This window comes from Heterodontus francisci, chromosome 48 (assembly GCF_036365525.1).
Source record: "Heterodontus francisci isolate sHetFra1 chromosome 48, sHetFra1.hap1, whole genome shotgun sequence".
Lineage (NCBI taxonomy): Eukaryota > Metazoa > Chordata > Chondrichthyes > Heterodontiformes > Heterodontidae > Heterodontus > Heterodontus francisci.
The window spans coordinates 4,545,332-4,617,420 of record NC_090418.1 but is presented as its reverse complement, the minus strand read 5'-3'; the positions used below and the strand labels follow the sequence as shown (position 1 = coordinate 4,617,420).

General features: G+C 44.6%; 1 protein-coding gene across 1 annotated transcript; it reads right to left on the bottom strand.

Annotated features, from left to right (window-relative positions):
• Nucleotides 1-15,738: 15,738 nt before the first annotated feature.
• Nucleotides 15,739-71,732, bottom strand: LOC137357330 (mucin-17-like). The gene is made up of 18 exons (XM_068023584.1): nt 71,669-71,732; nt 69,781-69,880; nt 66,712-66,859; nt 66,353-66,397; nt 61,997-62,117; nt 60,648-60,786; nt 58,815-58,883; nt 52,102-52,853; nt 46,534-46,641; nt 43,673-43,791; nt 42,373-42,431; nt 40,989-41,125; nt 40,187-40,255; nt 34,822-34,984; nt 25,738-25,914; nt 21,291-21,400; nt 17,233-17,315; nt 15,739-16,471 (listed from the first exon to the last, which is right to left on the bottom strand). The coding sequence occupies exons 1-18, from the start codon at nt 71,730-71,732 to the stop codon at nt 16,418-16,420; spliced, it is 2,517 nt and encodes an 838-aa protein (XP_067879685.1). The 3' UTR covers nt 15,739-16,417.
• Nucleotides 71,733-72,089: the final 357 nt, after the last annotated feature.

Genomic DNA, 72,089 nt, shown 5'->3' with positions numbered 1-72,089 from the left:
GTCAAAAAGCTTGATGTGTGATCTGATTGAGGTGTTCAAAATGTTAAAAGGATTCGATAGGGTAGATGCAGAAAAATTATTTCCTCCAGTGGGAGAATCAAGAATGAGGACGCATAATCTAAAAGTTAGAAATAGGCTATTCAGGAGTGAAAGATGCTGGGAACCAACTTTCCCACCGCCGATGTTCCACACAAAAGGGAGTGAAAATCCAGAACTTTCTCAACCATGAAGCTGCAGGGGTTGGCATGTATCTGTGCAGGGACACAAGTGTCCATGGCAAAAATTTTGAGGTCCACAGGAATTTTAAATGTCTTGCTGCAAAACTTTAAACTTATGTTTTATAACAACTTAATGGCTCGGTTATTTTAAAACTGGGTCATCCAACATATGACCCAAGGGTTTGAATCTGGCCCGCTGAAGGTTCCCACCTGGCCTGCCAATCCTCTGTGACTGTGTGTGTGTGAGAACTTTGAGAGTGTGTGTGTGTGAAAGTTGGAGCGTAGTTTATTATTTTAGCTAGATCGGTTTAAGTACAATAAAGCTAACCTCTTTCTTTGTTAAACTTAAGAAAAGCTGTCCGCTTGGTTCTTTTTATGATCATCGCATGTAAATAGTGAAACACTCACTGAATTGACAAGTATACCCACTTAAAAAAAAAGAAATAAACCTGTTGCGGTCAAACAAGGAGAGGGTCAAGAGGGGACCCCTTCAACCCCACATCACGTGATCGTAACAGTGGGAAACGTGATAAGACACAGAAAGGGGAAAGCAAGAGAGGGGATGAGAGAGAGGGACACGGGAGAAAGAGAGGGGAGAGAGATGGACACAGGGAGGGGAGAGGGATGGAAACAGGGAGGAGAGAGGGATGGAAACGGAGGGGAGAGATGGACAGATAGACAGAAAGGCGAGAGATAGGGGAAAGAGAGAGAGGGGAGAGAGAAAGAAGGGAAAGGGAGAGGGATGGACAGAGAAGGGAGACAGGGACATGGAGGGGAGGGAGAGAATTGAGAGATGGACATAGAAAAGGGAGAGGAGAGAGAGCTGGACACAGAGAACAAGAGAGAGGGGAGAGAAAGTTCGAGATCACTCCTGACAGATGGACATCTACCTGAATTCTCCACATCACTGCATTAAGTGTGCAGGCAGATATTGACTACTTGTGCAAGCAAAAATAATGCCAGCTATCTCACTAAATGGTGGTTGATGGCGGGGGGGGGGGGGGTGGGGGGGGCGGGCGGTGGTGGTGGATGGAGACAGAGTAGAAATATATTTGAAATCAGACTGTGTTTTGATGGCATTTGGTTGGCTATACACTTTATCTGCAGATTAGTTGCCCAAATGTCTGGCCGAGTCAATAATTTTGTCAAATATCCATGGTGCAACATGTTGGTGCCTATCCCTGTCCTACATCTTATCCAGAACCTGCTTTACCACACCCACATCTAAGTCTCAGCCTGAAACTGTTCCCAGTTCTGGAACAGGAGAATGCAGTGCTCCTTAGACAGCCCTGATGTATGGAATTCCTCTATCTCTGATATTTTAACGTGAACGGATAGAGAGTGGAACTTGTGAGACAAACATGTTTTGTGTCCGTACAGCGACACCTCAGCTAGTAATTTCAGTTTGATGTGTTGAAACAATAGATCACATTATCTGCCATTAACCTCTTGATGTTGAGGGTGCAGCATTTGCGGTGGAAACATCTTGACTACTGGTTGCTGCTGGTGTGCCAGTTGAAATTGATTCCCCAACTGATTCCTGTCCTGTTGTTATGATTCCTGTTGAATATCACATTAGTTGCATCAGGTAGAAACTGAACAGTTTTTTATTTTTCAATTCAACCTGCTTTCCCATCAGGATGTCCTGTCCTATTAAACTATGTGATCTGCTTGAAATTAAGACTTGTTTCAAATTGAAAGGGAAGGATGTGTCTCTTTGTCTCCTCTGGAATCAAATTCCCACTTCAAAAGTATCTGTTCACTCAGTGGCCCTCATTCTGATCTGAGTTAGAAGGTTATCATCAGTTGAATTCCAAAGCTTTGAGTGCCAAATCTTGGCTAACACTTCCAGTACAATGCTGAGGGAGTGCTGCATGGTCACAGTCATGTCTTTTAGATGAAATTTTGAACTGAGCCCTGTCTGCCCTCTTGGGTGATTGAAGATTGGATGACACTATTGGAAAAAGAGCAGAACAGTTTTCCTCAATGTTTTGGGCTAATATTTAAACCCCAACCAGCATCACTGAAACAGATGATCTGGTCATATGTTTCTCGCTTTTTGAGTGGTCCTATTGTGCATAAATTGGCATCCATGTTTCGCTACATTAACACAGTGGCAACACTTCACAGAAATCCTTCCTTCGATATTTCAACTGTTTAATATAAATGGGATATGGCAAAAATTGAGGAGCGAGGTGAGTGATGTTGTAACTTTCGTATTATCTTCAAATTAACCCTTAGGTGACTGCTAGCTTGAATATAACACTGATTAAAAGTTTAGGCCAAACTCTTATATCTCATGTCTCTTCCTCCAAGGTTCTACTTTCATTCCATTGTCGTTGGCCATGCCCAAACCTCTTGAGAGTCTCCACCCGGAGCTTGCTGCACTTCTGGCCTAAAATCCATTGAGCCTCCTCCCACGAAGCAATGGCATGAATCTTATGGTTTGAAAACCCACCACAACATCCATTTTGAGTTAGCCATCTGAAAATATGCAACAACAGCAAACTCTAATGATGCAGCACCTTTAGTGCAGTAAAACGTCTCAAAGTTCTTCACAGGAGCAAGATCCGGCAAAGATTGACATGGATTCTAGGACGGGAGGAGATTAGAGAGATGAGGAGGGGGTGAGGCCATTAAGTGCTTTGAACATGAGGTTGGTAATTTTGAAATCGAGGCATTTCTGGACTGGAAGCCAATCTAGGTCAGCGAGCACAGCACAAAGATGATGGGTGATTGGGACTTGGTACGAGTTAGAATATGGGGCAGTGCATTTTGGATGAGTTCAAGATGATGGAGGTGGAGGATGGGAAGCTGGTCAGGAGAGGGTTGGAAGTAAGGTCTAGTGGCAACAAAGGCAGGGATGAGGATTTCAGCAGCATTGTTCAATGTTTTTAATGCTTTTAAAAATTGTTGGCTTTGTTTGTACTTTTGTAAGTGTTCTTTGATGTGAGAGACATGTGAAAACTAATGAACCAACAAGAATTAATTACTCTAAATTCCTTTGCATTGCCTGCATGTTAAATACATTAAAAAAGGCACGCATTTGTATAACGTCTTTCATGACTTCAGGATATCACAAAGTGCTTTGTAGCCAATGAAGTAGTTTCAGGACAGTCACTTTTGTAGGAAACACGGCAACCAATTTGCGCACAGTAAGCTCCCATAAACAACAATGTGATAATCATCAAATAATCTGTTTATGTGATGTTAAGAAATAAATATTGATCCAGGACATTGGGGCGAAGACCCCTTCTCTTCTTTGAAATTACATATATGGTTGGTATTCCTCTCTTCTTTACTCATTCATGGGATATGGGCATCACTGGCCAGCATTTATTGCCCATCCCAACGGCTCTTGAGAAGGTGGTGGTGAGCCGCCTTCTTGAACCCCTGCAGTCCATGTGGAGTAGGTACACCCACAGTGCTGTTAGGAAGGGAGTTCCAGGATTTTGACCCAGAAACAGTGAAGGAATGGCGATATAGTTCCAAGTCAGGATGGTGTCAGGAGGGGAATTTGCAAGTGGCGGTGTTCCCATGCATCTTCTGCCATTGCCCTTCTTGATGGTAGAGGTCATGGGTTTGGAAGGTGCCGTCGAAGGAGCCTTGGCGCATTGCTGCAGTGCATCTTGTAGATAGTACACACTGCTGCCACTGTGCGTCAGTGGTGGAGGGAATGTTTGTGGATTGGGAGCCAATCAAGTGGGCTGCTTTGTCCTGGATAGTGTTGAGCTTCTTGAGTGTTGTTGGAGATGCACCTATCCAGGCAAGCAGAGAGTATTTCATCACGCTCATTGTGATGAAAGGTCACCAAACTGAAACGTTAACTCTGCTTCTCTCTCCACAGATGCTGCTAGACCTGCTGAGTATTTCCAGCATTTTCTGTTTTTATTCCATCACACTCCTGACTTGTGCCTTGTAGATGGTGGACAGTCTTTGTGGAGTCAGGAGGTGATCTACTCACTACAGGATTCCTAGCCTCTTACCTGCTCTTGTAGCCACGGTATTTATATGACTACTCCAGTTCAGTTCTGGTCAATGGTAACCCCCAGGATGTTGATGGTGGGGGATCCAGTGATCATAATGCCATTGAATGTCAAGGGGAGATGGTTAGATTCTCTATTGCTCGAGGTAGTCATTGCCTGGCACTTGTGTGGCGCAAATGTTACTTGCCACTTATCAGCCCAAGCCTGGATATTGTCCAGGTCTTGCTGCATCTGGACACGGTCTGGTTCAGTATCTGAGGAGTTGCAAAAGGTGCTGAACATCCCCACTTCTGACCTTATGATTGAAGGAAGGTCATTGATGAAGCAGCTGAAGATGGTTGGGCCTAGGACACTACCCTGAGGAACTCCTGCAGTGATATCCTGGAGCTGAGTTGATTGACTTCCAACAACCACAACCATCTTCCTTTGCGCTAGGTATGACTCCAGCCAGCGGAGGGTTTCCCCCCTGATTCCCATTGACCTCAGTTTTGCTAGGGCTCCTTGATGCCATACTCGGTCAAATGCTGCCTTGATGTCAAGGGCAGTCACTCTCACCTCACCTCTTGAGTTCAGCTCTTTTGTCCATGTTTGAACCAAGGCTGTAATGAGGTCAGGAGCTGAGTGGCCCTGGCAGTACCCAAACTGAGCGTCACTGAGCAGGTTATTGCTAAGCAAGTGCCGTTTGATAGCCCTGTCGCCTATACCTTCCATCACTTTACTGATGATTGAGAGTAGACTGATGAGGCAGTAATTGGCTGGGTTGGATTTGTCCTGCTTTTTGTGTACAGGACATATCTGGGCAAATTTCCACATTGCTGGGTATATGCCAGTGTTGTAGTTGTACTGGAACAGCTTGGCTAGGGGTTTGGCAAGTTCCGGAGCACAGGTCTTCAGTACTATTACCGGAATGTTGTCAGACCCCATAGCCTTTGCAGTATCTGGTTCCCTCAGTCATTTCTTGATATCACGTGGAGTGAATCGAATTGGCTGAAGACGGGCTGTGATGCTGAGGACTTCAGGAGGAGGCCGAGATGGATCATCAACTCGGCACTTCTGGCTGAAGATTGTTGCAAATGCTTCAGCATTATCTTTTACACTGATGTGCTGGGCTCCCCCATCATTGAGGATGGGGATATTTGTGGAGCCACCTCCTCCAGTTAGTTGTTTAATTTTCCACCACTATCCATGACTGGATGTGGCAGGATTGCAGAGCTTAGATCTGATCCATTGGTTGTGGGATCGCTTAGCTTTGTCTATTGCATGGTATTCATGCTGTTTGGCACGTAAGTAGTCCTGGGTTGTAGCTTCACCAGATTGACACCTCATTTTGAGGTATGCCTGATGCTGTTCGTGGCATGCCCTCCTGCATGAGGTTACAGATTATGGTTGAGTACAATTCTGCTGCTACTGATGGCTCACAGCACCTCATGGATGTCCAGTTTTGCATTGCCAAATCTGTCTGAAATCTATCCCATTTAGCACAATGGTAGTGCTTTTAGAAGTTGAGAACCTTTTTCAAATTAACAGATTTGTAACATTTGTAACAGTAACACTGCAACAGAGCACAAAAGAGTTTTATACAAATTTGTTTAATGTAGAATCATACAGCACAGAGAGAGGCCATTCGTCCCATTGTGACAGTGCCCGTTTTTGAAAGAGCTATCCAATTAGTCCCACTACCACAATCTTTCTCTGTAGCCTCGCAAATTTTTCCTTTACAAGTGTTTATCCAAATGTTTTTTATTTGTTCGTGGAATGTAGGTGCGCTGGCTAGGCCAGCATTTATTGCCCATCCCTAATTGATCTTGAGAAGGTGTTGGTGAGCTGCCTTCTTGAACCGCTGCAGTCCATGTGGGGTAGGTACACCCACAGTGCTGTTAGGAAGGGAGTTCCAAGGTTTTGACCCAGCAACAGTGAAGGAACAGTTATATAGTTTCAAGTCAGAATGATGTGTGGCTTGGAGAGGAACTTACAGGTGGTAGTGTTACCATGCATCTGCTGCCTTTGTCCCTCTAAGTGGTAGGGTTTGGAAGGTGCTGTCTAAGGAGTCATAGTACGTTGCTGCAGTGCATCTTGTAGATGGTACACACTGCTTCCACTGTACATCGGTGGTGGAGGGAGCAAATGTTAGTGAATGGGGTGCAAATCAAGCGGGCTGCTTTGTCCTGGATGGTATCGAGCTTCTTGAGTGTTGTTGGGCTGCATTCATCCAGGCAAGTGGAGAGTAATCCATCACAGACTTTTGCCTTGTAGATGGTGGATAGGCTTTGGGGAGTCAGGAGGTGAGTGCCTTTTGCAATATTATGAAGTCTCTTTCCACCACCCTTTCAGTCTCTTAATGCCTCGATCTTAAAATTTTTATCCTTGTGTTGCATCCCTCAATGGACTCACCTCCTCCCTATCTCTAACCTCCTCCAGTCCCACAACCCTCCAAGAACAATATGTTCCTCCATCTCTCGCTTCATGCACATTCCCCACTTCCTCCACTCCACCATTGGCGACCGTACCCTAAGCTCTGACATTTCCTCCGCAAACCTCCATCTCTGCTCCTTTAAGATGCTCTGCAAAACTTCCTTCTTTGATCAAGCATTGGTCAGCTGTCCTAATCTCTGCTTCTTTCGCCAGTGTCTATTTTAACTGAATTACGCTTCTGTGGAACACTAGAATTATGAGCTTGTGATTTGAGCCAGTTACAGAACAATATAGGATGCTATAAAGGTAGCAGGACAAGCTGATAAGCTGTTAAAATGCATAAGGGATCCATGGTTTTATAAATAGAGGCAAAGAGTACAAATGCAAGGAAGTTCTGCTAAACCATTGCAAATCACTGGTTAGGCTTCAGCTTGACTATTGTGTCCAATTCTGGGCATAACATTTTATGATGAAGTCAAAGTCCTGGAGTGCGTGCAGAGAAGATTTACCAGAATGGTACCAGGAATGAGGGACATTAGTTATGTGAACAGACCAGAGACACTGGGATTGCTTGCCTTAGAGCAAAGAGTGTTAAGGGGAGATATAAAGGATGTGTTCAAACTTAGAGGGAGTTTTTAGAGTCATAGAGAGATACAGCACCGAAACAGGCCCAATGACTCCGCACTGACCATCGACCACCCATTTATACTAATCCCACATTAATCCCATTTTCCCTCTCACACCCTCACCTTCCCTCAATTCTCCTACCACCTACCTGTCTACACTCGGGGCAATTGTTACAATGGCCAATTTACCTATCAACCCACAAGTCTTTGGCATGTGGGAGGAAACCCACACAGTCACAGGGAGAACTTGCAAACTCCGCACAGGCAGTACCCAGAACGGAACCTGGGTCGCTGGAGCTGAGAGGCTGCGGTGCTAGCCACCGCGCCACTGGTTTATAGAGTCATTTATAGAATCACTTTTTATAGAGTTATTACAGCACAGAAAGTGGCCACTGAGCCCATCAAGACCATGTCACTCTCTGTGGAGCATTCCAGTCAGTCCCATTCTGCTGCTTTCTCCCCATTGTCCTGCAAGATAATTTTCCTCAAGTGCCAATCCAATTTCTTGATGAAATCAATAATCATCTCCACTTTTACAAAAAGGAAAAATAACTCCTTTTGTATCCCAGGCACCAGGCAAAGAGATAACCATCCTCAGGGATACTGGTTGTTTTCAAACACTACTGGCAGCCAAAGTTTTACAGAAATGCCACCCGAAAGCAGAAACAAACACCATGGTCTTGGTAAAAGGGCTTACTGGCAAATGCTTGAAGGTTCCCTTAGTTAAAGTTTACCTGCAGATTAAGTTGGTGACTGGGGTCGTGACTGTCGGGATCATTCCGAGCTTACCAATGCAGTGGGTCGACCTATTGCTGGACAATGATTTGGCAGGAAATACAGCACTGTACCCACGGAGACTGGAGAAACTGAGGAGAACAAAAAAAACTTTGCACAGCAGCAGAGGGCTGAGGAGACCTTAAGATTCCACTGGGGGCAATATTGCCTGTAAAGATTACAGAGGCTAAAAGAAAGCCAGTCGAATTTTAAAATGCCAAGATAGAGTCAGAAGAATTTAAAGGTGCTGAGATAAAAGCAACAAAGGTTGAAGGAAAAGCAGCAGAGATATAGTTAGCCGAAACCTGCTCAAAAGATTTAAATAGGGACAGGGAAAGTTTCCAAACAGGCAAACCAAGAGTGAGAGAGATGCCTCACCTAGCTGAAGGGTCACAGGGAAGTGCAGTGGAAGCTGGACAACCTGCAAGCAGTAGTGTCCCAGAGGAGATGGGGCAGATTAGAGAAAATCCCATCCCTGAAGTAAAAGGAAAATGGAAGGTAAAATGCCCTATGGTAAACAGCACTTGTGAAAATCACAAAGAAAAACTAAAAGTGCTTTCTAGATAAGGCTACATATGTTTGTATTTTGGCCTAACTCTTATAATTGTTTATGCATCTGTAGTGAAGCCAAATATATGACATTCTACACTTTACTAGAACCCAAATACCTTCTGGCCATCGGTACATAGACATCAGAAAGAACGCCTCAGGTGATAAATGTTGAAGTGGGTCAGAAACCATTCATGAAGGTCTGTTGCATTGCTGTTACTGAATCTAAACAAATGGCAGATGAGAAAGTCCTGCTTGAACAATCAGGATTCCCAACCTGATATATCCTGTTCAATCTGTGAATGCTCATACCGAGTGAAAATAGGTCTTGTCAGCCACTGGAAGCCTGTGACCAGTGGTGTTCCACAGAGATCGGTGCTGGGACCCTTGCTGTTTGTAGTGTACATTAATGATTCAGACGTGAATATATTAGGTATGATCAGTAAGTTCGCAGATGACACAAAAATTGGTGGTGTCGTAAATAGTGAGGAGGAAAGCCTTAGATTACAGGACGATATAGATGGGCTGGAAAGATGGGTGGAGCAGTGGCAAATGGAATTTAATCCTGAGAAGTGTGAGGTGATGCATTTTGGGAGGACTAACAAGGCAAGGGAATATACAATGGATGGTAGGACCCTAGGAAGGACAGGAGGTCAGAGGGATCTTGGTGTACTTGTCCAAAGATCACTGAAGGCAGCAGCACAGGTAGATATGGTGGTTAGGAAGGCATATGGGATACCTGCCTTTATTAGCCGAGGCATAGAATATCAGAGCAGGGAGGTTATGATGGAGCTGTATAAAAGGCTAGTTCGGCCACAGCTGAAGTACTGTGTACAGTTCTGGTCACCACACTATAGGAAGGATGTGATTGCACTGGAGAGGGTGCAGAGGAGATTCACCAGGATATTGCCTGGGCTAGAACATTTCAGCTATGAAGAGACACTGAAAAGGCTAGAGTTGTTTTTCTTAGAGCAGAGAAGGCTGAGGGGGGACATGTTTGAGGCATACAAAATTGAGGGGCATTGATAGGTTAGATAGGAAGAAACTTTTTCCCTTAGCAGGGGGGTCAATAACCAGAGGGTGGTTGGAATCTGCAACGCACTGCCTGAAGGGGTGGTAGAGGCAGGAACTCTCACAACATTTAAGAAGTATGTAGATGAGCACTTGAAATGTCATAGCAGACAAGGCTACGGGCCAAGTGCTGGAAAATGGGATTCGAATAGTTAGGTGCTTGATGGCCAGCACAGACACGATGGGCCAAAGGGCCTGTTTCTGTGATGTATAACTCTATGACTCTATGACCAGATTTCCTTCACAAAAGGATATTAGTGAACCAGTTTCTTGGTCAGTATCACTCGTTAACTTTTTATTCCAGATTTGTTTAATTGAACTGGGATTTGAACTCATGGGCAGGATTTTTAGGTCTCGATGGGGTGGGTACAGTTTCCTGTTGGTGTCACTGTTACCATCAAGCCAGGAGACCAACCCTGGTTCAATGAAGAGTACAGGAGGGCAAACCAGGAGCAGCACCAAGCATATCTCAAAATGAGGTGTCAACCTGGTGAAGCTACAATGCAGAACTACTTGCGTGCCAAACTGCGCAAGCAGCATGTGATGGACAGAACTAAGCGATCCCATAACCAACGAATCAGATCTAAGCTCTGCAGTCCTGCCACATCCAGCCGTGAATGGTGGTGGACAATTAAACAAATAACTGGAGGAGGTAGCTCCATAAATATCCCCATCTTCAATGATGGGGGAACCCAGCACATCAGTGTGAAAGATAAGGCTGAAGCATTTGCAACAAATTCAGTCAGAAGTGCCGAGTTGATGATCCATCTCTGCCTCTTCCTGAAGTTCCCAGCATCACAGATGCCACACTTCAGCCAATTTGATTTACTCCGCATGATATCAAGAAACGACTGAAGGCATTGCTGCTGCAAAGGCTATGGCCCTGACAATATTCCGGCAATAATACTGAAGATCTGTGCTGCAGAACTTGCTGTACCCGAGCCAAGCTGTTCCAGTACAGCTACACTGGCATCTACCCTGCAATATGGAAAATTGCCTAGGTATGTCCTGTACACAAAAAGCAGGAGAGGTCTAACCCGGCCAATTAGCGCCCCATCAGGGGCGGCACATGGCGCAGTGGTTCGCACCGCAGCCTCACAGCTCCAGAAACCCGGGATCAATTCTGAGTACTGCCTGTGCAGAGTTTGCAAGTTCTCCCGCGTGGGTTTTCGCCGGGTGCTCCGGTTTCCTCCCACCGCCAAAGACTTGCAGGTGATAGGTAAATTGGCCATTGTAAATTGCCCCTTGTGTAGGTAGGTGGTAGGGAATATGGGATTACTGTAGGGTTAGTATAAATGGGTGGTTGTTGGTTGGCACAGACTTGGTGGGCCGAAGGGCCTGTTTCAGTGCTGTATCTCTAAATAAAATAAAAAATCAGTCTACTCTCAATCATCAGTAAAGTGATGGAAGGTATCATCAACAGTGCTCTCAAGCAGCACTTGCTTCGCAATAACCTATTCAGTGATGCTCAATTTAGGTTCTGCCAGGGCCACTCAGCGCCTGACCTCATTACAGCCTTGGTTCAAAAGAGCTGAACTCAAGAGGTGAGGTAAGAGTGACTGCCCTTGACATCAAGGCAACATTTGACCGAGTATGGCATCAAGGAGCCCGAGCAAAACTGAAGTCAATGGGAATCAAGGGGAAAATTCTCCGCTGGTTGGAGTCACACCTAGCACAAAAGAAGATGATTGTGGTTGTTGGAGGTCGATCATCTCAGCTTCAGGACATCACTACGGGAGTTCCTTAGGGTAGTGTCCTAGGCCCAACCATCTTCAGCTGCTTCATCATTCCTTCAACTATAAGGTCAGAAGTGGGGATGTTCACTGCTGATTGCACAAAGTTCAGCACCATTTTCAACTCCTCAAATACTGAAGCAGTCTGTGTAGAAATGCAGCAAGACCTGGACAATGTCCAGGCTTGGGCTGATAAGTGGCAAGTAACATTTTCACCACATAAGTGCCAGGCAATGACCATCTCAAGCAAGAGAGAATCTAACCATCTCCCCTTGACATTCAATGGCATTACCATCGCTGAATCCCCCACTATCAACATCCTCGGGGTTACCAATGACCAGAAACTGAACTGGAGTAGCCATATAAATACTGTGGCTACAAGAGAAGGTCAGAGGCTAGGAATCCTGCAGCGAATAACTCACCTCCTGACTCCCCAAAGCCTGTTCACCATCTACAAGGCACAAGTCAGGAGTGTGATGGAATACATTCCACTTGCCTGGATGGGTGCAGCTCCAACAACACTCAAGAAGCTCAACACCATCCAGGACAAAGCAGCCCGCTGGATTGGCACGCCACCCACAAACATTCACTACCTCCACCACTGACGCACAGTGGCAGCAGTGTGTACCATCTACAAGATTGACTGCAGCAATGCACCAAGGCTCCTTAGACAGCACCTTCCAAACCCATGACCTCTACCACCTAGAAGGACAAGGGCAGCAAATTCATGGGAACACCACCACCTGCAAGTTCCCTTCCAAGTCACACACGATCCTGACTTGGAACTAGATCGCCTTTCCTTCACTGTCACTGGGTCAAAATCCTGGAACTCCTTTCCTAAAAGCACTGTGGGTGTACCTACATCACATGGACTGCAGCAGTTCAAGAAGGCAGCTCACCACCACCTTCTCAAGGGCAATTAGGGATGGGCAATTAATGCTGGCCGAGCCAGTGACACCCACATCCCATGAATGAATTTTAAAAAAAATTCCTGCCACTGGCAATTTTCCTCAGGACAGGGTAAGGTGGGACCCGAAAGCCCACCCAATTTGGGATTAAGGCTTATTGTCAACTCATTGAGGGCCAGTTTGGGATTTTGGTGGGGGCGCACAGGTTGCATGCTGGATCAGGAACAGGCCAGGTGCACGGAGGCTGCAATGCAGCAGAGCCTGTCATGGCTGCACCATCAACTGAGAGGCATCAGGTTGCATAGGTTGCAGGGAGAGTTGTCTGGATGCACCCAGGCATGTTCAGGGGGTTGTGACCATCCTGGCATCGCGGGGGCATAAGAGTTAGGCATCCAGACATTGTTGTGAGTCCAGCTGAGTGCAAGGAAGGCAGCAGTTGGTAACGGGAGCACAATTCTCAGATCCTGGGCCTTGTGGTGATGAAGATCAGCATCCTCAGCAGCAGAGGCATGAGGAGGGCAGAGGAGAGGGATGTAGGGCAGGAAGGCAATGGAGGCCATACCCTCAGCATAGGCTCTACCGCCAAAGATGGGGCTACATTGACATGTAGAAGAACAAATGCCGCAGGAGACTGTGCCTAACCAGACAGATGGTCATTGAGATTTGTGCTCTTGTCGTGGAAGACTTCACACCTTGCAGCACTGGTCGCCAAGCCCTGCCAGTAACTGCCAAACTCCACTAATATTCATTATAAACCCACCAACTCCCACAGCTACCTCAAATACACTTCTTAACACTTCCTCCTGTAAGGACTCCATTCCATTCTCCCAATTTCTCCATCTCTGACTCATCTGCTCTGATGATGCAACCTTCCACAACAGTGCTTCTATATGTCTTCCTTTTTCCTCAACCGAGGATTCTCCCCCACTGTGGTTAACAGGGCCCTCAACCGTGTCCGACCCATTTCCCGCACTTCTGCCCTCACCCCTTCACCTCCCTCCCAGAATCGCAACAGGGTTCCCCTTGCCTTCACTTTCCACTCCACCAGGCTACACATCCGAAGGATCATCCTCCGCCATTTCTGCCACCTCCAGCATGATGCCACCATCAAATGCATCTTCCCCTCCCCTCCCCTATCAGCATTCCGAAGGGATCGTTCCCTCTGTGACACCCTGGTCCACTCCTCCATTACTTTCGACACCCCGTCCCCTTCCCACGGCACCTTCCTATGCAATTGCCGGAGGTGTAATATGTGCCCATTTACCTCCTCTCTCCTCATTACCCAAGGCCCCAAACACTCCTTTCAGGTGAAGCAACGATTTACTTGTACTTCTTTCAATTTAGTATACTGTATTCCCTGCTCGCAACGTGGTCCCCGCTACACTGGGGAGACAAAACGCAGATTAGGTGACCGCTTTGCGGAACACCTCTGCTAAGTCTGTATACATGACCCCAAGCTTCCGGTCGCTTGCCATTTCAACACACACCCCTGCTCTCATGCCCACACTTCTTTCCTGGACTTGCTGCAGTGTTCCAGTGAACATTAACACAAGCTTGAGGAACAGCACCTCATTTTTCAATTAGGCATGCTACAGCGTACCCGACTGAACATTGAGTTCAATAATTTCAGAACATGACTGGCCCTTTTTTAATTGTTGTTTTATTGCATTTTGTTTCATAATTTTTTTACCACGTACCTGCCTACTGGTTTTTCATGTTTGTGCTTTTGGCAAGGGCTGTTCATTATTCTGTCATTAACACTCTGTCTACACTAATGCTTTGTCTTTCACAACACCATTAGCGCACTCACTTTGCCTTTGCTCCATGACCTCTGTGTCAGTTAATCTCTCCAGCCCTCTGTCCTATCACGCACCTTTCCTTTTGTTCTCTTTCCCCCCACCCCTGCTTTACTTGTTTAAAACCTATTACATTTCTAACCTTTGCCTGTTCTGGTGAAAGGTCACTGTCCTGAAATGTTACCTCTGCTTCTGTCTCCACAGATGCTGCCAGACCTGCTGAGTATTTCCCCAACTTTCTGTTAGTATTTCAGATTTCCAGCATCCGCAGTAGTTTGCTTTTATATTACTGTGAAAATCACTGTGACCTTGAACATCTTTGCCTCTGATTCCTTCCAAGGATGCGCTGGGGACCTTGATGGCATCTTGCAAATGGCTGCACACCACTGCATCTCGCAGGTCACTGATGCAGTATATGCGACATCTAATTTCAGACAGATGGGGCCTCACAAGCACAGAGGGCAGTGGGTTTCACTTCCATTACTGGATTCCCCCTGTTGAAGGTCATCATCGATTGCACCCATGTGCCATCAAGGCACTGATTGACTGACCAGTGAGATTCATCAACAGGAAGAGTTTCCACTTCCTCAACATTCAACTGGTCTGCGACCACAACACGAACTCCTGACATATGTGCACTCACCTCTCTGGCAACTGCCATGACTTTTTCAACCTCCAGAAGTTCAGGGTGCTGCAGCTCTTCATTCCATCCCCCAAACTTCATGAATGGATTCTAGAGGACAAGGATTATTCTCTAATTGTATTCTCTAGAGCTTTGAAGAATGAGAGGTGATCTCATTGAAATTTACAGAATTCTTACAGGGCATGACAGGGTGGATGTAGATAGGATGTTTCCCCCAGTTGGTGAATCTAGAACCGGGAGACAGAGTCTCAGAATAAGATATAATCCATTTAAGACTGAGATGAGGAGGAATTTCTTCACTGAGGGAGGTGAATCTTTGGAATTCTTTACCCCAGAGAGCTGTGGAAGCTCAATCATTGAACATGTTCAAGACAGAAATCGATAGCTACCTGGATACTAATGACATCAAGACATATAGGCATAGTGCTGAACAGTAGCATTCAAGCAGATGATCAGCCATGACCTACTGTAATGGTGGAGCAGACTCGATAGGCTGAATGGCCTACTCTGGCTCCTATGTTCCCTTGAAGAGGTGGCTGCTCACCGCTTTGTGACCCCTGGGACGGAACCACAGAACGGCTACAACCAAAGCCAACGGCTCACAAGGACCACCATCGAGCCTCTCTAGGTGGCCCTGGAGATGGATCTTATGGTGTCTGCTGGTATACTTGAGGCCTTCTGCGATTGGGTACAGTAGGGACTGGAGTGTTTGATAGGTATGGGCAATATATTATTTAAATTATAAGTTTCCTTTGTTTTATGATTTAATTTTCTATTAACTGTGCCGCTTTAAAAAGGGGCACTTTTATACAGAATGACATAGACTTTTACAGCACAGAAACAAGCCACTTAACCCAAAAGGTATACGCTTCCTTCCACTTTGGTTCATCTTACCCTTGTGTGCTTTTGTTTGATGATTCTGGGGCAACCCAGTATCCCCTAATTGTTTAAATTAAGAAAAGATACACACCTAAGATCCTTCAAAGAAATACACAACCACTTTAATGTTGTTATTAACTCAACACAAATGTATCAAACACTATAACAATTATTGATAAACTAATTAAGGGTACATTATTGAAGAAATACAGGATTCTAGGAGAGTTCTTCATTACACATGCATCCTGGTGACTACCACTATTCCAACTACAGTATCACACGTTAAATTAGCATCAATTCATGTGATTTTTTTATTTACATATACAGCACTGAAACAGGCCCTTCGGCCCATCAAGTCTGTGCCGACCATCAACCACCCATTTTATACGAATCCTACATTAATCCCATATTCCCTACCACATCCCCACAATTCTCCTACCACCTACCTACCTACACCAGGGGCAATTTACAATGGCCAATTTACCTATCAACCTGCAAGTCTTTGGCTGTGGGAGGAAACCAGAGCACCCAGCAGAAACCCACACGGTCACAGGGAGAACTTGCAAACTCCACATTGGCAGTACCCAAAACTGAACCCGGGTCGCTGGAGCTGTCAGGCTGCGGTGCTAGCCACTACGCCACTGTGCCGCCCTGATGATGTACACTAAACTATTTTATGTATTCAGTAATCTATTAATCAGTGTTAAAGCAATATCACAACAGTAGAGTCCCCTCATGATGTTATGCCAAAAACATACTTTACAAGACTAAGTTTAAAAAGGCACATATCAACAATAAACAAAGGTTGGCGATGTGAACGCATTATAATTGAGAAGTGGAGCCATATGCATTAAACTGTGGCCTCTGGATTTTCACCTGCAAAAGAAAGAGGTAAATCTTTTATTTCTCTCTATGCATTTCCTGTCATCTACAAGTTCCTACATCCACATTTATAATCGGAACTGGACATGTCTTGCTGCAATTACTCTGACAGGAGGGCATTATTACAGCTTGAGACATTTACATGGGCAGTTCCCATTATAAATGTGGATGTTGGAATCTGTAATGGTAATATAAAAATAAGGACAGAATGTAGTCTTTAAAATGGCAACTGAATTCCATCTGTATGTCCTGATCCAATTATCCCCTGCCCTCTAACCCCGATTCACCTAAACAATACACTTGGTCTGGACTCCCGTTTGCAACACCACGGGAGATCAATTAGCATTATATTAAAAATGGTGTGTAAGCATGCATTTCCTGTTCACAACTTCATTTCCTGTTATCACAATTTTTGGTCACTTTTTTATGTTAACATTTAACATTGGGAATGTCCATGTAATCCCGTATGATGGAAACTCTCTGTAAATAATTCCCATCTAGAGAAATGCCATTGATGTCTGATAGCCTACGGAAAAGTTTTGAGACATTTCATCACACATGCAAGTTTTTGTACCTGACTTTTTGAGAAAAGAAGGCCAATAATTTTGCACTGGTTCTTCTGACCTTGACAACCTGTCCTGTCCTCAAAGAGTTACAAACAGAGACCAATTTGTAGGTCACTTGCATTGATCTGACAGTGGTAGTCTAACTGGCCCATTATATTACCATTGCCAAATGATGGTTTAAACACAAACCTCTTCAGCAGTGAAGATGGATTCCAGTACTGGTTTCATACTTATCATGGAATTGGTATACAATTCTCCTTCACCTGTTGGAGCTGCAGTATAAACATACACAATGGTCATTAAGTCAGGAAAGAATAAACTTGTGTGTCTATGGCATGTTTCACATTCTGAGTGTCCCAAAGCACGTCACAGCCAGTGAAGTACTTTTAAAGTGCTGTAATGTTAAAAATGTGACAGTTAATGTGTGCATGTTAAGATCCCACAAACAGCAATTTGCAGGTGTTGATTGACGGAGGAACGTTGTCCAGGGCACCAAGGAGAACTCTGCTCTTTGAATACTGCCACGGGATCCTTTACATCATCTGAATAATTGACTAGGACCTTATTGTAAAGTACCACAAGTAGGGTAACAACTTAAAGATGAAGAGCATTGATCTGTAACTGCTGCATAAGATTAGCTGTGAGATCCATTCAACTCTTTGTTGAAGTAGCAGATGTGGAAATTTCACCAAATGTATTGCTGTGTTTCATTGGCAGTGTCGTACATTGGGTCAGCAAATACAAGGCTTCTGTCAAAGCAGCTATTAGGCTAGCAACTGAATTAAGATCCATTGTTCTTTGGCTTTTCGGATACTTGAAAACTATTTGTATTTTGCTGTCACCATCACATTCAGGGTGAACAAAACTGGAACGCTGTTTTCACCATTCTGGTCCTTGAAACCCATGGAAACGGTTATCATTTTTTGTTTCATTCAGAATAGAAGAAACTAGAAGTGATTCTGGCATTAAATTAAATTCATGAGAGGGCCACACACACATTAATGGGCACAGGTCTCGTGGGAGGCTCTGGAGTGTGAGGAGGAATTGTTCTGTTTTAAATATTTCAATTAAAGTTTTAAAAACAAGTTCTCAGGCTGTCCATCTGTAAATGTTAAGCTTGGCTTTGCAGACTGCAATCTAATCAACTTGAGATTCTCCATCAGGGCTGGGCTTACCCTGCTTTAATACAGCCCAGAGCCCTGAAATATTTTGCTAACGCTTTACAAATCACCGACAAGGCTTTTAGTATGAATATTGTATCCAGTTTTAACAGCCTTACTTTAGGAGAGATATTGAAGCATATGAAAGAATGCAGAGATTCACTGAGATGATCCCAGGGATGAGAAAAAGGAAAGGCTTGCATTTCTAGTTCCTTTCATGACCATGGGACATGGCAAAGCATTTTACAACCAATGAAGTGTAGTCATTATTGTAATGTAAGGAGACGTAGCAGCAAGATCCCACAAAGAGTAATAAGGTAAATGACCAGATAATCCAATTTAGTGACATTGTTTGAAAGTTAAATATTGACCAGGACACCGGGGGAACTGCCCTGAACTTTTCTGAAATAGTGCCCCTGGGATCTTTTACCTCCACCTGAGAGGGCAGACAGGCATTGGTTTAACGTCTGATTCGGAAGATGTCACCACCTGAGGTGGACAGTGGAGCTACATAAGCTCATCCCATGCCATGGTGAAAGCTGGCAGCAGGGAACTGCAGCTGAAGGTAAGTGAAGTACAAGATAGGTGAAGTGCCTTCCAAGAAGTTGGCAATCACTGTCAAGCAGTGATCGCACTCTCTGAGAGGCAGAGTGCTTTGAACAACAACCTGTCACCTGGCCATGGCTGAAGTGTTTCAGTTTCACTGTTCAAAGCCTTTCCAACTTGTCAGTTTCATTGAAGAAGATGTTCCTGCTATGCACTCACCTCAGTGGCCCTGGCGAGATACTGACAAGTCAGGAAACAGATGCCCTGGCTGTTAAATCCAGAACTGAGTGTCAAAATAGTTCTTAATTGGCTTTCTAAATATTTTAATTGCTTACCTGACAGAACCAAGGGGGTTCCCTGCTTGCCTTCAATCCGGCCTTGGGAAACCCAGAAGAGGGCAGGATCATATTGGGATCCTGACCCGATGTCAATTTCAGGGGAATGTAACCCCTCCTGCACCCAACCAGCCTCCCCTTGCCTGGGAAAATTCTGACCACAGAGTCTAAACCAGGACGTATAAGAATATTTCATTCAATGTAAAATCATGTACAGAAAGCAAAATAAAGGGAGGGAAAGAAAGATGGAATTAGGAGAGAGTGATAAAAGTGACAGGAAGAAAAAGTAAAAAAGTTTGTTTTAGTTTTAAATTAAAAAAAAATATCCAGCAGTAATTAAACTCTGGAGAAATGAGACCCCACATTTAATTTTCACTGCCAGAGAGGTTGTTTGGCAGTAATTAAGACTTACCACACCGTTAAAAATTAACTTGCAGTTGAATCGACAAGCCCTAACTTTTTCTGGTGTTTTAGTGGGTATATATCACTTAAGTATCTCAAATTTTGGCGTATTTGAATTCTGAGTCACTTGTTAGAGCAAAGCTTGTGCAGGGGCGGGGTAACTCAAACAGCAACTTCCTGATTTCTGCATTTTTTTTATTCATTCGTGGAATCTGGGTGTTGCTGGCTAGGACAGCATTTATTGCCCATCCTTAATTTCCCTTGAGAAGGTGGTGGTGAGCTGTTTTCTTGAACCACTGCAGTTCTTGGGACGTAGGTACACCAGGATGTTCCAGGATTTTGATCCAGCGACAGTGAAAGAATGGCGATATAGTTCCAAGTCAGGATGGTGTGTGGCTTGGAGGGGAACTTGCAGGCGTTGGTGTTCCCATGCATCTGCTGCTCTTGTCCTTCTAGGTGGTAGAGGTCATGGGTTTTGAAGGTGTTGTTGAAGGAGCCTTGGTGAGTTGCTGCAGTGCATCTTGTAGGTGGTACACACTGCTGCCACTGTACATTGGTGGTGGAGGTAGTGCATGTTGAAGGTGATGGATGGGGTGCCAGTCAAGCGGGCTGCTTTGTCCTGGATGGTGTTGAGCTTCTTGATTGTTGTTGGAGCTGCACCCATCCAGGCAAGTGGAGAGTATTTCATCACGCTCCTGACTTGTGCCTTGTAGATGGTGGACAGGCATTGGGGAGACAGGAGGTGAGTTACTTGTCACACAATTCCAAGCCTCTGACCTCTTGTAGCCACAACATTTATGTGGATGGTCCAGTTCAGTTTCTGGTCAATGGTACCCCCTAGCATGTTGATAGTGGGGGATTCAGCGATGGTAATGCCTTTGAACATGAAGGGGAGATGGTTAGATTCTCTCTTGTTCGAGATGGTCATTGCCTGGCACTTCTGTGGCGCAAATGTTACTTGCCACTTATCAGCCCAAGCCTGGATATTGTCCAGGTCTTGCTGCATCTGGACACGGGCTGGTTCAGTATCTGAGGAGTCGTGAATGGTGTTGAACATCATCAGCGAACATCCCCACTTCTGACCTTATGATGGAGGGAAGGTCATTGATGAAGCAGCTGAAGATGGTTGGGGCTAGGACACTATCCTGAGGAACTCCTGCAGTGATATCTTGGGACTGAAATGATTGACCTCCAACAACCACAACCATCTTCCTTTGTGCTAGGTATGACTCCAACCAGTGTAGAGTTTTCCCCCGGATTCCCATTGGCTTCAGTTTTGCGAGGGCTCCTTGATGTAATGCTCAGTTTAATGCTGCCTTGATGTCAAGGGCAGTCACTCACCTCACTTCTGAAGTTCAGCTCTTTCATTCGGGCTAAAATGAGGTCAGAGGATTAGTGGTCCTGGCGGAACCCAACTGAGTGTCAGTGAGCAGGTAATTGCTGAGCAAGTGCCACTTGATTGCACATATACAGACACTGGAAGTTACTGCCCAATTTACTTTAATAACATGCAAATAACCTCACCGATATTCTTACTGAAAAATACAGGGCACTAAATCTTTTACGAAAGTTTGACCTCAGGATTTAAACAATTGTTTCCGTCTTGTTGACCCATTCAGTATCATAGTAATCTCCAAGCTTCTGTTTACTGTCGGTGAGTTTGTTTTCAAACCATTCCCTCAACATTGCCAACTTTTCTATACCAACAAGCTCAAATTTGTAGTGTTCTTGATCGTTCTATTGCCAGTACATGTCTCTGTAAAGTACTAATATAATTCAAAGATATTGGAAATATCAGCATTACCGTCAAAGCCTGTGGCCTCTCTGTTATCCACAGTGATTGTCTCAGGATTGTGCCATGCCCAATCATCCTCTGCCCACTTCTCCGATATAATTTTGCTTTGTTCATCCTCTCTGTTAAAAGGCACAGGTGTCAAAGAATTAGACTTTGAATAAAAGGGAAATTAGACTACTTTGTAGGGGCTATGTTGATCAGATGTGTCGGCATACTGTCCTTTCATTCCTTGCCCACTTCCATATCCCTTGATTCCCTGAGAGACCAAATATCAGTCTGTCTCAGCCTTCAATATATTCAACGATGGAGCATCCACAACCCTCTGGGGTAGAGAATTCCAAAGGTTCACAACCCCTTGAATGAAGAAATTCCTCCTCATCTCAGTTCTAAAATATCAGCCCCTAATCCTGAGAGTGCCCTGTGTTCTAGATTCACCAGCGAGGGGAAACAACCTCTCAGTGTCTACCCTCCCAAGCCCTTTCAGAATCTTGTATGTTTGAGTCAGATCACCTCTCATTCTTCTGACTCCAGAGAATATAGACCCAATTTACTCAGCCTCTCATAATAGGACAACCTTCTTATCCCAGGGACCAATCTAATGAACCTTCACTATACTGCCTCTTTTTGCAGTCTTTTTGTGTTCCACCAGCTTTGTATCGTCAGCAAGTTTGTCCCTTCATCTAGGTCATGAATATAGATTGTAAATAGCTGAGACCCCATCACCAATCCTTGCAGCACTCCACTAGTTACAGCCTGCCAACTTGAAAATGCCCCTTTTATCCCTACTCTTTGCTTCCTGTCTGTTAATGAATCCTCCATCTATACTAATATATTACCCCCAAAGCCATGACCCCTTATCTTGCATATTAACCTTATTGAACGCCTTTTGGAAATCCAAGTATACTACATCTACTTGTTACATCCTCAAAAAACTCTAATAACTTTGTCAAACATGATTTCTCTTTCATAAAATCATGTTGACTTTGTCTGATCATACTGTGATTTTCTAAGTGCATTATTAAGACTTGCCCAATAACTGATTCCAGTACTTTCCCGATGACTGATATCAGGCTAATTGACCTGTAGTTTTCTGTTTCCTCCCTCCTTTCTTGAATAGTGGTGTTACATTTGCTAACTTCCAATCTGCTGGGACTGTTCGAGAATATAGGGAATTTTGGAAAATCGTAACCAGTGCATCCACTCTTTCTGCAGCTCCCTCTTTTAGAACCCTGGGACGTAGGCCATCAGGTTCTGGGGATTAGGTTTCTGCAGTACTTTTTCCTCTGCTGATATCGTGTTTAGTTTAGTTTATGTCCATGTTTAGAGTTACAGCACTGAAACAGGCCCTTCGGCGCACCGAGTCTGTGCCGACCATCAAACACCCATTTATACTAATCCTACACTAATCCCATATTCCTACCACATCCCCACCTGTCCCTATATTTCCCTACCGCCTACCTATACTAGGGGCAAATTATAATGGCCAATTTACCTACCAACCTGCAAATCTTTTGGCTTGTGGGAGGAAACCGGAGCACCCGGAGGAAACCCACGCAGACACAGGGAGAACTTGCAAACTCCACACAGGCAGTACCCAGAATTGAACCCGGGTCGCTGGAGCTGTGAGGCTGCGGTGCTAACCACTGTGCCGCCCCAATTACCTTAATTTCCTCACTCTTATTAGCCCCTAGGTTTCTGGTGTGTAACTTGTGTCTTCTGTGAAGGCTAACACAAAATATTTGTTCCATGTCTCGGCCATTTCCTCATTCCCCATGATAATTTCTCCTGTCTCAGCCTCTCAGGGACCAATGTTTACTTTCGCTACTCTCCTTTTTCTATACATGTAAAAGCTCTTACAATCTGTTTTTATATTTCTGGCTAGTTTACTCTCATTCTGTCTATTCCCTTTTTAACAACTTTTTGGTGGCCCTTTGCTGGTTTCTAATACACTCCAAATCCTCAGACTTACAACTATTCTTTGCAACGTTATAAGCCTTTACTTCTAATCTGATACTATCCTTAACTTCCTGAGTAAGTCATGGATCTTTTTTGCTGAGTTTTCGTTTTTACTGGAATGTACTTTTGTTGAACATTTTAAATACTTTTCTTGAAATGTTTTCCACTGTTTATTTACTGCCATACTTTTTAGTCTGTTTACCCAATTAACCTTAGCCAGCTCCCCTTACATACCTGAGTAATTAGCTTTGTTTAAGATTCAATATCCTAAAATTCCCTTTTCGACACCAAGGAAAGTTCCAGTGGTGGAGAGCATTGGGAACCCAAGGTCCAAAATCACCTATTTCCCCAAGCATATAACACTTACTACATGTCATGTCTTAAATTACTCATGTACTGAATCCTAAAATATTATTTTCTGAAATAAATTATCCCATTTACATTTGAATGAATCAAGAGTAACTTTCCACCATCTCCTGAGGATGCCTGTTTCACAGATTGACCACTGGGTCACTGAAATACTGTTGCTGCAGATTAGTTTTCAATTTGCTGTCTTTTCAAACGCAGACCATGTCCTCTGGTTCTACTGTTCTGGACAATGTGAAACAGCTTGTCATGGTCTACTTTATCTTGTGCCTTTAAAATTGGATAAATAACAATTATATCACATCTCAATCTTTTCTTTGCTGATAGGAACATGTCCAGTTTACGATATTGCTCCTCATAATCCTATCGTTCCATCATGCTGGTATATCTCTTCTTTATCCCTTTAATAACTGCTATATCCTTTCTGTGCTGCGGCAATCAGAACTGTCCATAGTATTCTAAGTGCGGTTGTACCAGTGATCTAATGGGTAAACATATCTGGAGTGTGTGTAACCTGAGTCTCTCCTGGGTCTGTATGGTTCAGTAGTTCACCAAGGCCAGAGGCAGCTTCCAGATATTTATAAACGGAGACTTGGAGTGGAATCTTCTGCACTAAATCCCTGCTGTAATGGTGGGAAATCTTTTGGGTCAGGAACTGAATTCACTAATTGGTGGGCTTTGCCAAGGCTGTTTCCCAGAATCACAGCATCGCGTCCCTCCTCCAGGTTCCCCGACCATTCAGGGAGGGCAGGCAGGATGCCAGGTCCATTCTGTTGAAGGATATCTAGTTAAAGGGGCAACAGCATGAGTTACAATGCTCACCAGCATTTGGCAGCAACCACAGGAATGAAGAGGAGACCTGAGAAAGATGCTCCCTGGGTGTCTCATTCGTACCTGGAGATCCTGCTGCAGGATCTGAGGGGTTTAAGTGAGGTGAGCTCTGCCAAGGTTGGGAGGAAGAGGACAGTCTCTTCAACCAAGCAAGTGTGAATGGAAACGGCTGAGGAAGTCAACAGCAAAAATGCAGTCCCTTTAACATGGAGACAGTGCACCAAGAGGATCCAGGACCTCAGGAGGGGATGACAGGTGAGAAGCATAACACAATCAGGTGAGAAGCCCCACACTCTGACTTTACCAACATTCTCCTGCACAGCACTCCTCATTCTAACACACGTTGCAGCTTCATTCCTGCACTCTCTGTAGGCAGTTCACACTCACCCTTAGCCTATTGCTGTCTCGTACTCATGCCTCATGGCAATGCTTGGCTATCTGCTCCACTGGGAAGGAGGTCTTGTTTCAGGAGGCTGCAAATGTCACCAGCAATATTCCATGACACCCTGAGCCTGAGCCTCCATTCCCTCTACCCTTCCCAGTGGAGGGGCATGCGCCTGAGGAGAAGGCATTTGGTGCTGCTCTGCTGCTGCTGTTAGCAGTGGTGTTGCTTCTGCTCTTGCCCCTCATCAGAGGTGCAAGATGGAGCTGCAAAGCCTGCTGCTGTGCCATGGTGACGGCTGGCAGCAGGAAAGTGTAGCTGAAGGTGAATGAATTGCTAGATAGGTGAAGTGTCTTCCAAGAAGTTGGCAATCATCTGTCAAGGAGTGATAGCACTCTCTGAGAGAAGAAGTACTTTGAACAGCACCCGCTCACCTGGCCATGGCTGAAGCACTTCAGTTTCTCTGAGCAAAGTCTTCTCAGCCCGTCAGTTTCACTGAAGAAGCTGTTCCTGCTTTGCACTCACCTCGGTGACCCTGGTGAGTTGTTGACAAGTTGGGAAACAAATGTCCTGGTTGGGAAAATCTGAATACTGGGTTAAAGAAGCTCTTAATTGCTTTCTTGATTGCCTTAATTGTTTTCCTGCCAGATCCAAGGGGGCCAAGGCTGGCATTGAAACCTGCCCCGGGGAAACCCCGAAGAGGATGGGATAACATTGGGATCCTAATCCAATGACAATTTCAGGGGATTTAACTTCTGAAATGCATGCAAACCCGCCTCCTCTTGGGCTAGGAAAATTACCCTCTGGATGTCTTTTTATTTTGAGATTTTTGTTTTAGATATATTCAGCTTACATTTACAAGGAAACAAAAAGACACAGAGCCAACTGTTTGGTAATTTAAATAGTCATATTTTACTGTACCTTTTTCTGAGGAATTTTTTTGTGTCCTTTCGAAACCATCCCAGGTAGACTGTGAAAGCCAAAAGGCCCAGAATAAGCAGGATCACTGTTGTTGATAAACCACCGATTAACCCATTCTTATGAATCTTGATGTTACAGAAATCTCCAAAGTACCAGTAGTCTCCAGTCATGACACAGCTGGGAAGAGGTGAAGAGAAAAATCCACCATTACTTGTAGACCACACATGCCATTGCTCATGGCATATTAGAATTCTGAGGACAGGAGATTCATACCATGTAACATACAATGTATTATTATGTGCTTAAGTTGGGATGTCCCTTTAAGGGTCCACAGTGTAATAGCTACTATTTCCTTGGTCAATTCAAAGCTAAATATTCAGTGAGAGGTGAGTTAGAGGCTAATGGTTCTATCCTTAGCTACCTCCTATTTCTCATCTATACACTGCCCCTCAATGATATCATCCAGAATCACAATGTCTGTTTCCACAGAAAGCTGACAACCAAGCTCTACCTCACCACCACTCTTGAACAGTGTCATATTTGACCCAGGATGAGTTCCAACCGCGTGTCCGTGCCACCAACAAGATCACCTTTTTTAACCATGTCATATCGCCTGACTCCACCTCTGCTTTCCCGCCAGCTTTCTGAAAGAGCAATTCACTCAGTTCTATTTCCCCGCCTTCTCCCCGTAACCCTGCGCACTCTTCCTTTTCATGTAACTGTCTAATTCCCTTTTGAATGCTTGTATTGAACCTGCCTCTACCACACTCTGAGGCAGTACATTCCAGACCTTAACCACTCTCTGCATGAAAAAGTTTTCCCTCATGTCACTTTTGCCTCTCTTGCCAAATATTTTAAATCTGTGCCCTCTCATTCTCGATCCTTTCACGAGTCCGAATGTTCCGATGAAGGGTCACTGAAACGAAACGTTAACTCTGCTTCTCTTTCCACATATGCTGCCAGACCTGCTGAGTGATTCCAGCATTTCTTGTTTTTATTTCAGATTTCCAGCATCCGCAGTATTTTGCTTTTATTTTAGTGTAATATTTCCAAGTTCGCGGATGACACAAAACTAGGTGGGAATGTGTGTTGTGAGGAAGATGCAAAAGGGCTTCAAGGGGATTTGGACCCACTTAGTGAATGGGCAAGGACATGGCAGATGGAATATAATGTGGAAAAATGTGAGGTTATCCACTTTGGTAGGAGGAATAGATGTGCAGAGTATTTCTTAAATGGTAAGTGATTAAAAAGTGTAGATGTGCAAAGGGACCTGGATGTCCTTGTCAATAAGTCACTGAAAGCTAGCATGCAGGTGCAGCTAACAATTAGGAAGGCTAATGGTATGATAGCTTTTATCACAAGAGGATTTGAGTACAGGAGTAGTGAAGTCTTGCTCCAATTGTATAGAACCTTGGTTAGACCTCACCTGGAGTACTGTGTGCAGTTTTGGTCCCCTTACCTGAGGAAGGATATTATTGCCATAGAGGGAGTGCAACGAAAGCTCACCAGACTTGTTCTCGGGATGGTGGGACTGTCCAATGAAGAGAGATTGGGGAAACTGGGCCTGTATTCTCCAGAGTTTTGAAGAATGAGAGGTGATCTGGTTGAAACCTACAAAATACTTAAAGCATTGACAGGGTAGATGCAGGTAAGATGTTTCCCCTGAATGGGGAGTCTAGAACTAGGGGCACAATTTCAAAATAAGGGGACCGAGATGAGGAGAAATTTCTTTAAAAAAACAACAAAGAACAAAGAACAGCACAGGAACAGGCCATTCGGCCCTCCAAGCCTGCGCCGATCTTGATGCCTGTCTAAACTAAAACCTTCTGCACCTTTATACCCATCCTATCCATGTATTTGTCAAGATGCCTCTGAAACGTCACTGTCATTCCTGCTTCCACCACCTCCCCCGGCAGCAAGTTCCAGGCACTCACCACCCTCTGTGTAAAGAACTTGCCTCGCATATCCCCTCTAAACTTTGCCCCTCTCACCTTAAACCTATGTCCGCTAGTAACTGACTCTTCCACCCTGGGAAAAAGCTTCTGCCTATCCACTCTGTCCATGCCACTCATAACTTTGAAAACCTCTATCATGTTGCCCCTCCACCTCCGTCATCCCAGTGAAAACAATCCGAGTTTATCCAACCTCTCCTCATAGCTAATGCCCTCCAGACCAGACAACATCCTGGTAAACCTCTTCTGTACCCTCTCCAAAGCATTTTTAATTTTTGGAAATCTCTACCCCGGAGGGCTGTGGAAGCTCAGTCATTGAGTAGATTGACAGATTTCTAAATACAATGACAGAAAGGGATATGGGGATAGTGTGGGGACAATGGCATTGAAGTGGATTGTCAGCAATGATCGCATTGAATGGCAAAGCAGGCTCGATGGGCTGAATGGCGTACTCTTGTTCCGATGAAAAAACTGTTCTAGGAAGATCCCACTGACAGCCACCTATTCGTCTTTGGTTCACCTCACCGAAACAAAGGACTTCCTTCCATACCTTCTTCTCAGTCTAAGCATTTTTTAAAATTCCTTCTTTTCTTTGTAACAGCGTTAAACAAAAATTCCTTTTTTGTTATTTTTCCCGGTTAGCCGGTTGTGTGTGTGAGGACGAGGATAAATAAGGGGCTTTAATATTTCAATTTGTGTGTATGTTTTACTTTATTATTGGTGAACTCTTGGTTTATAATAAATGGATAGTTTTGTTGTTTATTCAGGAAACCTGGTTGCTGTGCTTCATTCTGGAGAAAAATAGAGTATTTCTTTAGAGATACAGCACTGAAACAGGCCCTTCGGCCCACCGAGTCTGTGCCGACCATCAACCACCCATTTATACTAATCCTACATTAATCCCATATTCCTACCACATTCCCTCAATTCCCCTACCACCTACTTACACTAGGGGCAATTTACAATGGCCAATTTACCTATCAACCTGCAAGTCTTTGGCTGTGGGAGAAACCGGAGCACCCGGCGGAAACCCACGCGGTCACAGGGAGAACTTGCAAACTCCGCGCAGGCAGTACCCAGAATCAAACCCAGGTCATTGGAGCTGTGAGGAAGGGTGCTAACCACTGCGCCACTGTGCTGCCCAAAAGGTTGGCACTAATCTAAGAGGTCTGAATTGGCAACTTGGGTTTTGCTCCTCAATATCTCATGTCTGACCCAATCAAATGCCTTGTTTTCAGTTGGCCTGCAATCCAGTCAATAAGGTAATGTCAATCCTCCAACTACATGTTACTAAATTCAACTATTCCAGTAACCATCCAGCTTTAGAATGTAATGAAAATTGGGTGAACTTTGAGACTGGAGTTATAGAGATACAGCATTGAAACAGGCCCTTCGGCCCACTGAGTCTGTGCTGACCAACAACCAGCCATTTATACTAATCCTACATTAATCCCATATTCCCTACCACATCCCCACTGCTCTCCTGCCACCGACCGACACTAGGGGCAATTTACAATGGCCAATTGACTGATGATTGACTGTTTCGGTAAGTGGGGAAAATTATACATATATGTTGTGACCTGTGGAGAAGTGGGACTGAATTAACGGTGCACGCCTCCTGCCTCGGTCATAACATATTAATTGGAGCCTCTTGTCGGGATTAAACCCAACGATGTTCAATCGTGAGTGGGGCAATAATAATTGAAAAAGGAAACTAAAAGAACCAGGTTTCTTCTGTAATAGAGTGTAGTCTGCATCACCGGAATGTCTATTGCAGTTGCTGAGACTTTGCTGGGGAAGGAGGATATATCCCTGAGTGATTTGAGAAACTTAACCAACATTAAACCAAAGGATTTGGCAGCACAATTGGGGTTAGAATTAAAACCAGAAGCTAAAAAAGCAGAGATAATTGAAGTAATAGTCCAACATTTGAAATTGGAAGAAGAACATAAATCAGAGGGTAGTGTGGTTGAATTAGCTAAAATTCAGTTAGAAATGGAGAAACTTAAACTTCAACAGGAAGAGGAAAAAGAAAAAGCAATAGAATTGGAAAGACTTAAGCTTGAATTTCAAAGAGAAAGTGAAAGAGAAGGAATAGAATTCGAATTTAAAAAGATGGAGCTAAGAAGAAGGAATGGTCTTGACTCCAGTGAAAATTCTGATGGGGAAAGATCTGACTCCAGTCCAGGACCCAGTGGAGAGCTGTTTAAATTTGTGCAAGCCCTCCCTAAGTTTGAGGAAAGGGACATAGAGGCATTTTTTATTTCTTTTGAAAAGTTAGCCAAACAAATGAAATGGCCAAAGGGTAGCTGGACACTGCTTATGCAAAGCAAGTTGATGGGCAGAGCTCATGAAGTTCATGCCATACTTTCTGAGGAGGCTTCTGCAGATTATGATATGGCAAAAAAGGCTATTCTCGCTGCGTCTGAGTTAATCCCTGAAGCTTACCGACAGAAATTTCAGAACCTCTGGAGATTGGCTGGGCAGACTTATATAGATTTTGAGAAGATGAAGCAAATTAATTTTCATCGTTGGATACAGGAACTAAAGATGGAAGCCACGTATGAGAACCTTAGGGAACTAATTCTCCTGGAAGAATTTTAAAATCCACTCCCTCCAAGAACTCATGTAGAGGGCCAGAAAGTTTTGATGACCAGACAAGCAGGATGATTATGAGTTTGTGTAAAAGCCAAAACCATTTGTCCGTCAGCCCCACAAACTCGAGAAGGCTAGACCGTGGGAGGGTGAAAAGAAGGCAAGTGGCCAGGGACAAAAAGGGACAGCTGGGAACGCCCAGGATCCCCTCCTCAGGCCAGAAAAGAAGATGCTGAAGGCAGAGGTGAGATCAGCAAGCCTAAGTGTTATCATTTTCACAAGGTGGGATATCTACATGCAGAATTCTGGGAGGAAAACCCATGGGACTTATTGAGGTATGCAAAGTCAATGCAGAGAAAGCGGCCCTGACTGACAGTACAGCAGATCAGGCTGTAGCTTTGACTGTAGTTGTAAAGCCAAATACCAAAACCAATGTGAGTGTAGGGGTTGTGAATAAGATACCTGACAGTTATAGGGAATTCTTGTTGATAGGAAAAGTAACTTAAGAAGGGAGGGAGAGAGAGAAAACAGGGAATTGCAGACCTGTTAGCCTCACATCAGTCATTGGGAAAATGCTAGAATCTGTTCTAAAGGATGTGATAAATGGACACTTGGATAATAATGATCTGATTGGGCAGAGTCAACATGGATTTATGAATGAGAAATCATGTTTGACAAACCTATTGGAGTTTTTTGAGGATGTTACGAACAGAATTGATAAAAGGGAGTCAGTGGACGTGGTATACTTGGATTTTCAGAATGCTTCTGATAAAGTACCCCACAGGAGTTTGGTTAGCAAAATTAAAGCACATGGAATTGGAGGTAATATACTGGATTAAGGATTGGTTAACAGGTAGAAAGCAGAGAGTGGGAATAAACAGGTCACAGAAACATAGAAAATAGGAGCAGGAGTAGGCCATTCGGCCCTTCGAGCCTGCTCCGCCATTCATTATGATCATGGCTGATCATCCAACTCAGTAACCTGTTCCTGCTTTCCCCCCATATCCTTTGATCCCTTTAAACCCAAGAGCTATATCTAACTCCTTCTTGAAAACATACAATGTTTTGGCCTCAACTGCTTTCTGTGGTAGCGAATTCCACAGGTTCACCACACTCTGCGTGAAGAAATTTCTCCTCATCTCAGTCCTGAATGGTTTACCCCGTATCCTTAGATTATGACCCCTGGTTCTGGACTCCCCCACCATCGGGAACATCCTTCCTGTATCTACCCTGTCAAGTCCTGTTAGAATTTTATAGGTTTCTATGAGATCCCCCCTCACTCTTCTGAACTCCAGCGAATATAATCCTAACCGACTCAATCTCTCCTCATACGTCAGTCCCGTCATCCCAGGAATGAGTCTGGTAAACCTTCATTGCACTCCCTCTATAAAAAGAACATCCTTCTTCAGATAAGGAGACTAAAACTGCACATAATATTCCAGGTGTGGCAAGACATCCCTGCTCCTGTACTCGAATCCTCTCGCTATGAAGGCCAACATACCATTTGCCTTTTTTACCGCCTGTTGCACCTGCATGCTTACCTTCAGCAACTGGTGTACGAGAACACCCAGGTCTCGCTGCATATTCCCCTCTCTCAGTTTATAGCCGTTCAGATAATAATCTTCCTTCCTGTTTTTGCTACCAAAGTGGATAACCTCACATTTATCCACATTATACTGCATCTGCCATTCATTTGCCCACTCACTCAAATTGTCCAAATCACCCCGAAGCCTCTCTGCATCCTCCTCACAACTCACCCTCCCACCCAGTTTTGTGTCATCTGCAAATTTCGAGATATTACATTTAGTTCCTCATCTAAATCATTAATATATATTGTGAATAGCTGGGGTCCTAGCACCGATCCCTGCGGTACCCCCCTAGTCACTGCCTGCCATTCGTAAAAAGACCCATTCATCTCTACTCTTTGCTTCCTGTCTGCCAACCAATTTTCTATCCATCACAATACACTACCCCAATCCCATGCGCTTTAATTTTACACGCTAAACTCTTATGTGGGACTTTGTTGAAAGCTTTCTGAAAGTCCAAATAAACCACATCCACTGGCTCCCCCTCATCAACTCTACTAGTTACATCCTCGCAGAATTCTAGTAGATTTGTCAAGCATGATTTCCCTTTCCCATTCTCACGTTGGCAGGCTGTGACTAGTGGCTTACCGCAGGGATCAGTGCTTGAGCTGCAGCCGTTCACAATATAGATAAATGATTTGTGTGTGGGGACCAAATATGGTATTTCCAAGTTCACGGATGACACAAAACTAGGTGGGAATGTAAGTTGTGAGGAAGATGCAAAGCGGCTTCAAGGGGATTTGGACAGACTTAGTGAATGGGCAAGAACGTGGCAGATGGAATATAATGTGGAAAAATGTGAGGTTATCCACTTTAGTAGGAGGAATAGATGTGCAGAGTATTTCTTAAATGGTAAGAGGTTAGAAAGTGTAGATGTGCAAAGGGACCTCGGTGTCCTCATCAATAAGTCACTGAAAGCTAACATGCAGGTGCAGCAAGCAATTAGGAAGGCTCATGGAATGTTAGCCTTTATGGCAAGAAGATTTGAGTACAGGAGTAGTGAAGTCTTGCTTCAATTGTATAGAACATTCGTTAGACCGCAATTGGAGTACTATGTTCAGTTTTGGTCCCCTGACTGTAGGAACGATATTATTGCCATAGAGGGAGTGCAATGAAGATTCACCAGACTTGTTCCCGGGATGGCGGGACTATCCTATGAAGACAGATTGGGGAAGCTCTAGAGTTTCGAAGAATGAGAGGTGATCTCATTGAAATCTACAAAATGCTTAAAGGGATAGACAGGGTGGATGCAGCGAAGATGTTTCCCCTGTTTGGGGAATCTCGAACCAGGGGACACAATTTCAAAATGAGGGGGAAGCCACTTAGGACAGAGATGAGGAGAAACTTCTTTATTCAGAGGGTTGTGAATCTTTGGAATTCTCTACCCCAGAGGGCTGTGGAAACTCAGTCATTGAGTATGTTTAAAGCAGAGATTGACAAATTTCTAAATACTAATGACATAAGGGGATATGGGGATAGTGTGGGGACAATGGCATTGAAGTGGATTATCAGCCATGATCATATTGAATGGCAGGGCAGGCTGAATGGCCTACTCCTGCTCCTATTTTCTATGTTCCTATGTTCCTAACTCCTTATCCTCAAGTGAGGCAGGCAAACCTATAGTTATACTTAGGGATACAGGAGTCATCCAAACTCTTTCCACAGATGCTGCCAGACCTGCTGAGTGAATCCAGCATTTCTTGTTTTTGTTTCATCCAAACTCTTGCTGGGGAAAAGCATAACATTTCCACCAGAGAGCGCACTGAATGTTAAAGTTTTAGTGACTGGTATTGGCGGGGAGTATATACCCGTACCTTTGTATCAGGTGCACCTAGAGTGTGACCTAATGTCTGGACCAGTAACTGTGGGAGTTGTCCATAGTTTGCCGGTAGACAGAGTTGATTTACTCCTGGGAAATGATTTGGCTGGAGCAAAGTAGTAGCTTCTCCCATAGTCATAGAGAAACCAAGTGAAGTTAAAGAGACAGAACAGTTAGTTACAAGATAAGGTTCCAGGAATTTTTCCTTCATGTGCAGTAACCCGAGCAATGGCTAAACAAGTTTTTTATTCCTTCTATTTCTTTGTAACGGCTGTAAACAAAAATTCCTTTTTTTATTTTTCCCAGTTACATGGTTGTGTGTGTGTGTGTGTGTGTGTGTGTGTGAGGACTAGGATAAATAAGAGGCTTTAAAATTTCAATTTGTGTGTATGATCTACTTTATAATTGGTTAAGACTTGGTTTAGAATAAGTAGATAGTTTTGTTGTTCAATAAAGAAACCTGGTTGCTGTGCTTTATTCTGGGGGAAAATAGGGAGTATATGACTGACTGTTTCGGTAAGTGGGGAAAAATTTAAATATATGTTGTGATCTGTGGAGAAGTGGGACTGAATTAACAGTGCACTCCTCCTGCCACGGTCATAACATTACATTAAAGGCAGCATAGTAATACAAGTTGTTGTTGGTGCAATGGTTCAGTTAGGGGCTAACTGTTCAGTTAATTGTCAGTTAGAGGCTAATATGATAATATATAGAAACACTTAGATTCTATAGTGCCTCCTTTCACAGCCTAAGGACATCCCAAAGTGCTTTAAAGCCAATGAAATATTTTGAAGTGCAGTTGTTGTTGTGATTTAGGAAATACAGCAGCTAATTTGTGCACAGTAAGATCCCACGGGCAGCAATAAAATAACGACCAGAAAACCTGTATTAATGATGCTCGCTGTGGAATAAATATTGGCCCCGAACACCTCTTCTTGTAAGAAATAGTCTAATGGGATATTTTAAATCCACCCGAGAGGGCAGATGGGTCCTCAGTTTAATGTCACATCTGAAAGATGGAACTTCTGACAGTGCAGTACTGCCTCAGTACTGCACTGACGTGCACTACGTTGCAGCTGTAAAGATATATAACGATATGGTGAAGGAGGTGTAATTGATTGTTCAGTCTTACTAGCAGTTTGGTCCATTACTTGTCATTCCACACTTTCCATTCCCACATTTCAGAGTGTCGGTTCTTGCTTCGTTACAGATTGAAGCACATATGGCCTTGTTATCAGTCAAAATCAATTTATAATATTGCTTTAAATTCTTGGGAACCAGTGAAGCACAGTCATCTGTTGATTGTAACAAAGTACAAGTTATTATTGATCTCTAATACAGAAGCACTGCACAAAGAACAGCCAGGCGCTGCGCAAATGACTACTGGCAACACCTATGCAGTCATATTCAGCTGGCCTCAGACACCGGAAACATCAGAGGAATGTATGATGGCATGAAGAGAGCTCTTGGGCCAACCATCAAGAAGATCACCCCCCTCAAATCTAAATCAGGGGACATAATCACTGACCAACACAAACAAATGGACCTCTGGGTTGAGCACTAGCTAGAACTGTACTCCAAGGAGAATGCTGTCACTGAGACTGCCCTCAATGCCTCTACCAGTCATGGATGAGCTGGACATACAGCCAACCAAATCGGAACTCAGTGATGCCATTGATTCTCCAGCCAGCGGAAAAGCCCCTGGGAAGGACAGCATTACCCCTGAAATAATCAAGAGTGCCAAGCCTGCTATACTCTCAGCACTACATGAACTGCTATGCCTGTGCTGGGACGAGGGAGCAGTACCACAGGACATGCACGATGCCAATATCATCACCCTCTATAAAAACAAAGGTGACCATGGTGACTGCAACAACTACCGTGGAATCTCCCTGCTCAACATAGTGGGGAAAGTCTTTGCTCGAGTCGCTCTGAACAGGCTCCAGAAGCTGGCCGAGCGTGTCTACCCTGAGGCACAGTGTGGCTTTCGTGCAGAGAGATCGACTGTTGACATGCTGTTCTCCCTTCGTCAGATACAGGAGAAATGCCGCAAACAACAGATGCCCCTCTACATTGCTTTTATTGATCTCACCAAACCTTTGACCTCGTCAGCAGACGTGGTCTCTTCAGACTACTAGAAAAGATTGGATGCCCACCAAAGCTACTAAGTATCATCACCTCATTCCATGACAATATGAAAGGCACAATTCAACATGGTGGCTCCTCATCAGAGCCCTTTCCTATCCTGAGTGGCGTGAAACAGGGCTGTGTTCTCGCACCCACACTTTTTGGGATTTTCTTCTCCCTGCTGCTTTCACATGCGTTCAAGTCCTCTGAAGAAGGAATTTTCCTCCACACAAGATCAGGGGCAGGTTGTTCAACCTTGCCCGTCTAAGAGCGAAGTCCAAAGTACGGAAAGTCCTCATCAGAGAACTCCTCTTTGCTGACGATGCTGCTTTAACATCTCACACTGAAGAGTGCCTGCAGAGTCTCATCGACAGGTTTGCGGCTGCCTACAACGAATTTGGCCTAACCATCAGCCTCAAGAAAACGAACATCATGGGGCAGGACGTCAGAAATGCTCCATCCATCAATATTGGCAACCACGCTCTGGAAGTGGTTCAAGAGTTCACCTACCTAGGCTCAACTATCACCAGTAACCTGTCTCTAGATGCAGAAATCAACAAGCGTATGGGAAAGGCTTCCACTGCTATGTCCAGACTGGCCAAGAGAGTGTGGGAAAATGGCGCACTGACACGGAACACAAAAGTGTGAGTGTATCAGGCCTGTGTCCTCAGTACCTTGCTGTATGGCAGCGAGGCCTGGACAACATATATCAGCCAAGAGCGACATCTCAATTCATTCCATCTTCGCTGCCTCCGGAGAATAATTGGCATCAGGTGGCAGGACCGTATCTCCAACACAGAAGTCCTCGAGGCGGCCAACATCCCCAGCATGTACACACTACTGAGTCAGCGGTGCTTGAGATGGCTTGGCCATGTGAGCCGCATGGAAGATGGCATTATCCCCAAAGACACATTGTACAGCGAGCTCGCCACTGGTATCAGACCCACCGGCCGTCCATGTCTCCGCTTTAAAGACGTCTGCAAACGCGACATGAAATCCTGTGACATTGATCACAAGTCGTGGGAGTCAGTTGCCAGCGTTCGCCAGAGCTCGCGGGCAGCTATAAAGTCGGGGCTAAAATGTGGCGAGTTGAAGAGACTTAGTAGTTGGCAGGAAAAAAGACAGAGGCGCAAGGGGAGAGCCAACTGTGTAACAACCCCGACAAACAAATTTCTCTGCAGCACCTGTGGAAGAGCCTGTCACTCTAGAATTGGCCTTTATAGCCAATCCAGGCACTGCTTCACAAACCACTGACCACCTCCAGGCCCGTATCCATTGTCTCTCGAGATAAGGAGGCCCAAAAGAGAAAAAAAAGAAAGAAATACACCAAGAACCGTACACTTGCACTCACTCCCCATCAACTTTTTCCGATATCAATTCCTACATCTACATTTGTACAGAGTGTGGCAAAAGCGTGGCAATGGGAAGTAAGGTTTTGTGCATAGCAAGGTGCAGACATAAGATTTTAAATATTTCATAGACATTTTGCATCTAGTATGTACCTGTCACACTTAGCATCATGGAAACTTACATCACAGAAGAAAGCTATTTGGCCCATCACGCCTGGAAAAAAACTATTCAATTAGTTCCATTCTGCAGCTCTTTTCCCGTAACCTTTTCAGGTATTTATCCAGTTTGCTTTGAAAGTTATTGTTGAATCTGCTTCCATCCTCCTTTCAGGCAGTGCATTCCAGATCATAACAAATCAAAGCTCAAAAAATAAATTCTGCTGCTCTCCCCCAGGTCCTTTTGGCATAATCTTAAATCTGTATCCTCTGCTTATCAACCCTCCCACTAATGGAAACAATTTCTCCAAAGTGTCTCAAGTATTAAAAAAGATGCCTGCAAATATACATTTAAATTCCTAACAGGTTATTTTTTAACAGGAACAAAGCATTAATCTTCTTTTTTTTTTTTCTTTTTGGGCCTCCTTATCTCGAGAGACAATGGATACGCGCCTGGAGGTGGTCAGTGGTTTGTGAAGCAGCGCCTGGAGTGGCTATAAAGGCCAATTCTGGAGTGACAGGCTCTTCCACAGGTGCTGCAGAGAAATTTGTTTGTTGGGGCTGTTGCACAGTTGGCTCTCCCCTTGCGCCTCTGTCTTTTTTCCTGCCAACTACTAAGTCTCTTCGACTCGCCACAATTTAGCCCTGTCTTTATGGCTGCCCGCCAGCTCTGGCGAATGCTGGCAACTGACTCCCACGACTTGTGATCAATGTCACACGATTTCATGTCGCGTTTGCAGACGTCTTTATAACGGAGACATGGACGGCCGGTGGGTCTGATACCAGTGGCGAGCTCGCTGTACAATGTGTCTTTGGGGATCCTGCCATCTTCCATGCGGCTCACATGGCCAAGCCATCTCAAGCGCCGCTGACTCAGTAGTGTGTATAAGCTGGGGATGTTGGCCGCTTCAAGGACTTCTGTGTTGGAGATATAGTCCTGCCACCTGATGCCAAGTATTCTCCGAAGGCAGCGAAGATGGAATGAATTGAGACGTCGCTCTTGGCTGGCATACGTTGTCCAGGCCTCGCTGCCATAGAGCAAGGTACTGAGGACACAGGCCTGATACACTCGGACTTTTGTGTTCCGTGTCAGTGCGCCATTTTCCCACACTCTCTTGGCCAGTCTGAACATAGCAGTGGAAGCCTTACCCATGCGCTTGTTGATTTCTGCATCTAGAGACAGGTTACTGGTGATAGTTGAGCCTAGGTAGGTGAACTCTTGAACCACTTCCAGAGCGTGGTCGCCAATATTGATGGATGGAGCATTTCTGACATCCTGCCCCATGATGTTCGTTTTCTTGAGGCTGATGGTTAGGCCAAATTCATTGCAAGCAGACGCAAACCTGTCGATGAGACTCTGCAGGCATTCTTCAGTGTGAGATGTTAAAGCAGCATCGTCAGCAAAGAGGAGTTCTCTGATGAGGACTTTCCGTACTTTGGACTTCGCTCTTAGACGGGCAAGGTTGAACAACCTGCACCCTGATCTTGTGTGGAGGAAAATTCCTTCTTCAGAGGATTTGAACGCATGTGAAAGCAGCAGGGAGAAGAAAATCCCAAAAAGTGTGGGTGCGAGAACACAGCCCTGTTTCACACCACTCAGGATCGGAAAGGGCTCTGATGAGGAGCCACCATGTTGAATTGTGCCTTTCATATTGTCATGGAATGAGGTGATGATACTTAGTAGCTTTGGTGGACATCCGATCTTTTCTAGTAGTCTGAAGAGACCACGTCTGCTGACGAGGTCAAAGGCTTTGGTGAGATCAATGAAAGCAATGTAGAGGGGCATCTGTTGTTCACGGCATTTCTCCTGTATCTGACGAAGGGAGAACAGCATGTCAATAGTCGATCTCTCTGCACGAAAGCCACACTGTGCCTCAGGGTAGACGCGCTCGGCCAGCTTCTGGAGCCTGTTCAGAGCGACTCGAGCAAAGACTTTCCCCACTATGCTGAGCAGGGAGATTCCACGGTAGTTGTTGCAGTCACCGCGGTCACCTTTGTTTTTATAGAGGGTGATGATGTTGGCATCGCGCATGTCCTGGGGTACTGCTCCCTCGTCCCAGCACAGGCATAGCAGTTCATGTAGTGCTGAGAGTATAGCAGGCTTGGCACTCTTGATTATTTCAGGGGTAATGCTGTCCTTCCCAGGGGCTTTTCCGCTGGCTAGGGAATCAATGGCATCACTGAGTTCCGATTTGGTTGGCTGTATGTCCAGCTCATCCATGACTGGTAGAGGCTGGGCTGCATTGAGGGCAGTCTCAGTGACAGCATTCTCCCTGGAGTACAGTTCTAGGTAGTGCTCAACCCAGCGGTCCATCTGTTTGCGTTGGTCAGTGATTATGTCCCCCGATTTAGATTTGAGGGGGGTGATCTTCTTGATGGTTGGCCCAAGAGCTCTCTTCATGCCATCATACATTCCTCTGATGTTTCCGGTGTCTGAGGCCAGCTGAATATGGCTGCATAGGTGTTGCCAGTAGTTGTTTGCGCAACGCCTAGCTGTTCTTTGTGCAGTACTTCTGGCTGCTTTAAGTGCTGCGGATGTTAAATCGCTGGGGGCTTTCTTGTAGTTCAAAAGTGCAATGCGCTTAGCGGCTATGACAGGTTCCAGCTCTTCATTATGAGATTGAAACCAGTCTGCATTTCTCTTCGCACTTTTGCCGTAGGTGGTCAAAGCTGACTCATAGATGGCGTCTCTGATGTGGGCCCACTTGGTCTCAGCATCCCCTGTGGGAGTGTTTTGAAGGGCTGTTACAAGTGAATTTAGAAATTTTTGTAACAGCTGTGGGTGAGAAATTCTGCTCGTGTTGATGCGCGGGTGTTAAAAGCATTAATACTGCAACAATAAAGTACAAAAATTGCACCCCTTACCAGTTACAACTGCTTCTTCAACCGTTGCATGTGATTTGTCAAATTCGAATCCAGTGCAGTTACCTGCAGCTTAAAAGACAAAATTAGGTAATTCACTTCTCATCACAATGTATTTGAGGATGATTTATACTCCAACCCTGCTGACTGAGAGTTTTCTGATTTTGGTGCTGATTAAGGTAAGGACTTTTAGTCTTGGGAATGGAACACAGAAAAGTTCTCCCTACACTGTCCCATCAGACACTCCCACAGCAGCACAGCGTGGGTTAGATATAATGTGAAGCTCCCTCTGTGCTATCAAACATTTTCAGTTCAGGTACTGCACAGGTAAGATACCAAAGAAATCTCCTTTTACATTGTCCTATTAAACACTCCCAGGGCAGGTCTCACATAGGTTTGTTACAGAGTAAAGCTTGTTCTACACCGCCCCATCAAACACTCCCAGGCAGATACAGCAGGGGTTAGAAACAATTGAAAGCTTCCCTCTACACTGTCCCCATCAAACACTCCCAGGACAGGTACAGCACATGTTAGATACTGAGTAGAGCTCCCTCTACACTGTCCCATTAAACACACCCAGTGCAGGTACAGCATGGGTTCACTACAGAGGAAAGCTCCCTCGACACTGTCACATCAAACACTCCCAGGGTATATACATTATGGGTTAGATACAAAGTAAAGCTCTCTCTACTGTCCCATCAAACTCTCCCAGGGCAGATACAGCACAGTTTAGAGAGAATAGATCCTTATTCACAGATTAAAGTCCATCAGCTCAGACACTTGGGGCTTCAGGTTTGACTCCTACCTCCTGTTGAATTGGTACAAGTTGTATTTTTCAGATTCTTTTCAATTTCTTTAACTGTGTCAGTGAGAAAGTCTGGAGAAAATTCTGAATTGCTCACAGTGATGATTACATCATGATCAACAACGATGCTGCCATTCCTATGGGGCAAAAAAGACATTGCTTTAAACCCAATGAAATTTCAGCCATCTGGCTTACAAACAATGAAGGGCACAGCTGGGTAACTGTTAAAAAAACATTTCTTTTATTGTCTCAGGGAAGGAATATTGTCCAGGATGAGGCTCTGGTTCTCCTTCAATGGTACCATGAGATCCTTGATGTCCAGGAATCTGGGATTAATACATCTTTAGCTCTCCTTCAGTACTGCAAGTGAGCGTCAACCTTGATTCAGAGTTGAATCCCTGGTGTGCGACTTGAGCACTGGACACTCATCAGAGGCAAGAGTTCAACCCATGGGCCAAACTGACAGAGTTCACCTCTGCAACAATCAATCAGCTTCAGAGCAGTTCCTGATGAAGTTTGTGGGGATTCTTGATCAGGCAAGTGTTTCTTTTCTACATTCATTTGTTCTCAGAATGTGGTCAATGCTTTTGCTCGGTCACTTTAGAGGACATTGAGTCAACCACATGGTGTGGGACCAGAGTTGCATGTAGGTAAGACCAGGGAAGAGGTGGTAATTTTCCTTCCCTGAAGGGCACTAGTGAACAATCTGGTAGCTTTCACAGTGCCAGTTCAGAAGCAATACCATTTCCCAGGTGAGTAGGAACTCAAGTAAGTCTCCAGATCACAATGTCTCTCAGAAAGAGCTTCACATGGAGTGAATTGTTTTGAATGCACTGACTGTTGTGTGGGGGGGAAAAAGTTGCCCTTTTGAATACAACAAAGCACCACAAACAGTAACAGAATGAACAGCCAATTAAATTGATTTTTAGAGAGGAATTTTGGCCAGGGCACTGGGAGAATGGCCTGTCCCTTTTCAAATAATGCCACAGGTTCTTCAGCATCCAGCAACAAAAGGGGCATTGGTTTGATGTATCATCTGACGTTCGTCACCTCTGACAATGCAGCACTCCTGTAACACCTGCAATGATGCATACATGCCAATCCTGTGTGAAATGCTGAAGCAAGATTAAGCCTTTATCTTTAGAACAAGCTTGGCTCAGTGGGTAGCACTCTCCCTTCTGAGTTAGAAGGTCATGAGTTAAAACCCTGCTGCAGTAATCTAAATACAAAATCTTCTAAATGCAAAATCTCCCTTTGGGACATCCTGAGGAAGTGCAAGATAATACAAGCTCTTCCTTTCCTGTGACCAGTTGTCACAATGTACAATTCATGGTAACAAGTCTTTTGAAGCAGTCCAGGGGACTACAAGCTGAAAAGATATTACCTTATGCTTAGAATCCTCACTCCACTGTATCCCTCTATCCCTCTGTAAATGATGTTCATCTTGAAGAGAGAGAAAGAAAGACAGGATTATGAATGTTCCTGTATTTAAATGTACATTTCATTTCATTGGAGGGAGAGAGTCAAGATAATATTATGGCTGCTTATAATTGGTCAGAGGAATTCATGGTTCTCACCCCCCTCCCAAAAAAATTGACGCAATCTATGTGGGGGATTCGGGGCCATGATCAGCAGTGAGTGGGAGGGACTTTTATTAATGCAAGGTTTCCCCCTCTTCATGGTGTGCTGGAGTTTCTGGGGGCACCACAGTGGAAGATCCCATCTCTGCCCCTTGTAGCCTGATGTCACAGATGGAGGTGGGACACGGAAAGATGACGTCACACGCTGAAATTCCCACCAGTCCCCCCTCTTGTGAGAGGCAGCCAGCTGTTGTAAAGAGGACCACCTTTCTAGAAAGGGGCCCGTTTTTGTTAACAATAACCCCATACCCAGTAAGTACCCCAGCTATACTGATGACATGGGCACTTTTGAGGACAGGAATTATGCCAAAGTACGAGATGTTGGCAAACCTAAGGCCATTGTTGAAGAAAGGGGCAAGTCATAGCAGTTTACCCTTGTTGCGAGTAAATTTTGGGCCCAAAATACCAGAACATTCGAGAGAAATGAGTTAGTTGTGGACAACACCTTGAATTGGGTCTGATATACTTAATTCTTATTAATTAATTCTTTTTCAAGAAACAGTCTGTGGACAACGGGCATGGGTTGGAAGTCATATCTGTAGATTTACAGAACGCCACATGAGAGATTTCAGTGCAAATGAAAGTATATGAAAGAAAGGAAATGGAGCTGCATTGGTAGAGAGATGGCGAGAGAGAGGTAGGGTAAGTAGATTATTTTTGAACGGGAGTTTATTTATTTTCATAATAAATTATTTGGAGCTTGGCGCAAAAGGAATAATATTGGAGTATGCTAATAGAAAATTAGTGGCAAACTAGAAAAATGAATAAAAGGAGATTGCAGGAAGACTTGGATAGGTTAGTGGATAGATGGATAGTTGGCAGCTGCCATTAACATGAAGTAGTATATCTTGTTGAAAGAGAAAAGTCAATGGAAGTACATGCTAAATTATACGATCTTAAATGGTTGAGAGAATATAGACAGAAAAGGCGGTAAAAAAAGTCAAAATGAGGTTGTACACACAGGAACAGTGAATATGAAAGCCAAGGAAACAATGTTGAACTAATAGAAGACCACAGTTGGAATGGGCAGCCCTGGGCACCAACCTGCTCTTCGAAGTTATCCGAAAATGCTTTGAACTCCTCTGATTTGTTGTCTTTCAGCTTGTCAGAATACAGCTGATTTGTTATCTTGACAGAAGCATTGATGGTGGCTTCAACAGTTTCTGTAAAAGATCAAAATACAGTTTCATTAATCATTCAACAGACAAAATTTTACTGCAGTGGGGTATTAAGGAGAATTCTTTTTTGATACAGTGAATTGTTATGATTTGAAATGCACTGCCAGAAAGGGTGATGGAAAGAGATTATATAGTAACTTTGAGAGTTGGATATATAGTTGACAATTAAAAATGTATAGGGCTATCGGGGTAAGAGTGGGGGAATGGGACTCATTGGATAGATCTTTCAAAAAGCTGGCATAGCCATGATGGACCAAATGGCCTCTCTCTCTGTGCTGTAAAATTCTATGATTCTCATTAATTTTCTGGCAGTAAAAGTGACATGAGAACTGTGAATGAATACAGGATGCTCAACCCATAACTCATTTTGGAAGTTCACACACTATTGTACCTGATACATGACTTTGTGCATTGTTAGTTGGAGGGATAAAGGAACTTTGACATATGCTTAGTTCTCCCTGCCCCATCCCTCCACGGTTCTCAATTGCAAAGATTACTTTATGGAAATTCGAATTTACCATGGGCTCAATTTGTTTCCCTCACCATGTTTTACGATTAGACTGTTGTCATTGTTGGGCTGCAACACACTGCCTCATAACCTGAAACTTAGTTGAAATGCAGTTAAAAGGACAAAACTCAGCCAGGTCATTATATGCCATTCACAGTGTCAGCTGTGGTTCAGTAATAGCACCTTCACCTCTGGGTCAGAAAATTGTGGTTTCAAGTCCTGCTCCAGAGAATTGAGCACATAGTTCATGCCAACACTCCTAGTGCAGGACTGAGGGAGTGCTGCACTGTTGGAGGTGCCTTCTTATAGATGAGATATTAAACTATGACCCAATTTTCCTCTCAGGTGGATGCAAACTATACCATGACACCATCTGAAGAAGATCCAGGGAGTTCTTCCAGTGTCCTGTCCAAATTTATCCTTCAGCCAACACCTAAAAGAGATGATTTGATAATTCATCCCATTGCTCTTTACGGGTGTTTGCTGAGTGCATATTGGCCACTGCAATGGCCTACTCCTTTCTTTTGTATAGTACAAGATTGACTACACTTCACAGCACTTTGTTCACTGTAAAGCACATTGGGACATCTTGAGATCTTCAAAGGTGCTACAGGACTGAAAGTCTTTTATATTCAGGCTCAGTAAACTGAAGAGGAATTATTTTGGGATCTGCTGGGTGTCTGGTGCACAAGGACCCATCTCTTATGTTTGATTCTCCAAAGTAAGCTGCTGAGAAATGAAAACTCAGCTCTAGTTTCTGAGTATGTGGTGTGGAGTCCACACTCTTTCCGTATGGGGACACACCCCCCATACTTAGCTAAGCTCAGAGAAACGAGGCCCAGGTTGGCAAGAAGGGAAGAACAAGAGGTTGAGTGTAAAAAGATCTTTGCAAAAGTGCTGGAAAAAGATAGAGGTGTACAGACAGACTAAGAAGAATGGAAGAGTGAAACCCACTGTTAACTAATTGGTAGAAGTTAGTATGATACAAGGGAATGAGGGACTTCAGTTATGTGAATAGACTAGAGAAACTGAGATTGATCTCTGGAGCAGAGAAGGTTAAGGGCAGATTTAATGGAGGTGTTCAAAATTTTGAAGGGTTTTGATCAGGTAGACAGGAAGGAACTGACGGAAGAGCCAGTCACCAGCGGGCAGCGATTAAGATAATTGGCAGAAGAATCAAGGGGGAGTTGAGATTTTTTTATGCAGAAAGTTGTTACGATCTGGAATGCACTATATTTGAAAAAGACAAAATTGCAGGGCTACAGGCAAAAAGCAAGGGAGTGGGACTAATTGGATAGCTCTTTTATACAGCCAGCAGAGGGCCGATGAGCTGAATGGCCTCCTTCTGCACTGCCTGATCGATGATAAGCTAGTAGAAGTAATGTAACATTCAAATAGATGCAAGGTATTGAAGGTCAAGGACAGAAGTCTGTCAATAAAGAAGATTGAGAATAACTTGCCAAAGACATACCCTAGACGGGGAGGCAGGGAATCACAGGGAAAGTCGCAACTGCTTCAACACAGCAGTCAAACTGCCAGCTGAGCAAAGGAGTTTCTGAGAAAGTTGTTACCGATCACCAAATTAGGGTTCACCGTGAAACCTGAGGGACTGGTTTAATTTTCCTCTGCAATTTTTAAGGATGTACTGAAGGTGTAGGTGGCTGGATACAAGATGAAGTTATGCTTCAGTTATACAAAGCCTTAGTCAGACCCTATCTGGAGTACTGTGTTCATTCCTGGGCAATGCAACTCTGAAAGAATATATTGCCTTGGTAGGCGGTGTAGTGCAGTTTCATCAGAATGATACCAGGACTTAGCAGCTTAAATTATGAGGACAGGTTGCACAAACTTGTGTTCCCTGGAGTATAGAAAATTGAGGGGTGATCTGATCGAGATGTTTCTAATGTTAAAAGGATTTTAGAGGATAGATAAAGAGGAGCTATCTCCTCTGGTGGGGCAATCTGGAATATGAGAGAATCCAGAATATAAAATTAGAGCCAGGACATTCAGGAGCGAAATCAGGATGCACGTTTTCTCAAAAGGATGATATAAATCTGGAATATTCTCTGCCAGAAGGTGGTGGATGCGTGAAGACTGAGACAGACAACTTTTTGTTAGATAAGGATATCAAGTGAAATGGAGAAAAGCAATAGTATCAATAGAGTAAACGCACAAAGGAATAGCATCAAAAAGTACAATTAGTCTTAAAATAAACTCACCAATCTCAATGTTATCTTTTACAAATTCACAGTATGTTCCACTGTAGCTGTCCGTGCATTTGCAATCCTTTCCATCCCAGATCCCTCCATTCTGACATGGATTTGTTGCTTTATCAAGAAATAATAATAGTTATTTCAAAATAATGTATGATTGTTGAAATGGCTCACAATAGAAGAGCAATTTTTATTTTCCAGTTTCTGTCTACCTCTACTGTAGGAACATATTCATATTGGGACATTGCTCAATGGTCACTTTCATTATCTGCATCGCCTAACTATTCTACACAAATGAACTTGGACATTAGCTGTTGACCAGCTTTTTGATAATGGATGGCATTGGATAATGGAGGGCAAAATGAATAATAGAGATCAAAGGAATCATGGAGGTCAAACTGGATAATGGAGGACAATATGGATAATGGAGACAAACCTGATAATGGGGAACTAAATGGATAATGGAGGTCAAGCTGGATAATGGAGGATAAAATGGATAATGGAGGATAAACTGCTCAATGGAGGTCAAGCTGGATAATAGAGATCAAACTGAATAATGGAAGACAAACTGGGTAATGGGGCACAAAGTGGATGATGATGATCACGATGGCTCGTTCTTCAAAGATCAAGGGAAGATTTGGCTCTGTGGGTGCTGGCACGCTCGCTGGTGGATAAACATTCCAATTCTAGATCTGCAGGCTCTTGAGCACTTGGGGCACATGAATTCTTGACCTGGGGGAGCCTGGGCAGAATCAGCTTCCTTCTATTTTTGATGTTTCTCTTCCACAACTTCATGTCTTATGGACTCAATCCTGCAAGGAACATTCCTGATTTTTGAACGCTAATTGTTCCTGTCAGCAGCATCCTGCTCCTTTGTTGGTTGTTCGATGTCAGACAAAGAGAGTTGTTTCTTCGGCTGGTCCTTGAAACATTTTCATGGAGCACAGTTGTCCATGCAGCACTGCTTTTGGCATTCTTGTGTCCTCCATGCATGATACGTGCCCTGACCAGCGTAGCTGTCATTGGAAGAGGATGCTCTGAATGCTGGGTAAATTCCCTCCTAAAGGGCCTTCAATATTTGTAATGTTGTCCTGTCATTTATATCCGTAATGGAGCACAAGCAGTGTTGATGGAAGCATTCAAGCAGCTTAATTTGTTTACTGGACAGGACCCAAGATTCTGAGCCATACAAGAGGCCTGTGAAAACAACAGCTTTGTCCACCTGGATTTTCGTGGATATGTGCAAGGAGTCATTTATCCAGACTCGTTTAGATTGGTGACCAAAAGAGCTGTTGGCTTTGGACAAGCGATTGTCAATGTCTTTGCTGATGGAGGCAGCGTTTGAAATCATGATGCCCAGATATGTGAATTGATCGACAGTGTTGAGACTTTGATCATCAATATTGATCTGTGATGGGTTGTAACTTTCAAGGGGTGGGTGTTGGAACAGCACTTCTGTTTTCTTCAGACTGATGGTAAGGCGTTTTCTGCTTCTGAGAAACAGATCACAGTGAGCTGTAGTGTTTCCTATGTGTGGGCCACAAGGGCACAATCAGCATCAGCAAAAAGAAGTTCCAAGATGTGCACTTCTGTGGTCTTTGTAAGAGCTAAGATTCGTCGTAGATTGAAAAGACTCCCATCTGTTCAGAAGCGGATGTAAATACCCTCTGTCGAATCTCTCTCGGCCCTGTGAAGCATCATGCTGAAGAAGATGGAAAAGAGGGTCGCTGCAAGAGCACACTTTTGGTTTACACCATTGGAGATAGGGAAGCTATCAGAGAGTGCTCCATTCAGTTTCACCTGGCCTTTCTGTCCTACATGCAGCTTTTGGGGAATCTCCAGAAACTTAGGTGGGCAACTCAGTCCAGACAGTATTTCCCACAGTCCATCCTGGCTGACGGCATCGAAGGCCTTTGTGAGGTCTGTGAAGGAAACCTCTCGGCCCATGTTCTGTTCCCTGCATTTTTCTTGGCTCTGTCTCAGTACAAAGACCATATCCGTGGTTCCTCTTCCTGGCCAAAATCCACACTGGCTTTCGGGGAGAATTTCCTTGGTGATTGTTTGTACAAGTCTGTTTAGAAGTACTCTTGCTACGATTTTGTCTGCATTGGAGAGCAAGGTAATCCCTCTGTAATTTGAGCGGTCTGACTTTTCCCACTTGTTTTTGTAGAGGGTGACAATCACTGCATCGTGAAACTCCTGTCGCACTCTCTCTTTCTCCCAGCAAGCCGTAAACAGCTCTGTGACCTTGTCATGAAGTGTGCTTCCTCCCTGCTTGTAGACCTTTGCTGGAATGCCATTAATTCCCGGGGCCTTGCAGGATTTCAGTAGTTCGATGGCACTCGCAATCTCTTTGCACATCAGCAGTTCATCCAGTTCGAACTTTGTTTCCCTTTGTGGTATCCTCACTATGGAAGCTTCCTGCACCATCCTTTCATCCCCAAAGAGGCTCTCAAAGTGCTCTGACTATGGAATCATGATGGTCTTTGTCAGTAAGCATGGTTCTGCGGGCAGAAGATTATGGTGCTGCCTGTATCAGGTGGGATGGTCCAGAAACGGTCTTCAAGGACTTGTAAAAAGATCTCATGTCACTGCTGTCTGCATAACTGTGTGTCTTCTCTACCAGTGCTTACCACCAATCATTTTAAATGACTCGAAGCTTGGTTTGCAGGGTACTGCAGGCTTATCCTATAAGCAGCTTTTGCAGATTGGTCACCTGGTCTTGCAAGAGATTTCGTATAGTAGGAGCATTTCTTTTGAGCAAATCTCAGATTCTGGAGTCGGTTTCGTCGAACCAGTCCCTGTTTTTGCTCACTGAATAACTGAGCACTTTCCACAGTCGTTTTCTGAAGAACATGTTTACCTGGGTCCATTTCAGTGTCCAGGAACATGCTATCATTGAGCTTAATTTCCAGTTTGCTCTGGAGTTCTGCTTGAACCTCTGGCAGACCTAGTCAGTGAACTTGGAGTTTCTTCGTTACTGGGGCCTTTCTCTTGGGAGGTGGCTGATTTTGAGTGCAACATTTGCTCGGACCAGTCTGTGGTCAGTGTAAGAGTCGGCACTGGGCATAACTCTGAAGTGAAGTACAACCCTGATGTCCGGTTGGCGAACTAGGATGTAGTCCAAGAGGTGCCAGTGTTTTGAACATGGATGTCCCCGAGTGGTTTGATTCTGTCCTTCTGCTGGAACAGGGTATTAGTGATGCTGCATTTATGCTCAGTACAGAATTCCAGAAGCAAACGACCATTGTCATTGCAGTTGTCGACGCCGTGCCCGCCCAGCACACCTTTCCAGGATTCTTTGATTCGATCAACTCTTACACTCAAAACCCCCAGTATGATGAGCTTATCGTTGGTCTTATGAAAAAGATTGTGCAGATCATGCTAGAAACCTTCTTTCACAAGATCAGCATGTAGCATGGGGGCATATACGTTGTTTCTGATGGCAAACTGGTTGTTTTGAATCAGCAGTCGCATGGACATGAGAAGATCGAAATTACCGAGGGGAAGACTCTGAAGCTTGCTTGCAATCATATTCTTTATCATAAAGCCGACACTGGATATGCATAGTTCCTCCTTGCCTTTCCCTGACCAATGAAGTGTGTAGCCTCTGCTCCGTGTTCTGTCAATGAACCTTATTCTGCAAAGCAAACTGAGTGCTGCGATATCGATGTCAAGCCAAGCTACTTCTCTGGCAACAAGCACAGATCGTCCTGGAGGGCGCATGTTGTCATCTGCGTTAATTATTGCGCGAACATTCCAACACGCAAATTTTAGAATGTTTTAGCTCGTTGCGTTATTTCTTTCTTTTGCACCGCTTGAAAGATGCCCGTTGATCACGGTAAGCCAACCAGGTAAGGTTAACACAAACAATGCTTGTGTCACCTTTTCCAGGCCCATCTCCATTTGGAGTAAGCAACCCTAGAAAAGGCTGCTTGGTTGCTCAGAGTGCTGCTGAATAATGTTGCTGTCTCCAGATCAACAGTCAGACGACCCATACTTCTCAGCTGCCTACCTGCAGGATGGAGGCTGCGGCTGCCAGTGCCATCTTGCACCTTCTGTTATCGCTTCTCCCCCCATTGCTATGGGCCTGATTCTTCTCGCCTGCACTTACTTGGTTTAAAATGAAGATCAGCTTGCGCTGACTGATCTCACTCTTTAGGCTAAGGGTTTCCCTGCAGTGGCTCAGCAGGCTGAGAAGACCATGACAACCACCAAGCTCCAGGTTTTACATCGGAGTTTCCTTCTCCTAGCCTCTGACTAAAGAGCACCACCCAGAGGTACGGGTAGGTTTGAAATCAGAGTTTTCTCTCTCCTAGATAAACTGCAAACCGCAGTTAACAAGCGCCATCTACCTGAAGCGACTGATTTTAAGATACCTGTTGTTGCTATTCTGAATGGTCAACCTCAACATTGAAGCCCTGGGGAGTGGCGAGAGCCAGGGCCGGAGTCCAGTGACTCAGAAGCATCAAGAGCTGACTGTCTGTGCAGAGACGAGGGCCGGGAGTGGTGAGGGTTGGGGAGCGGCGTGGGCTGGGCCGTAACCAAAGGCCATGGGCAAGAAGCATCAAGAGCTGATTGTCTGTGAACAGTTGGCTGCAGGTATTTCACAGGTGACGCCTAAAATGAGGTATGGGGTATATGTGCAAGGGGCTGGGCCAGGGTGAATCCACTTTGCTCTGGGACGTTTGGGTTCAGCGTTTAGCTGGTGGTGGAGTCGGGCCCAGTTTCCAGCAGGAAGGAAGGCTGGTGGCCTAGCTTGTGATCGGGGTGAGGATCAAGTCCGAGAGCTGGGGAGGGAGGGAGAGTCAAATTGTTACAGTGCAAAATTGTTTTGAGTAGGGGTAATTTAGCTTAGTGCTGAGTTGGGGTTTTACTGAAGGAGTTTAATGTTGAGGTGGGGTTACTGAGACAGTTTAATGTTGAGGTGGGATATTTTAGAAACTGGATAATCGAAAACAAACTGGATAACAGAGGATAGATTGGAGAATAAGGTGGATAATGGAGCTTCGCAAAGTGCATTATGGAGAATGAGCTGGATAATGGAGGATTTGCTGTGCTCTCCTTTGAGTTGAACTAAAGGTACTATGACCAAACAAATCGCCCTACAGGGACTCTGCAAGCTGATCCAGATTTTTTGAAAACCAGCTCAACAATTACTTTTGTGAGAGCAAGAAAAAATCCAATCTACTGCCAGATCTTTTGTTGCTTTCTTGTTTTATTCTGAAACATTGGGCTCTGTTCCATGGAGCTACATTCAGATTTCCTATCTGCTCCTCCTTGGTGAGCTGGAGTTCATTGATCCTTGGCAGATTACCATGCATATTAATATACTGCCCAAAAATGGGTTGGGCCTGCTGTCGGCATTTTTGGGCCATGCTGCCAGTGCCCGTTGACCATCCTCTGTCCAGTTATAACTAGACATCCTATATGAGGTTACCCACATGCAGTTCCATAAAAATACTCGACTTTATTAGAAAATTCTAAAATTCATTACAGTAGTACATGGGCAAAAAACATTTTGGAACTCAATGAATTAAATGAAAACACTGATGACTAAGATTAAGGAAATACCTGTTGTTGTAGTTGTGTTAGATCTTGTGGTGGTCGGTGTAGCAGTTTGAATTGTGGTAGCCGTTGTCTTGACCAGTGTGGTTGTTGCATTAGGAGATGTTGTGGCAGGGGAGGTGGAGGGTGTAATAGAGGTTGGTCTGCTTGTGTCTGCGGTACTTTTGGTGGTGGGGGTGGGTTTAGTGGTTGCTGTGCTACCGACTGAGGAGGTTTCGGTGGTTCCTGTGCTACTTGTTGAGGGGGTTTCGGTGGTTCCTGTGCTACTTGTTGAGGGGGTTTCGGTAGTTCCTGTGCTACTTGTTGAGGGAGTTTCAGTGGTTCCTGTGCTACTTGTTGAGGGGGTTTCGGTAGTTCCTGTGCTACTTGTTGAGGGGGTTTCGGTGGTTCCTGTGCTACTTGTTGAGGGGGTTTCGGTGGTTCCTGTGCTACTTGTTGAGGGGGTTTTGGTGGTTCCTGTGCTACTTGTTGAGGGGGTTTCGGTGGTTCCTGTGCTACTTGTTGAGGGGGTTTTGGTGGTTCCTTTGCTACTTGTTGAGGGGGATTCGGTGGTTCCTGTGCTACTTGTTGAGGGGGTTTCGGTGGTTCCTGTGCTACTTGTTGAGGGGGTTTCGGTGGTTCCTGTGCTACTTGTTGAGGGGGTTTCGGTGGTTCCTGTGCTACTTGTTGAGGGGGTTTTGGTGGTTCCTTTGCTACTTGTTGAGGGGGATTCGGTGGTTCCTGTGCTACTTGTTGAAGGGGTTTCATTGGTTCCTGTGCTACTTGTTGAGGGGGTTTTGGTGGTTCCTGTGCTACTTGTTGAGGGGGTGTCGGTGGTTCCTGTGCTACTTGTTGAGGGGGTGTCGGTGGTTCCTGTGCTACTTGTTGAGGGGGTTTCAGTGGTTCCTGTGCTACTTGTTGATGGGGTTTCGGTGGTTCCTGTGCTACTTGTTGAGGGGGTTTCGGTGGTTCCTGTGCTATTTGTTGAAGGGGTTTCATTGGTTCCTGTGCTACTTGTTGAGGGGGTTTTGGTGGTTCCTGTGCTACTTGTTGAGGGGGTTTCGGTGGTTCCTTTGCGACTTGTTGAAGGGGTGTCGGTGGTTCCTGTGCTACTTGTTGAGGGGGTTTCGGTGGTTCCTGTGCTAATTGATGAGGGGGTTTCGGTGGTTCCTGTGCTGCTTGTTGAGGGGGTTTCGGTGGTTCCTGTGCTACTTGTTGATGGGGTTTCGGTGGTTCCTGTGCTACTTGTTGAGGGGCTTCCAGTGGTTCCTGTGCTACTTGTTGAGGGGGTTTCGGTGGTTCCTTTGCTACTTGTTGAAGGGGTGTCGGTGGTTCCTGTGCTACTTGTTGAGGGGGTTTCAGTGGTTCCTGTGCTACTTGTTGAGGGGGTTTCAGTTGTTCCTGTGCTACTTGTTGAGGGGGTTTCGGTGGTTCCTGTGCTACTTGTTGAGGGGGTTTCAGTGGTTCCTGTGCTACTTGTTGAAGGGGTTTCAGTTGTTCCTGTGCTACTTGTTGAGGGGGTTTCGGTGGTTCCTGTGCTACTTGTTGAGGGGGTTTCAGTTGTTCCTGTGCTACTTGTTGAGGGGGTTTCAGTGGTTCCTGTGCTACTTGTTGAGGGGGTTTCAGTTGTTCCTGTGCTACTTGTTGAGGGGGTTTCAGTGGTTCCTGTGCTACTTGTTGAAGGGGTGTCGGTGGTTCCTGTGCTACTTGTTGAGGGGGTTTCGGTGGTTCCTGTGCTACTTGTTGAGGGGGTTTCGGTGGTTCCTGTGCTACTTGTTGAGGGGGTTTCGGTGGTTCCTGTGCTACTTGTTGAGGGGGTTTCGGTGGTTCCTGTGCTACTTGTTGAGGAGGTTTCAGTGGTTCCTGTGCTACTTGTTGAGGGGGTTTCGGTGGTTCCTGTGCTACTTGTTGAGGGGGTTTCGGTGTTTCCTGCGCTACTTGTTGAAGGGGTGTCGGTGGTTCCTGTGCTACTTGTTGAGGGGTTTTCAGTGGTTCCTGTGCTACTTGTTGAGGAGGTTTCGGTGGTTCCTGTGCTACTTGTTGAGGGGGTTTTGGTGGTTCCTGTGCGACTTGTTGAGGGGGTTTCGGTGGTTCCTGTGCTACTTGTTGAGGGGTTTTCGGTGGTTCCTGTGCGACTTGTTGAGGGGGTTTCGGTGGTTCCTGTGCTACTTGTTGAGGGGGTTTCGGTGGTTCCTGTGCTACTTGTTGAGGAGGTTTCGGTGGTTCCTGTGCTACTTGTTGAGGGGGTTTCAGTGGTTCCTGTGCTACTTGTTGAGAGGGTTTCGGTGGTTCCTGTGCTACTTGTTGAGGGGCTCCCAGTGGTTCCTGTGCTACTTGTTGAGAGGGTTTCGGTGGTCCCTGTGCTACTTGTTGAGGGGGTTTCGGTGGTTCCTGTGCTACTTGTTGAGGAGGTTTCGGTGGTTCCTGTGCTACTTGTTGAGGAGGTTTCGGTGGTTCCTGTGCTACTTGTTGAGGGGGTTTCGGTGGTTCCTGTGCTACTTGTTGAGGAGGTTTCGGTGGTTCCTGTGCTACTTGTTGAGGAGGTTTCGGTGGTTCCTGTGCTACTTGTTGAGGGGGTTTCAGTGGTTCCTGTGCTACTTGTTAAGGGGTTTTCGGTGGTTCCTGTGCTACTTGATGAGGGGGTTTCGGTTGTTCCTGTGCTACTTTTTGAGGGGGTTTCGGATGTTCCTGTGCTACTTGTTGAGGGGGTTTCGGTGGTTCCTGTGCTACTTGTTGAGGAGGTTTCGGTGGTTCCTGTGCTACTTGTTGAGGGGGTTTCAGTGGTTCCTGTGCTACTTGTTGAGGAGGTTTCGGTGGTTCCTGTGCTACTTGTTGAGGAGGTTTCGGTGGTTCCTGTGCTACTTGTTGAGGGGGTTTCAGTGGTTCCTGTGCTACTTGTTAAGGGGTTTTCGGTGGTTCCTGTGCTACTTGATGAGGGGGTTTCGGTTGTTCCTGTGCTACTTTTTGAGGGGGTTTCGGATGTTCCTGTGCTACTTGTTGAGGGGTTCCCAGTGGTTCCTGTGCTACTTGATGAGGGGTTTTCGGTGGTTCCTGTGCTACTTGTTGAGGAGGTTTCGGTGGTTCCTGTGCTACTTGATGAGGGGTTTTCGGTGGTTCCTGTGCTACTTGATGAGGGGTTTTCGGTGGTTCCTGTGCTACTTGTTGAGGAGGTTTCGGTGGTTCCTGTGCTACTTGTTGAGGGGGTTTCAGTGGTTCCTGTGCTACTTGATGAGGGGTTTTCGGTGGTTCCTGTGCTACTTGTTGAGGGGGTTTCGGTGGTTCCTGTGCTACTTTTTGAGGGGGTTTCAGTGGTTCCTGTGCTACTTGTTGAGGGGGTTTCGGTGGTTCCTGTGCTACTTGTTGAGGGGGTTTCGGTGGTTCCTTTGCTACTTGATGAGGGGTTTTCGGTGGTTCCTGTGCTACTTGTTGAGGAGGTTTCGGTGGTTCCTGTGCTACTTGATGAGGGGTTTTCGGTGGTTCCTGTGCTACTTGTTGAGGAGGTTTCGGTGGTTCCTGTGCTACTTGATGAGGGGTTTTCGGTGGTTCCTGTGCTACTTGTTGAGGAGGTTTCGGTGGTTCCTGTGCTACTTGATGAGGGGTTTTCGGTGGTTCCTGTGCTACTTGTTGAGGAGGTTTCGGTGGTTCCTGTGCTACTTTTTGAGGGGGTTTCAGTGGTTCCTGTGCTACTTGTTGAGGGGGTTTCGGTGGTTCCTGTGCTACTTGTTGAGGGGGTTTCGGTGGTTCCTTTGCTACTTGTTGAGGGGGTTTCGGTGTATCCTGTGCTACTAGTTGAAGGGGTTTCGGTCGTTCCTGTGCTACTTGTTGAGGGGGTTTCGGTGGATCCTGTGCTACTTGTTGAGGGGGTTTCGGTGGTTCCTGTGCTACTTGATGAGGGGTTTTCGGTGGTTCCTGTGCTACTTGTTGAGGAGGTTTCGGTGGTTCCTGTGCTACTTGATGAGGGGTTTTCGGTGGTTCCTGTGCTACTTGTTGAGGAGGTTTCGGTGGTTCCTGTGCTACTTTTTGAGGGGGTTTCAGTGGTTCCTGTGCTACTTGTTGAGGGGGTTTCGGTGGTTCCTGTGCTACTTGTTGAGGGGGTTTCGGTGGTTCCTTTGCTACTTGTTGAGGGGGTTTCGGTGTATCCTGTGCTACTAGTTGAAGGGGTTTCGGTCGTTCCTGTGCTACTTGTTGAGGGGGTTTCGGTGGATCCTGTGCTACCTGTTGAGGGCGTTTCGGTGGTTCCTGTGCTACTTGTTGAGGGGGTTTCGGTGGTTCCTGTGCTACTTGTTGAGGGGGTTTCGGTGGTTCCTGTGCAACTTGTTGAGGGGGTTTCGGTGGATCCTGTGCTACTTGTTGAGGGGGTTTCGGTGGTTCCTGTGCTACTTGTTGAGGGGGTTTCGGTGGATCCTGTGCTACTTGTTGAGGGGGTTTCGGTGGTTCCTGTGCTACTTGTTGAGGGGCTCCCAGTGGTTCCTGTGCTACTTGTTGAGGGGGTTTCGGTGGATCCTGTGCTACTTGTTGAGGGGGTTTCGGTGGTTCCTGTGCTACTTGTTGAGGGGGTTTCGGTGGTTCCTGTGCTACTTGTTGAGGGGCTCCCAGTGGTTCCTGTGCTACTTGTTGAGGGGGTTTCGGTGGTTCCTGTGCTACTTGTTGAGGGGGTTTCGGTGTTTCCTGCGCTACTTGTTGAGGGGGTTTCGGTGGTTCCTGTGCTACTTGTTGAGGGGGTTTCAGTGGTTCCTGTGCTACTTGTTAAGGGGTTTTCGGTGGTTCCTGTGCTACTTGATGAGGGGGTTTCGGTGGTTCCTGTGCTACTTTTTGAGGGGTATTCGGTGGTTCCTGTGCTACTTGTTGAAGGGGTTTCGGTGGTTCCTGTGCTACTTGTTGAAGGGGTTTCGGTCGTTCCTGTGCTACTTGTTGAGGGGGTTTTGGTGGTTCCTGTGCTACTTGTTGAGGGGGTTTCGGTGGTTCCTGTGCTACTTGTTGAGGGGGTTTCGGTGGTTCCTGTGCTACTTGTTGAGGGGGTTTCGGTGGTTCCTGTGCTACTTGTTGAGGGGCTTCCAGGGGTTCCTGTGCTACTTGTTGAGGGGGTTTCGGTGGTTCCTGTGCGACCTGTTGAGGGAGTTTCAGTGGTTCCTGTGCGACTTGTTGGGGGGGTTTTCGTGCTTCCTGTGTTACTTGTTGAGGGGCTTCCAGTGGTTCCTTTGCTACTTGTTGAGGAGTTTGTTGTGGTTCCTGTGAATATAAGAAGAGTGTTCATTTCCTTATAATAAAATTTATTTCTCTGCAAGAACCCAGAATTCACAAAATTTTATGCGTTTCACCTCAATATACAAATGGCCTGGAGGGCAATATTGATTCCCGTGTGTGAAGTGGCATGGAGCCTTGGTCTGCAATAAATCCACACCAAAACATCTTTATGCAGGCAACATATGCTGTCTGCTGATTAATATTGTTTCTCCTTGCAGCCATTGCCAACTGCACAGGTCATTGGCTGCACCCACATGGAACGGTCCTGATATGGGAAGAATATAATTCTTAAAGTAATCCTCAGATCTCAAATTTGGGATGGGTGGTGGTGTATTGAGGAGCTATTGTGGCTACTAATTAAGTTGAAATTGACTCTATGAGGTGAACTGGCAGAGAGCGGGCAGGCAGGAAGGTACTCAGATGCTTCACTGAAGAGCTTAAAATTGTACTTCCATTGATTTAAAGCTATTCATGGCCTCAGGAAGCCTCCCAAAGTGCTTTCCAATGAATGAGATACTTTGGAAGTGATGCAATATAGGAAATGCAACCTATTGGTGCTCAGCAAGATCCCACAAACAGCAATGGGATAAATGAAGAGCTCATCTGTTTTCGGTGTTGCTGAGGGATAAATATTGGTCAGGATACGGCAAGAAACGCGCCTTCTCCAAGAATAATGAGTGAGCAGGCAGGGCGTAGGTTTAACATTTGACCTGGAAGACAGCATCTCTGACAATGCAGCACTCCCTCAGTACTAAATTGAAGTTTCAGTCTGGATTTTATACTCAAGACTCTGGAGTGCGACTGGAGCCGACAACATCTGACTCAGAGGCACGAGTGCTGATGCTGAGCCATGGCTGACACAGACACAATGCAGGACGTAGACAATGTGATGAACATTCTAAATCCCCCAGGGGCAGGAAGCCTTCCAGGCACCTAATGCAAAGGCACTGGAAGGAGGTTATGAACAAGATGAATGTGAGGAGTATGGCTCCCCATACATGGATTCAGTGCAGGAAAAGCTCAATGATGTGATCAGAGTTGTCAAGTGAATGACAATTTTTAAATGGCATCAAGTAACAGCTGCACCACTCACAGTCTCACCACTCCCATTCCTCACCGACCTACAATCTGCAACATCGTTCAGTTCATCCTTTTTGTCATTTAATTAATGTGACTGTTCACAGCTCCTTCCTCCCCACTCCCCCTTTCCCTGGCTCTGCACTTGCATAAAAACTATTACAATCTAATGAGGAAAGGCAATATAAACTAAATGGTGCAATTTTAAAGGGGGCGCAGGAACAGAGACCTTGAAGAGTATGTAACAGATCTTTGAAGATGGCAGGACAAGTTGAGAAAGCCAAAAAAAGATACAGGATTCTTCGCTTTATTAATAGAGGAATAGAGTTCCAAAGCAAGGAGGTTGTGGAAGCTACACAGCCTAATCTAAGCCTCCATGCTTCTAACATATTGTCATTTCTTAAAGTGTCAGTTCACACGAGTGGATTGGTTTGGAGTTGCACAGTTTGCCTTCCACATGCACATGATAATTTTTATCAATCTTACATCTAAGCAAATCAGATAAAAATAATCGTTTAAAAATATTGGCTTTCTTCCCTGTTCTAATACAATCATTTCACGCTTTTCTTTCTGACCTGGATATCCTGACAACTTGCCAATGTGAAGCAAACCTTCATCAGCAATGGCAGTTGACCTAGTTTTGGCCCAGGATGTGCCTTTGGTGTTGTTTTGGGGAGTGCCTACTTAAAACGGATAGGCTGTAGTGTTTTGAAATTGCAATTGCATTGTGCATTCTGTACACTTGGGGCTGCTTAGAACACACATACTGCCTGAGAGTGTGGTACAGGTTCAGTCGAGGCATTCAAAAGGGAATTAGACTGTTATCTGAAAAAGAAGAATGTGCATGTTTACAGGGAGAAGGTGGGGGAATGGCATTCGGTGAATTGCTTCATTTGGAGAGCTGGTGCAGACACGATGGGCTGAATGGCCTCCTTCTGCACTGTAACAATTCTGTGATTCTGAAAGGAAAAATGAAACTAAAACTGAATAAAGAAGAAGCCTTTGTGTTCAGCAGCATGCTGTTTCTGTCTTTGTTTCTCTCTGTCTTTGCCTCATATCCTAAACTCGGCTAAACCTTATTCCAGTCCCGAGGACATCATAATCGCGACAAAGTAAAAAAAATATAGAGGAAGGATGGTGGAAAACCGAAAACATTGCTTTCAGGTTTGAAATTTTGGAAGGTTTTTGTCTACTTTTATAGACAGCATTTTAAGTTGAAGACTATGTTAGGGTGACACACAGGAAGCTTGTACAGTGTATACACACAGACTGAACTCTCCAAAATAAACATCCAATCAAAAAATATATAATCTCAGATCATTGCAGAGAAGTTTCCTCTGAAAGGAGCAAAATCCTGATCCTTTATCACTGTGTTGCTGATCAATGTGGCATTGTCTATGCCCAACCTAGAACCATTTGATGTGCATTCAGAGCCATCATCTGTATCCCCACCTTGACAAAAATGGCTGCGATGTTTCAAAGGCACAATTGCAAGTTTCACAATCATAGACAATACAAGAAAAAGGCCTGGCTTCTACACTATGGAGGTGAAGAATTAGAAGATACCTTTGAGACACATATATCTAAGCAAAATGACTGCAACTCAGCAAACCATGCACTAGTTTACACCCAAGAAAAGCACAATGTATGAAACCATTACCTTTCAATGCACTAATCAAGAATCAAACAAGACAATTGACCCATACTGCATGCAACTGAGGCAACTAGCAACCAGATGTAACTTCGGTGATGTGGAACATATAGAACAGAAAATCAAAACAAATAATCGAAGGCTGTCTCTCCATTCAACTATGTAAAAAAGCACTTGAGAAAGACAGAAAGCTGTCAGAGCTGCTGGAGTTAGCAAGATCACTATCGCTCTCCAGAGCTACTGAAGTTGAGGTTGCTAACAGCACCTGCCACACTCCAAGTTCGATTCCTGTAAACACTATTCATCGCTCACGTGCCTGGAAATCATCTGCAAAACAAAAACAGCCATCTCATGAACAGAGTTGTGACTTATCCAGAGGATATTTCCACTGCGGCGGTGCTTACCCACACTGGATAGTGTCTTGCTACTGGCAAACCGTGTAAAGTCTGTGGAAAACCCAACCACTTGGCTCGTGTTTGTCGCTCATCAGCAAAAGTCAACTACTAAGACCAATACCAACAGAAGGTTGTCATGTATGTGTACCATAGCAACAAAGATGGGAGAATGTAGCCAATACAAAGGCAGATGATCCTGAACATACTTTGTCCTCTCAGAGGCAAACAGCCACGTGTGACAATGAGCGTTGGCTGCTCGGACATAGATGCTCTCATAGGCACAGGAGTGTCTATCAATATCATGGGAGACAAAACATTCAACCAACTTCAGGATTGCCCCATTCTCTGCAAACCAGGGAATAAGAAAAGTTTCCCTTACAACAGTGACAAGCCGCTGAAAATCCTCAGAACATTTGAAATACCAGTCTCATTCAAAGACATGAAAACGAAAGCTCTATTCTATGTCATGAGAATGTGACACGCTTATCAATTTCCACACAGCAACAGATCTGTACGTGATTACAGTCACATATGTGATTTCATTGCATAACAAACACTTTCTGGAACTGTATGCTGATTGATTTACTGGTATCGGAAAACTGACAGGTGTTACATGCAAGCTACGCATAGACCCTAATGTACCCCAGTTGTGCATTAATGGCAACACTTACCATTTCATGTCAGGAAACATTCAGAGAAGGAACTTTGACGCCTATTCGACCTTGACATTAATGAGAAAGTTGGAGATGAGCATACCCCTTGGGCCTCACCCATACAAGTCATCAAGAAACCCAAGAGCGAGAACCAGATTAAAATCTGCATTGATATGCAATCACCAAACCTAGCCACACAACGAGAAAGACACTTGACATCATAGAGAAAGTGAATGGTGCTGAACACTTTGCTAAACTTGACATCAATGCAGGCTACCGAGCTTGCAGAAAAATCGAGATATATTACTGTATTCTCTACTCACATCAGACTTTTTTGATACAAGAGGCTCAACTTTGGAGTCAGCTAAGCAGCTGAGGTATTTCAGTACTTGATTCAATCTGCACTTCAAGGACTCGAAGGCATACTGATCATCAGTGATGAAATTCTCATCTATGGCCACACTGAAAAGGAACTCGAGATCCAAGCCTACATGTATGCCTACAATGTCTCAGAGAATGTAACCTCAACTTGAACAAAGACAAGTGCTTGTTTATTGAAAGCAGAATTGAATTCTTCAGTCATGTGTTCAGCGGTGAAGGCGTATCACCAGATCGGTGTGGCCACAGATGAGAATGTCATCACCGATGTTCACAGCATGCCTTCGAGCCCTTGAAGTGCAGATTGAAGCCATTGCAAATGCTGTGGATCCTAGGAACGTGCAGGAAGTCCGAAATCTGCTAGGACTTGTCACGTACTGCAGTCACTTCATTCCTGACCTCGCTACACTATCTGCTTCTCTACGCAATCTGACAAAAGAGACCACCAATTGTGAATGAACTAAATTACACAAACAGATGATACAACAGATCAAACGACATTTGTCAGCAAGTTGCACAAATACCTATTTCGACTTTGAGTAAACCATCCACCTGGTTATGGATTGGCTTAGGCGCAGTGCTCGTACAGAATGACATGACAAGTAACCCATCAATTATTGCGATGTTGTTGCAGATCACTAATGCCTGTCGAGCAATGTTATTCGCAAACAAAGAGAGAAGCACTGTCAATCACAAGGGGTATCTTACACTTTCATCTCTATCTACATGGAAAAGAATTTAAAGTAATAACTGATCATAGACCACAAGTGAGCTTATTAACAATCCACATAGCAAACCACCCACTTGAATAGAGTGTTGGATACTTAAACTACAAGAGTACAAATCCCAAGTTGATATCAGCCAGCCATGCTCAACCCAGTGGACTAACTTTTCTGACACCCGTTGGCGACAGAGAGTCCTAGTCCTGAGGAAAAGGTTGCTGAACAACATCTTAATTATGTAAGCATAAACACAGTACCAAAGTTACTAAAACAAGCTGACATCAAAGCAGCAACAAAACAATTCTCGTAAGACAACCCGCTCATTCCAGGTATCAATCTAGTAAACCTCCTCTGAAGCACCTCCAAAGCATTCACATTCTTCCTTAAATAAGGAGACCAAAACTGCACACAGTATTCGAGATGTGGTCTCACCAATGCCCCATAACTGAAGCATAACATCCTTTGATTTTCAATTCCTCTCGTAATAAAGGATAGCATTCCATTAGCCTTCTTTATTACCTGCTGAACCTGCATACTACCTTTTTGTGACTCATGCACGAGAACACCTAGATCCCTCTGCACCTTGGAATTCTGCAGTTGTTCTCTGTTTAAGTAATACTCTGCTTTTTTATTCTTCCTGCCAAAGTGAACAACTTCATATTTTCTCACATTATACTCCATCTGACAGATTTTTACCCACTCACTCAACCTATCTATATCAGTCTGCAAGCTCCTTATGTCCTCTTCACAAAATACTTTCCTACCTATCTTTGTGTCATTTTTATTTTATTTAGAGATACAGCACTGAAACAGGCCCTTTCGGCCCACCGAGTCTGTGGCAACCAACAACCACCCATTTATACTAACCCTACAGTTATCCCATATTCCCTACCACCTACCTACACTAGAGGCCATTTACAACGTCCAATTTACCTATCACCTGCAAGTCTTAGGCTGTGGGAGGAAACCGGAGCACCCGGCGAAAACCCACGCGGTCACAGGGAGAACTTGCAAACTCCACACAGGCAGTACCTAGAATTGAACCCGGGTCCCTGGAGCTGTGAGGCTGCGGTGCTAACCACTGCGCCACTGTGCCGCCCTTCTGCATCTGCAAATCTGTCTACCATGCCAGCGCTCCTCTCATCTAAGTCATTGATATAAATTGTAAAATGTCGAGACCCAGCACAGACCCCTGCAGGACTCCACTCTTCACATCCTGCCAATCAGAAAAGGACCCATTTATGCACACTCTCTGTTTTCTGCCAGCCAGCCAATCTTCTATCCATGCTAAAATGTTACCCCCTACACCATGAGCTCCTACTTTGCACAATAACCTTTCATATGGCACCTTGTCAAATGCCTTCTAGAAATCCAAGTACAGTACATCAACGGGCTCCCCTTTATCCACAGTGCATGTTACTCCTTCAAAGAACTCCAATAAATTGGTTAAACGTGATTTCCCTTTCACAAAGCATGCTGACTATTCCCGATTTCCTTGAGTTTTTTCAAGTGCCCAGCTATAGCCTCCTTAATGATCGATTCGAACACCTTCCCCATGACAGATATCAAGCTAACTGGCCTATAGTTACTTGTGCTCTTCCTCACTCCCCTTCTTGAATAGAGCAGTTATATTTGCTAATTTTGATACGTGTGTATTCTGTACACTTGGGACTACTATAGAACACATATGCTAGCAAAGGGAAAGTGGAACTAAAACAGAATAAAGAAGAAGCCTTTGTGTTCAGCAGCATGCCATGTTTGTCTTTGTCTCTCTGTCTTTGCCTCTTATACTATACTAAACTCAGCTAAACCTCACACCCGTCCCGAGGACATCACACGGGCCAGTAATAAACAACTCCAGAATGTCACAGGAGGTCAGCTCTTACTGAAGAAAGTTTAAAGAAAGTTTAATCTTCAATTTCTTCATCAAGGAAAATGTTGGATTTCTTCAAAATTAATTGTACATAAAATCAGCCAAAATACAAAACAGATAGTGATGCTTTTCAACTGTGGTTTAGTGGGTAACACTCTAAAGTTGGAAGGTTATGGATGATATATGGAGTGGTGCACTCTCAGAGGTGCCACCTTTCGGATGTGACATTAAACCAGTCTACCCACTCAGGTAAATGTAAAAGATATTCACCCACATCCTGCAAAAGAATATTAAAAATTCCCTACTCTGACTCCACTTCACAAGTAGGTAATTGGCTGTGAAGTGCTTTGAGCCATTCTGAGACTGTGAAAGAAATACAAGTCTTTCTATCTTTCAGCCTCCCCACTGCTGTCCAAGGGCCACCCGATATGATATTCAAATGGCCCTCTGAATGAGTAAGCTGTCGGTCTGCCTGAAACAGCCTTACATAAGCAAGTCCAGGGTCTGACGCCAGTCCTCAACAGACACAGGTTGATCGTGCATCTTGATGCCCACGGCCATTTTTTGGATGTTGGTGTTATCGAATTTCGCAGTCTCTGTCTCTTGTGAATAGTGGAAAGACCAAGATTCTTTATCTTGCTGTTAAAGCTAAACTAATTGTGATACTGTGTGAGCTGACAGTTTCCCAGAGTGAACTTGCTGAACAGTTTGGTGTATCAACGTTATCTTGTGTATCTTACCAATAGCCAGAAGATCCTGAGACCTGATTGTGTCAGGTGGAGGAAAACCTTCCTTCATTCTCACTCCGTACATCTCCAGGGCATTCCTGGGATCCGTACATATTTTCAGACACCTGCCCAATGAGAGGAAAACTGACGCAACCCGTAATTATCCCGTTGCCTCTACCCTGTGCCTGGGAACTGGGTGCGTCCCGGGCATAATGGAGAGGAAAATCTATCACAGTATTGGGGGGGAAATAGGATCTCAAAATTTACAAAAGTATTACTGAAGAGTATATCATATTGAGACTCACCTGAAACTGTAGCAAACACCAGGCAGCATAAATATATAACTGTCCTCATTTTGCACTTTGTGCTCTGCATTTTAAAATCCCGGTCAAAACAAGAGTTGGATAGTCGAAAAGAAAGAGTTAAACAGTTGTAGTTGGAAAATCAGCTGCTTTTCACAGGTATCTTCAGGTAAAGTTAGACCCAATTCAAAAGGCTGACCTTTCACTGCAGTATGGTGGAGAAAGTGTTGGAGGAAGTTCAACCGAAGATCTATAATGCCTTCCAAAAGTGACCTTTGCAATTCTAAGTCAATAAATATGTTCACTGGAATTTAGTGCCCCATAAACAGACGCAGATAGTAAATAGAACCAGTTTTGAAGAAAGTTTTGCATTTCTTTGGAGCGGAATTAGTGGTTCACTGCTTCATGTGTGTTAAGGAAGGCGGTACACTGAGAATTGGCTTTCATTGCACATTCTGTACAATACTGAGCACCTTTGAGTATTTCAATGTGATTTTAAGATCATCGTTTTTATGTAACTCTGTTACACAATGCAGTCCAACACCTTCCCTTTTCTAACACAGGAGTGTCTTAAATATTTTATATTCATGAACCTCGCAGGGGTACGTTCAAGGGGTAAGTTTAGGAATTTATGCTTGCCTTGCAAGAGTTTCGACTGCCTGGAGCATATGATGGGAATTCCAATGTGCCCATCCCAGGATTTTCAGTTCGCGATGATGGAAAATTCTAGGCAGTCTGCACCTAAATTCCTAATGCATGCTCCCAGCAATCAAGTTCTGTGAGGAGCCATGAATTTGTAACGTTATCCCAAATAAGCTTGCAATCTTAGCCATGGCTCAGTGGGTTGCACTCATGCCTATGAGTTAGAATATTGTGGGTTCAAACTCCACTCCAGAGACTTGCGCACATAATCTAGGTTGAAACTCCTAGTGCAATACTGATAACAATCAGGCTGCGTCATTGATAACAACCTTTACTAAGGTGTCACAACCTCAGATCAGAGACTGGGCACTGTTGCTCATCTCCTGACTCCCTGGAGCCTTGTCACCACTTCCAATGCAAGAATGTGATGAAATACTCTCCACTTGCTTTGATGGGTGCAGCTGCAACAACACTCAAGAAGCTCAGTACCTTTGGGACAAAGCAGCCTGCTTGATTGACAGCCCATCCACATGCTTAAACATCGACTGTCTCTATCACCAGTGTGCTGTGTCTGCACTACATACTATCTACAGGATGCACCTCATCGACTCACCAAGGCGACTTCGGCAGCACTTCCCAATCCTGTGATCTGCACCACCTAAAAGGACAAGGGCAGTAGGTGCACGAGACTACTATCATCTCTAGGTCAAACACCATCCTGACTCGGACACATTGCCATTATGTCATTGTGGGTGAGTCAAATTCCTAGCACTCCCTACCTAACAGGACTGTTAGAACACTTTCACCTGTCGGACTGCAGTGGTTCAAGAAGCAGTCTCACCACCACCCCTGAAGGCCAACTAGGGATGGGCAATAAATGCTGGCCTTGCCAACAATACTCACATCACAAGGAAGAATAAAAAGAATTGCAAATGAACATTCCAGTAAGAAAGACAAACACAGTTGAGTTGCCTGGGTTTCATGAGCTGAATAGCTGGGATATTGGGTCACCATTTCGGATTCCGCTGGTCTCATGACATTTACTCCTTTGGCACTGAACCATGAAGAGAAAAAGATCCCACATTGATTTTTGTGCTCTGCTGAGTTAACTGTTCTCAGTCTGGGGAGAGGGGAATATTACAACTGGTCTCAGCGTTGTGGTACTGTGGAGGAGAAATCAGCCAAGGATCTCATACTTGGTTAATGTCCAGGGGGGTTTTTTTGCCACAAAGTGCATGCTTATGGATGTGAGATGAAGATAAGATTAGAATTTATTTTTTTAAATGTTGTTGGGGAAGCAGGTGACACCAGCAAGGCCATATTTTTTGCCCATTCTTAAATGTCCTGAGGGTATTCAGAGTCACCACATAGAGTGATACTGGAGCTACAAGTAGACCAGACCAAGTATGGGAGACAGCTTCCAGTCCCTGAGGAACATTGTGAGCCAGTTGGGTTTTATATGATAATCCAGCAGCTATGGCCATTTTCTGGTGCTATCCCATAAATTGCCTGATTCTACTCAATTTCTCAACTTGCAATGATGGCATTGGAACTCATAACCACCAGGCTAACATACCCATTCAGCTTATCACCGATTCCCTCCAGAGTCGAATAGCCAACTGACAATCACGAGCCAGGTCATAGTTCCCAACTTGTGTGAGGTAGCAGGGGCAGCTGCTTCCTGTGGAACTGATTGAGTCAGAAACTTCTGGAAAAGATGAGAGCAAACCGGAAGGGTAAATCTATAGAGCCCACCAGCAAAACATGCTACTGGTTTCGGTTAGCCACGGCTTATTGGTAGCTCTCTTGCCAAAGTGTTAGAAAGCTATAAGTTCAAGCCCCACTCCATGAAACTTGAGCCTGTAGTCCAGATTGACACTCCACTGTAGTACTGAGGAGTGCTGCATTGGTGTAGATGCAGATGAGATGAGATTTTAAACATGAGGGGTCCTGCCTACTCTCTCAAACCAATGTAAAAGAATCCATAATACTATTTTGATGAACAGCAGGGGAGACTTCCCTGGTGTCCTGGTCAATATTAATCACTAAACCACTCTAACTAAGTGAGTATCTGGGCAGAATCTTACTGTTGTTAGTGGCTTGCTGTGTGCGTATTGGTTGCTGTGTTTTCTATATTACAACCGTTCAAAAGTGCTTAATTGACTGTAAAGCATGATGGGATCCTGCCCATCACTTGCACCAGTTAGGAAGCAAAGTGTTAGTCAGTGTAATACTGTTTGCACAGAACAAACATGTTACAAAAGAGTCTGAAAATATGAAATTAAAGCAAAATACTGCGGATGCTGGAAATCTGAAACAAAAACAAGAAATGCTGGAAATACTCAGCAGGTCCTGCAGCATCTGTGGAGAGAGAAGCAGAGTTAACGTTTCAGGTCAGTGACCCTTCGCAGGTCCTGCAGCATCTGTGGAGAGAGAAGCAGAGTTAACGTTTCAGGTCAGTGACCCTTCTTTAGAATCGGCAAATATTAGAAATGTGAAAGGTTTTAAGCAAGTAAAGCGGGGTTGGGGCAAGAGATAGGGCGGCACAGTGGCGCAGTGGTTAGCACCGCAGCCTCACAGCTCCAGGGACCCGGGTTCGATTCCGGGTACTGTCTGTGTGGAGTTTGCAAGTTCTCCCTGTGTCTGCGTGGGTTTTCTCCGGGTGCTCCGGTTTCCTCCCACAAGCCAAAAGACTTGCAGGTTGATAGGTAAATTGGCCATTATAAATTGTCACTAGTATAGGTAGGTGGTAGGGAAATATAGGGACAGGTGGGGATGTTTGGTAGGAATATGGGATTAGTGTAGGATTAGTATAAATGGGTGGTTGATGTTCGGCACAGACTCGGTGGGCCGAAGGGCCTGTTTCAGTGCTGTATCTCTAATCTAAAAAAAAAAAAAATAAGAAAGGAGAAGGTGTAGATAGGACAAGGTCACAGAGAATAACCGACCAGAAGGTCATGGAGCAAAGGCAAACAATACGTTAATGGTTTGTTGAAAGACAAAGCATTAGTACAGATAGGGTGTTAACGGACTGAAAACTGAACAGCCACAAGTACAAACATGAAAAAAAACTGGGTAGGCAAACTGAACAAACTAAAATAAAATAAACACAGAAAAAATAAAAAATAACTGAAGATATGAAATATGCCCTGTGTTACCATGTGACCTTGTAAATATATTTGCTGATATTGCCTTCCTATAACCACAATTAAATCAAAGTCCCTTTTGCTTAAGCTGCTCAGAACTTTAAAAATGGCAAAGGTAATGTACTTAGTGGTACTTTTCCAAGTCTTTTATCTAGTTATAGCTTTACAGATACATGCATTCTGCCACAATGATTTGCTCATGGGAAATAAATCACTGGAAGTTTGACGTGCTGTTAACCTCAAAGACTTCCATTGTCTGTGACGAGATCCATTTATAAAATTGACAGGTGTTACAGATAAGAACATAAGAAATAGCAGCAGAAGTAGACCACATGGTCCCTTGAGCCCACTCTGCCATTTAGTAAGATTGTTCCTCGACCTCAACTCCACTTTCCCACCAGTTCCCCTTATCCCTTAGAATCCAAAAAGCTTCAATATACTCAACAACTCAACATCCACAGCCTTCTGAGGTAGGGAATTCCAAACCCTATGGTGAAGAAATTTCTCTTCATCTAGTTTAACATGGCCATCCTCTTATCCTGAGACTATGCCCCCTAGTTCTAGATTCTCCAGTCAGAGGAAACAGCCTCTCAGCATCTACCCTGTGAAGCCCTTTCAAAATCTTGTATGTTTCAATAAGATCACCTCTCATTCTTCTTATTCCCAGAGAGTATAGGTCCATTCTACTCAATCGGTCCTTATAGAAGAGTTAAAGATATATCTGAGTAGGGTGGTTTATGAGAGAGAGTCTTTTATTTAGCCTTTTGTGGTTTCTACTGAGATTGGTTCTTCCATCTCCCTTCTACTGGTATATCTTCCAGTGCCAACAATGCCAATGCACTGCCAGATCCACAGGTCTGTCTGAATAAAACAGTCCACAGCCTCATAGCAGCACCTCTTGCTGCATTTCCTCAGCTTTTTTCCCTCGGCTACCACAATGTCAATGATTTTTGACTGCTGCTCAAACTGAGGCTTCCATCTGCCTATTCTGGTGGCTCAGGTGGAAGTTAAAGATCTCAAGGTATCGTTCAAAATTTGTGGAGCTGCCCTAGTTTCTTGACCAACATTGGTCCCTTAACCAACACCACAAAAAGAAGGATCATCTGGCTATTCATTTCATTGCTCTTGATATAACCAGCCTGAGGTGTTACTCAGGCAGTTATCTCTCAGCATCTTCCTTATCCCACTTGATCTTTTTATGTGTCCTTACTTTTACTGGAGACCTCCTGACCTAATCTTATGCTTAATCACCAAGCACACAGACCCGAAATGTTTACTCTGTTTTTCTCTCCACAGATGCTGCCTGACCTGCTGAGTATTTCTAACAGTTTCTGTTTTTGTTTCAGTTTTCCAGCATCTGCAGTATTTTGCTTTTCTTTTACTGAATTTCAGTGCTGTTTTGTGTTGTAATCAGTGGAGTATTACTCAGGCCTTCTTATATCGCTTGATAAATGACTCTTCATGTGTCGAAAGTCCAGTTGAACACAAAGAAGTGACGTAGATCATATTTTATTGGAAGCAAGCTTTGAGCAAGTATATTACAGGAAGATTAGTGAGCATGGGTGGCAAGACAAAAGGTCTATACCTAATGTGATAAACAGACTATTGCAGACTAGTTCTGCTTGTTAACCCAATATATGTGTTCCTGAGTGGAGAAGGTGAAAGGTTAACCAAAGCAGTAGAAAGAGATTCGTAGACTTTGAACGGCATGTAGTTCTATGTTCTGTGGCCTTGAGGTCTTGAAGAATAACAAAACAGAATATAAAAGACTTATTGCCTGACCACTGTTTATCTCAAGGAGGCTAAATTACACAGGGGAGAAAGTTATACTTCCATTGTATAAAGCTAGCATCTGGACTAACTGCTTTCAATTCTGGGAACTGCTCCTCATGAAGGATATATGGAGGGGTGCAGTGCAGATTTGCCAAAAAGATACCAGGACTAAAAGGGTTAAATTATGAGGACAGGTTATTCCCTTGAGTATGAAACAGCAACAACTTGCATTTATATAGTGACTATAATGTGTTAAAACATCCCAAGGCAATTCCCAGGAGCACAATCAGATAAAATTTGATATTGAGCCACAAAAGGAGATATTAAGACAGGTGATCAAAAGCTTGGTCAAAGGGATTGATGTGGGAACCGATTGAGGTGTTCAAAATGTTAAAAGGATTCGATATGGTAGATGCAGAGAAATTATTTCCTCCAGTAGGAGAATCAAAAACGGGGACGCATAATCTAAAAGTTAGAAATAGGATATTCAGGAGTGAAAGATGCTGGGAACCAACTTTCCCACCACCAGTTTTCCACACAAAGGGTAGTGAAAATCTGGAACTTTCTTGCTTATGAAGCTGTTGAGACTGGGGGCCAATTGACACAATAGTGAGATTGATAGATTTTTGTTGGATAAGGATAAGAAGGGGTACGGAGAGAAGGTGGGTAAATAAATGGAGTTGAGGTGCAGATCAACCCTGATCTAATTGAATGGCGGTGTAGATTCAAGGGGCTGAATGGCCTCCTATAATTCCTAATGTTTACTTTTACATTATATTTAATCAAATGGTTCTGAAATAAAGGCAGCAGCCCAGCTGACTAGGGGGCCGAGGGGAACAGGAATGTCCCCCATGAATTCACATTAAAACTGGTGCTGCATCAGCCACTGCTCGACTCCCACTGCCTCTCCCCCACCCCACCCCTGCCCTGCCCTGCCCTGCCCTGGCCGCATTCATTATAGGTCCTCAGTCAGCCTCCAAGTAGACTCATCTTGCTGCTCAACAACCCACCACCCGCCCGTGACTGATGAGCTGCCTCAGGCCACATATGGTGCCTGCAGCTCATCACTACCATGCTAATGAGCCCACGGACCAATGGCCCGCTCCATCCCATTTCTGGGCCATGGAGTCCTAACAGTCAGGTTCCCTAATGAAGTCCCACCATGAAAGACAAGTTCCCGTCCTCCAATCTGGGTCAGAAGTTCTTCAATTCTGTGTACCTGGATCCACCTGTATATCGGAACACAGCTGTTATAAGGTCTTGTAATTTCCATATCATTAAAAGGTATACAGCTGCCTCCGGTCCATCACACTGAGAATGTGGTGCAGCCAGGCCTCCCCTGACAGATGCTGGAAACCATCCTTCCCATCACCCACACTACCCCCCACCCCCCACCAACTCTGAGTCCCACAGCATCCCAGCACCCAGATC

Coding starts and splice junctions, on each gene's coding strand:
- LOC137357330 (XM_068023584.1), bottom strand. CDS start 71,732: ATGGTAGTGATGAGCTGCAGGCACCATATGTGGCCTGAGGCAGCTCAT. Junction 69,881..71,668: donor TCATCAGTCACGGGCGGGTG/GTGGGTTGTTGA, acceptor CTTCCACCTGAG/CCACCAGAATAGGCAGATGG. Junction 66,860..69,780: donor CTGAGGAAATGCAGCAAGAG/GTGCTGCTATGA, acceptor CCCTCTCCCCAG/ACTGAGAACAGTTAACTCAG.